The sequence below is a fragment of the Spinacia oleracea genome, chromosome 3 (assembly GCF_020520425.1).
Source record: "Spinacia oleracea cultivar Varoflay chromosome 3, BTI_SOV_V1, whole genome shotgun sequence".
Taxonomy (NCBI): Eukaryota; Viridiplantae; Streptophyta; class Magnoliopsida; order Caryophyllales; family Amaranthaceae; genus Spinacia; species Spinacia oleracea.
This window is the reverse complement of record NC_079489.1, coordinates 55,611,396-55,683,484: the sequence shown is the minus strand read 5'-3', so window position 1 is coordinate 55,683,484 and position 72,089 is coordinate 55,611,396. Positions and strand designations below refer to the sequence as shown.

The following is a 72,089-nucleotide window of genomic DNA, read 5'->3' as shown; positions in this document are numbered from 1 at the left end:
TCCCCGTTCCAGTTTCAGGCCTAAAAAGATGCCTAACATGAAGGGGCCTGCTGTTGTTAAAAGAAATGCAAGCTCTCGCGGAGATCGTCGCCGGAACAATGTATGGGTTAGGAAGGCTCAGCCGCCTGTAGAAACAGTGACTAGTTTAGTTGATGATAATAATCCTTCTCCCACCATTGTCTGTGCCCTTGAGGCTGAGCGGGCTATAACTGAGAATGTTTCTGAAGCCTTGGCATCTTTGGAAGTTAGTGTCCAGGAGCCGGTTCTTATGGAGATTGATATTGGGGCAGCGCAGAAGACTGTGGGGGTGGATCCTGCGAACATTGCCCTCTACAAGACTTTATTTGATGATCCGGAAGAACTAGAGTAGTGTAGTTCTTGCTAGGGTGTAGGTGCCCTTTATTTATTTCAGTTGTGTTTGTTTTTTCATTCCTTAGCACTTTGTTTTCCTTCTTATTATTTTTCAATAAAGGCGTATTTTATTTTTTCATTTTCACTTTTTGTTTCTCCTTCTTTTTATATTTTGACATGTCTAACACTTTTGCACAATTTATGGATGTTTGTTTTTTGATTGGACCGAATCCTTGGTAAGGATTGCCTACGTATCTTGTCTGAATCAGGTCGCGCGTAGTTCTGGCTAGAATAAGTTCTAGGATGCCAGATTTTAATAGATATGCCCTGAGGTGGTAGCATATTACTTAATCGGTCAAATGAGTGAAGTATTATCATTATTTTCGTCTGCCGTTTTTTGTTTGCCATAAGTCGCGTAAAAAAATGAAATTCGACTACTTTTTGTATGGCTATATTTTTTGGTGAGCCTATTTGGATACATGCTGTACCCCCCAAGTGTTCGTTATTTTTCCGTTATGTGCGGATAAAATGACGAGCACTTCTAAAAAAAATTTAGGCAGACAGAGAGTTTCAACGCCCAGGCTGGGGTGTCAAAGATTTCGGCGCCCAGCCCTGGGCGCTGAAAATGACTTGGGCGGTCGTTTTTGACGCTTTGATTCACGTGTTCTTGCATTTATTTCTTTTTTCTCTTTTTTTTAGTGCTTTGATTTTGTTCGTATTTAAAATTAAATTTGAGGCTAATTCAGAGGCTTTTTTGACTGTTAGCGTGAGATGCATTTTTGTCCGGATTAATTTTTTCTATCCGTGACTTGAAACGGTTTTGAAAATGGAGTTAGGGTGTGGAAGATATGAAGATCTTTGTGTAGGCTTTTGAGGTGGGTTGAGGTGCGTGTTGATGCGGGGGGCGGTGTCTATTTTTTATGAGTTTTTTTCTTGAGCAACCTTTGTATTGTTTGAATTTGATTTCCTTTTGATTTCTTTGGGTTGCGCGGGTTAGACCCTTATGTTTTGGAGATATGATGGGGATGGTGTGGTTTATTTTGTGGGTTTTCGGGAACTGGTTCCCATGACACTATTTCAAGACCGAATGGGCCTCGTTTGTTGGGCCGAGAGTGGGCCGCCTCTTTATTTTTGTATTTTGCAAGTACATTTGATGTTTACTTAGTGTTAGAATAAATTTTTAGGAGAAATATTACGCCTTTATTAATTTGGAAAGTAAGGAAAACACACTGAAACAAACTTGACCTATATTCTAAGGGGTCTTAGGACCATCTAAAGTCTTTATTATTTTTCTACCAATCTAAAGAACTACTAGGCGCTTTTTACTACGGTGCTCTATGTGGCTCAAGCCTTGGGTTTAGTCTCGTAAAACTTTAGTCCTTCACCGGTACTCATCTTGAATTCTATTCCTTTTGCATTGACCCACTGATATGTCTTCACCCATCCGTTCTCGATCTCTTCTAGTGTTGATGCAGGAGCGATTAACCGGGTTGGATCGAAACCTTCATCTTGTAAAGCTAGGGTAGTCGTCACAGTCTCGTCCTCCATAGGCCTCGATTCGTTAAACAATGTCCATAGAGCCTGGTCGTCCAATATTTCAGTTGTTTTAGTCTTGGTGAGGTGGGGTGCCTCATCCAAGGTGTGGCAGTCATGGAAGATTTCAAATCCTGGTTTTAGCAAGCCATCCTGAACGAAGGGTTCAGGGAAATCACAGCACGGGTGTCCTTCTCCTTCCCGAACGAACATCCCGTTAAGGGTTCTTTTATATGGGGGAAGGAGGGTGGTTTGTTTGGCCTTGTTAAGGCGTAGCCTAGACAGGCGGTCAGCAATATCTTCCTCCGTTGGTTCATAACCTAAGCCAAAGGGAGTAGATTTGTTGGGTAAAGGATGGAATGTGCATTCCTTCTTCCTTATGCCCAATGGGGTTCCAGGGAAATAACCTTGAGCTAACAGCATTCTAGGGATGACTCGGGATGCATGCGGGTCTAGGAATGCTGGATCATAATCTTCGATGAACTGGATTGTTTCTTCCATTTGAAACCCGTAAAGGTCGTCTGCAGTTTCGGCCGTTCCAACCATAGTACAACTGACGTCGATGGGAGGGGCGCGGATTTCTAGTATTACCACCATTTGGTGCAAGGTAGAAGCCACACCTCCTAAGTCATGGAGCCAAGGTCGCCCCAAGAGGAGGTTGAAAGTGGGCTTGATGTCAATTATTTGAAACTCCGTGGTGCGTGCCACAGGCCCGGTTTGTATGATGAGGTTGATTTTTCCCAACACAGGCCTTCGGGAGTTATCATAAGCTCGTACCCCTTGCGTGGAGGTTTGGAAGTCATCATTTCCTAGCCCCAAGCAATGGGCGGTTCGCAATGGGCAAACATTGACCGCCGAACCGTTATCTACGAGCGCTAGGGGGATGTTTTGTCCTTTGCATCCAACCACTAGATAAAGGGCTTTGTTGTGAGCACCCCCCTCTTTGGGCAAGTCTTTGTCAGTGAAAACTATGGCCTTTTCTCTGGCATCTCTCGTGACATGGCTAACCAGTGAGTCAGGTGTGATATTTGTAGGTACTGAGATGAGGTCGAGTGAGCGAATAAGCTTTTCGCGATGTTCCTTAAGTACACATGAGATCCCAGATGGTAATTTCGGCTTTGGTTCTTTTTAGTTGTTTCAAGAGAGGATTTTCAATGACTTCCGCGACGGTGGTGTGCCGTCCATTCTCAGGAGTTTGCCTAACTGGGATATCGTCCATAGGAGGTGGGCGAATACCCAGTTGGTATATCCTTCCGGATCGGGTGAGGTTGTCGACCTCGGACTCCTGAGGGGTGGTGTTAATGAGAGCATACCCGGGCCAAGTTTCAGTAAAGAGGTCCTGGCCCGACACTTGAGATAGGTAAATATCTTCAGCATCATCATTCCACACACCGCACACTTCTCTCTCGATTCAATCCATAGGGACCACAGCGGGTGGTGCACCTTGGGGCGTAATGTACACCGTAGGGTCGAAGTTCTCATTTTCTGGTTGGTCGAGAGAGATGTGACAAGAGCCGAGTGGGCTCTTGTTGTTGTTGGGTTTGCCAACGTTAGGGAGAGGTATCACTTCATCCTCTATCATGTCCTGGATCGTATGTTTTAGATTCCAGCAGTTTTCGGTGTCATGCCCATTTCCTTGATGGAATTTGCAGTAAGTACCTTCGACCCAATATTTGTTCTTGACAGGAGGGTCACGGGTGGGGCCTATAGGTCTCAACTTTCCTTGATTGGTTAGTCTTTCAAAGGCTTGTACCAAAGTCGACCCGAGTGGGGCAAACTTTCGGTCTCGGACCCATCTTCCAGGGCTTCTTCGGGCGGGAGTCTCCTCTACGGCATGGACTTCTTGGGCTTGGGATGTGTTGCCCCTGTTGTAGGTATTGCTTTTGTATGCGGGTTTACTTTGTATTGTTTTTGCGAGGTCATCCTCGATCTTTATTCCCACATCATAAACTCTTTTGAAAGTGTCAAGTCCCAGGTACCTAAGGTGCTGTCTGTAGGCCGGGTCCAGGTTGTCAATGAATTTTTGGACCAATTCTGTTTCGGGAGGCCTATTGATTAGCTGGGCCGCCTGATCCCTCCATCTAGCAAAGTAGGTTGTGAAACCCTCATTTTTCTTTTGAAAGAGAACTTCCAGCTCGCGCATGGTGACTTGAAAATCCATGTTCGATGAGTATTGCTTGATGAAGACATTGACAAAGTCTTCCCAAGTGGGGAAGAGCTTAGGGTCCTGGTGATAGTACCATTTGAGCGGCACAGGTTCCAAGGAAAAATGAAAGGCAGGTAAATACATGGACTTGTCCACGCCTTTCAAGTTCATGACATTCACAAAGCTCAATAGATGATCATGGGGATTATCCGTGGCTTTAAACTTTGGTAAGTCCGATGAACTAAACTTTTCTGGTAGTTTGCCAGGAAAAGGTTCAGGATCGAGGGAGAAGTACTTGCTCCCCATGGTTTGCTGTAGGACCATTTTTTCAATCCTCTTCTCGTTATCGAGGTCGTTTTTGGCTTGCGCAGCCGCTAAGGCTTCGTTTTCCATTTTTAGTTGGCCCATGAGTTGGGTCATTTGAGCCATCTGCTTTTGCAATTCTTCGATGGACATGTTTGAGGGTGCGAATCGAGGTTGGGGAAGTGGAGATCCTTGAAATGAGGGATGACGGTCAGAGCTTGGAGTCACTAAACCTGGTGTTGGCGATGTATCTTCGAGGCGCACTAACCGTTGATTTCCTGATCGGCACCAAGTGGCAGGACCAGTCCTATGCATAAGATAAGCTAAAGTTTAGGTCCCAAAGTTTCAAGTATTACTTAGTCTAGACTTCGACTCTCTCTATTGGTTTTTCACTCTTTCTTTTGTTGGTACACTTTTTAGTTCTTTCTTTTGGTCATTCTTTGGATTTTCGAAACACTTGCCCGAGTGACATTCATAATTATTAGCATGTTCGGTTTTTAGTGCTGAGCATTGTCGTCGTAGGAGGCCTAACAACGACGCAAAGAGTTATTAATTTTTTACGAGTCGCTTTTGAAATCGAGTGCTTTTCTTACGCCCTCGTAGCAATTCTTTTTACGAACGTTTTCTTTTTGTGCTACGTATTTTGGGATGAACACACTATGGAGGCACAGAGAGAATTAGGGTTCTCTGTTTTCTCCTAGGGTTGTGTGTGATCTGAATTGTGATTGCCTTAGTTTGAAATTAGGTCATAAGGTTATTTACATAACCTTACTAACCGACCAAGCCATAAGGCAAGGCCGGCTAGCAAGCCCGCGCAGCAACACACGGACACGCACAGCGAGCTGGGCCGTGGGCCGCGCGTGTGATGGGGTCGAAAAAGCGCGAGGCTAATGCGTGACCTGTCCCTCGTGGGTGTGACGATTCTTTTTATTCAATCAAGTGTAGTTGGATTTCCTGTGAGTATACACCCAATTGACTAGTAATATAGGAGTCGCCATTCAGTATTTAACAACAATGAGAAAAAATGACAAAACCCGGTTATCGTGACATAAAGGGAGTGCAATTATGTTTGACCACGACGGCCGTAGGTTCCCTTGTGATCCCTGGTGTGGGGATCTCTCAATATACACCCGCAAGGTAGAGATTGAGGGTTCGGGGGACTGTAACTACCGAGAGGAGTAATTCGCTCGTCGATAACTCCAGAGGCAGGATATCCTTACTAGCTCAGCATAAATAATTGAAGGGACATGCGTTAACTATTAAACTAATCTGAATTAATTTTAGCAATATGCAACATATAATACTAATTCGATCGTGATTATCTGATTTAAATAGCATTAAGGGACCTAGCATGATAATCCGATTTCCCAAAAATATTATATTTATTAGGCGTGATAGAACAATCATATTAGGTTAGTTTAACAGTTCATAAAAAGGGTGAGGAAAGCAATTAAATCATCGAAAAGGGACACATTACGACGCACCCTTGAGAGGTGCGTCACGGTTCTCAGAAAACTAACCACTTTGACTTTGCTATTTCTCCTTTTTATTTAACGAATCTCGATTATGGGACAGGATACGTTCTGTTCGATTTATGGATCGATTGCGACAGAACGCGTGAACAGTTTCGCAGCGAGAGGCTTAGGCTAAGGGGTTTAGAGTCAATACTCAGACTATATTATGTGTTGTTGTGTGTTGTTTCACGTCGAAACTAGGGGCCTATTTATAGGGAAGAGTTCGTGGAAAGATAGAATTGCAGAGTTCTAATCCGCAAAGAATTAGGAAAAGAGACGTACCCAGGTATTTTCAGCGCCCAGGCCTGGGCGCCGAAGATTTCGGCGCCCAGAGCCAGGCGTTGAAAATAGGGTCTGGGCAGTTTTTGTTTAGTCAGATTCGGATTCTAAAATCCGTAGAGTTTGAGATTAATTTTGAGTCTTTTAGCGCGTATCAATTTGTGACGGAATGCGTCTGGGCCCGTTACGAACTCTAGGCTCGTTAGGATTTTAATTAATACGTAACTCTTATTTCCGAATCCTATTAGGAATAGGATTCTCGCAGTTTTCTATCTCATTTAGGATTTATGTTGGAATGCAACACCTAATTCTGACAGGTTTCTATCTTTTATGATTTGCCACTTTTAGAAGCTACCTTTTACGACAGTTACTATTTTCAGCAGGTTTCCATAAATAGCAGGTTTCGGGTGAAATGAAACGGGGAATCGAGATTCGTTTATTTTATAGGAGATGCGTTTTCAAGTGGAGTTTTTATGCTTTCATCATCTAACCTTTCCCTTGCGGGAATGGGGACAAAAGTAGGTGTCTACAGTTAGCCCCCACTTTGACTGAGTCTTGGAGTAAGACGATGGTCAAAGTATTAGACGGAGTGCGTCACACAAGCCACGGTGTATTGTGACCTGTTTTGCGAGGGTCTCACGAGCCCCCGAGTGATAACATTTGACTTAAGGGTCATCACTTGAAGTGTCGACATATCCCTCACGTGTCATTGGGATTTGTCAACTGATAGTATAGAAACTTCCTCACTTTGTCATTGGAAGGATCTAAAGATGCGTAGAAACTCCCTCACTTTGTCATTGGGAGTAACTACAGATGTTTTCGAAATTAAAGCTGTAAAGTGTAATTGGGCCTGGCCAAGCCCAATCACGAGGTAAAACGTTTTTTTAAAGATTCTCATTTTGAGGGCGAGCTAAACGAGAAAACCCCCTTGTTTTTATAGGATGTAAAACGAAGGAAAATCCAACAAACCAATCCTTTAATTTTTGGAAAAAGGGAAAACCAATAAAAGTTATCGCTGCAGCGACTAAGGACCTGCGCTGTTAGTGACGCAGACCCCGCCCGCTGAAGGTGGGCGAGCCTGTCCTCTGAGGGTGGACCCCCCGTCCGATAGAAGTGGACGAATCTGTTTGATGTTTTTTGAAAACAAGGACCTACGCCGTTTGTGACGTAGACCCCGCCCGCTGAAGGTGGCGAACCTTGTCCGCTGAGGGTGGACACCCCGTCCGATAGAAGTGGACGAATCTGTTTTGAATTTTTTTTGAAAATAAGGACCTACGCGGTTTGTGACGTAGACCCCGCCCGCTGAAGGTGGCGAACCTTGTCCGCTGAGGGTGGACACCCCGTCCGATAGAAGTGGACGAATCTGTTTTGAAATATTATTTTGTTTCGTTTTTTTTTTGAAAATAAGGACCTACGTGGTTAGCGCCGTAGACCCCGCCGGCTGAAGATGGCGAGCCTGTTTTACATTTGAAGACTTTATTTTTCGAAAACTGAGGACCTGCGCGGCTAGCGACGCAGACCCCGCCCGCTGAGGGTGGGCGAGCCCATTTTGAATTTCTTATTTTGCCTATGTAGAAGGGCTTTTGTGATTACAACCTGTTGGTGGGTCGTAATATTTCCTGATTAGATGTGTCCTATAAGTGGGTCCACAATAAACATGTTATGGTGCGTGGCGCAGTCTGGGAATGTGATTTTGATTGGCGCTCCCTGTTGGAGTCCACTTTTCGCGAGCCCCCAAGTGTTGGGGCTCGTCGGTTGTTTTTCGCGTCTTGTAATCATGTTTGGGGTCACGCTCGTATGTTCGAGCGACCTCCTATAGTAGTGTGCTATTTTTAGTGAAGCCGTGGAGTGCGACTTTAGCTTTCAGGCGACATCCGGTTTTGGCTTGGTCCGGATTATCCCTTTGACAGACAGACATTTTCTATTTGGAAAACCAATGACTTGACGACACATATTTTTGGTGTTTCGAAGAATGACCATGATATTTAACTTGCTTTTTTTTGAAAAGTGTACATGAGCGTTTTCTGAGATGAGTCTAAGTTTTGACCAAGTTTCACTGTTATTATTATTTTTTGCTTATTTGGGAGCTAAAGGTGCTTTGGGCTTGATCTTACTTGTAATAGGGCCTCGTGTTTTAGCAACACGATCTTAAGTCCTTTCCTATTCCGTGTTTTTGTGAAATCTGGGCCTTGGGCTGCATTTTCAGCGCCCAAGCTCAGGCGTTAAAAATTTCGGCGCCCAGAGGTGGGCGCTGAAAGTTCTTTCCTGGTAATATTTGATTTTTGGATTTCTGAACACATTTCCGAATGGGATCAGGATGTTTATTGGGTGCGTTCAGCTATATATAGGGGCTAGATACGTCCTTATTTTCCATCACTCTCAAATTCTTTCTTTCTTTTTGCTGTGCTCTAATTTATTTACTGCTTTTGCCATGTCGACCCCCTACTTTCTCACTCCAACGGACTGTTAGGCGTTGGCTACGAGCCCTTACTCCCACAGAAAAAGCTTTGTTAAAAGAATACCACTTAGAGGCACTTTTAGGCTTACAACAAATTAATATTGATTATAATTTTCTGCATGCTGCCCTAAACTTTTGGGACTCCGATCATCATGTTTTTTTCTTTCGGGGCAATGAAATATGTCCTTTGCCTGATGAATTTGCTGCGATCCTTGGTTAACCTACTAATGCTACTCCTGTTACCCCTGGCACTATTGAAGAGGGTAAAACAACCATAAGGGCTTTCCTAGGGCTAGATGATAACATGTTTGCTGAACTTGTTATAGACGATAAGGTTAACTTGGCAAAACTTGTAAAACATCATTTTAGGCCTAGTAAGAATATGACCGAAAAAAAATTGAACATTCGAGCCCTTGTATTTTGCTTGTTGAATCATTATTTGCTGTCGAATAATAATGGTGAGTTCGGTGACATAAGGCTGATCTCCTTGATTAGCCAGATGGAAAGTTGCTATTCTATTATGCCGTTGGTTGTTGCTGAGACTTTCCTGAGTGCGGATGAGTTGAAGAAGGATGCCAAATCCAAATTTTTTAAGGGAAGCCCCCTATTGCTGCAGGTAATCTATTTTTTCTTTGCGCACACATACGCCACTTTTATATATTTCTTTTTGCCTGGGGTTGAGTTTCAGCGCCCAGGCCGGGCGCTGGGATATTCGGCGCCTGGTCCTGGGCGTTGAAACTGCGCCCCAGGAACCTTTTTTCTTTCTTTTCATTCTTTTGATTCGATCGTACCTGTTTTTGCAGATTTGGCTTGCGGAACGGCTTAGACTTTTGGAAGCTCCTGCCGATCCTAAACATTATCGCCCTATAGCTTTGGGTAACCGAAAATACTTGCACCAAGGCCAGGACGAGGTCGAATGGACCTCCTTTTTTACTTATGGCATTTGTTCTATTAAGTGGGTGGTACCATGGTGGGGTCTGACTACTATGACAGGGGGGTCTGATGTATCGGTTTATATTTCTTTGTTGGGGCTATCTTGTCCCATTTATATTTTCCCTTACCGAGTCATGCGTCAATATGGTTTAAGGCAGACTATCCCCTTTTCTGATACGGTACCACCTAAGGTAGCGACCTTTGCACAAACACGGGTCTTAGCGTGGGCTAGGTATTATGATGGTCTCCCGCGTTGGGCTGTAGCTACAAATGGGTTTGTGGGTCTTTCTGAAAACTATAAGTTGTGGATGAGTTCCGATGACAAGGATGTGAGGACCGAGGCTCGTAATGGGGAGCCGGCTGAGCTTTTGATACCTCGTATTCGTGTTAAGTATGAGGGTCCTGATTCTGCCAGACCTCGTACCTATAGTTTTAAGACTGTGAAAGCTCGTCCTGATCGAAAGCGAAGGGAAGTTCTTCCCCGTTCCAGTGTCAGGCCTAAAAAGGTGCCTAACATGAAGGGGCCTGCTGTTGTTAAAAGAAATGCAAGTTCTCGCGGAGATCGTCGCCGGAACAATGTATGGGTTAGGAAGGCTCAGCCGCCTGTAGAAACAGTGGCTAGTCCAGTTGATGATAGTAATCCTTCTCCCACCACTGTTTGTGCCCTTGAGGCTGAGCGGGCTATAACTGAGAATGTTTCTAAAGCTTTGGCATCTTTGGAAGTTAGTGTCCAGGAGCCAGTTCTTATGGAGATTGATATTGGGGCAGCGCAGAAGACTATGGGGGTGGATCCTGCGAACATTGCTCTCTTCAAGACTTTATTTGATGATCCGGAAGAACTAGAGTAGTGTAGTTCTTTGCTAGGGTGTAGGTGCCCTCTATTTATTTCAGTTGTGTTTGTTTTTATTCCTAGCACTTTGTTTTCCTTCTTATTATATTTTAATAAAGGCGTATTTTTAGTTCCCATTCAATTTTGTTTATATGTCTAACACTTTTTTACACAAAGAATATAATTTTTTTATTATTATTTGGATCGAATCCTTGGTAAGGATTGCCTACGTATCTTGTCAGAATCAGGTCGCGCGTAGTTCTTAGCTTTAGAATAAGTTCTAGTATGCCGGATTTCGGTAGATATGTCCTGAAGTGGAAACATATTACTTAATCGGTCAAATGAGTGAAGTATTCGCCATTATTTTCATCTGCCGTTTTCCATAGGTTGCGTAAAATTCGACCAATTTGTTGGTAAACCTATTTGGATACGTACTGTACCCCCCAAGTATTCGTTATTTTTCCGTTGTGTGCGGATAAAATGACGGGCACTTTTTGAAAACAAGGAAAACTTTTGGCAGGCAGAGAGTTTCAACGCCCAGGCTGGGGCGTCAGAAATTTCGGCGCCCAGCCCTGGGCGCTGAAAATAACTTGGGCGGTCAATTTTGACGTTTTTGCTTCACATGTTCTTGCGTTTATTTCTATTTCGTTTTTTGTGCCTTGATATTTTGCTTCGTAGTTAAAGTTAATTTTGAGGCTATTTTGGAGGCTTTTTTTGACTGTTAGCGTGAAACGCATTTTTGTCTAGATTAATTTTTTCTATTGGTGACTCAAAACAGTTTTGAAAATGGAGTTAGGGTGCGGAACTTATGAAGATCTTTGTGGAGGGTATGATGGAATCTATGTGAAACCGCTGTCGGTGGATTCTATGTTTTATGAATTTATTTTTTGGTAACATTTGCATTTGTTTTAAATTTTTGATTTCTTTTTGATTTTGGGTTGCATGGATTGGCTCTCATGATGACATTGGTTGGCTTTTTTAGGTTTTGAGGATGGGATAGTGTGGTTTATTTTGTGGGTTTCGGGAACTGGTTCACATGGCATTATTTCAAAACCGAGTGGGCTTTGTTTGGTTGGCCTATAGTGGGCCGCTTCTTTATTTTTTATTTTGCAAGTACATTTGGTGTTTATTTAGTGTTAGAGTAAAATTTTTAGGAGAAATATTACGCCTTTATTGATTTGGAAAGTAAGGAAAACACACTGAAATAAAACTGACCCATATTCTAAAGGGCCTTAGGACCATCTAAAGTCTCTATTATTTTTTTCTATCAATCTAAAGAACTACTAGGCGCTTTTTACTAATGGTGCTCTATGTGGCTCAAGCCTGGGGTTTAGTCTCATAAAACTTCGGTCCTTCACCGGTACTCATCTTGAATTCCATTCCTTTTGCATAGACCCACTGATATGTCTTCACCCATCCGTTCTCGACCTCTTCTAGTGTTGATGCAGGAGAGATTAATCGGGTTGGATCGAAACCTTCATCTTGTAAAGCTAGGGTAGTCATCACAGTCTCGTTCTCCATAGGCCTCGATTCGTTAAACAATGTCCATAGAGCCTGGTTGTCCAATATTTCAGCTGTTTTAGTCTTGGTGAGGTGGGGTGCCTCATCCAAGATGTGGCAGTCATGGAAAATTTCAAATCCGGGTTTTAGCAAGCCATCCTGAACGAAGGGTTCAGGGAAATCACAGCATGGGTGCTCTTCTCCTTCCCGAACAAACATCCCGTTAAGGGTCCTTTGATATGGGGGAAGGAGGGTGGTTTGTTTGGCTTTGTTAAGGCGTAGCCTAGATAGGCGGTCAGCAATATCTTCCTCCGTTGGTTCATAACCTAAGCCAAAGGGAGTAGATTTGTCGGGAAAAGGATGGAATGTGCATTCCTTCTTCCTTATGCCCAACGGGGTTCCTGGGAAATAACCTTGAGCCAACAGCATTCTAGGGATGAATCGGGATGCATGCGGGTCTAGGAATGCTGGATCATAATCTTCGATGAACTGGATTGCTTCTTCCATTTGAAACCCATAAAGGTCGTCTGCAGTTTCGGCCGTTCCAACCATGGTACAACTGACGTCGAGAGGAGGGGCGCGGATTTCTAGTATTACCCCGTTATGGTTAAGTTTAACCATTTGGTGCAAGGTTGAAGCCACACCTCCTAAGTCATGGAGCCAAGGTCGCCCCAAGAGGAGGTTGAAAGTGGGCTTGATGTCGATTATTTGAAACTCCGTGGTGCGTGCCACAGGCCCAGCTTGTATGGTAAGGTTGTTTTTCCCAACACAGGCCTTCGGGAGTTATCATAAGCTCGTACCCCTTGTGAGGAGGTTTGGAAGTCATCGCTTCCTAGCCCCAAGCAATGGGCGGTTCGCAATGGGCAGACATTAACCGCCGAACCATTAGCTACGAGCGCTAGGGGGATGTTTTGTCCTTTGCATCCAACCACTAAGTAAAGGGCTTTATTGTGAGCACCCCCCTCTTTGGGTAAGTCTTTATCAGTGAAAACTATGGCCTTTTCCCCGGCATCTCTCGTGACATGGCTAACCAATGAGTCAGGTGTGATATCTGTGGGTACTGAGATGAGGTCAAGTGAGCGAATAAGCTTTTCGCGATGTTCCTTTGAAGTACACATAAGATCCTAGATGGTAATCTCAGCCTTGGTTCTTTTTCAGTTGTTTCAGGAGAGGATTTTCAATGACTTCCGCGACGGTGGCGTGCCGCTCGTTCTCAGGAGTTTGCCTAACCGGGATGTCGTCCATAGGAGGTGGGTGAATATCCGGTTGGTATATCCTTCCGGATCGGGTGAGGTTGTCGACCTCGGGCTCCTGAGGGGTGGTGTCAATGAGAGCATACCCGGGCCAAGTTTCAGTGAAGAGGTCCTGGCCCGAGACTTGAGATAGGTAAATATCTTCAGCATCATCGTTCCACACACCGCACACTTCCCCCTCGATTCGATCCATAGGTACCACAGCGAGTGGTGCACCTTGAGGTGTAATACACACCGTGGGGTCGAAATTCTCTGGTTGGTCGAGAGAGATGTGACAAGAGCCGAGTGGGCTCTTGTTGTTGTTGGGTTTGCCAACGTTAGGGAGAGGTATTACTTCATCTTCTATTATGTCCTGGATCGTATGTTTTAGATGCCATCAGTTTTCAGTGTCATGCCCATTTCCTTGATGGAATTTGCAGTAAGTACCTTCGACCCAATATTTGTTTTTGACAAGAGGGTCACGGGTGGGGCCTATAGGTCTCAACTTTCCTTGATTGGTTAGTCTTTCAAAGGCTTGTACCAAAGTTGACCCAAGTGGGGCAAACTTTCGGTCTCGGACCCATCTTACAGGGTATCTTCGGGCGGGAGCCTCTTCTACAGCATGGACTTCTTGGGCTTGGGGTGTGTTACCCCGATTATAGGTGTTGGTCTTATATGCAGGTTTGCTCTATATGGTTTTGGCGAGGTCGTCCTCGATTTTTATTCCCACATCATAAACCCTTTTGAAAGTGTCGAGTCCCAGGTACCTAAGGTGTTGTCTGTAAGCCGGGTCTAAGTTGTCAATGAATTTTTGGACTAATTCTGTTTCGGGAGGCCTATTGATTAGCTGGGCCGCCTGGTCCCTCCATCTAGCAAAGGAGGTTGTGAAACCCTCATTTTTCTTTTGGAAGAGAACTTCCAGCTCGCGCATGGTGACTTGGAAATCCATGTTCGACGAGTACTGCTTGATGAGACATTGACAAAGTCTTCCCAAGTGGGGAAGAGCTTAGGGTCCTGGTGATAGTACCATTTGAGCGGCACATGTTCCAAGGACAAAGGAAAGGCAGGTAGGTACATGGACTTGTCCACGCCTTTCAAGTTCATGGTGTTCACAAAGCTCAGTAGATGATCACGTGGGTTATCCGTGGCCTTGAACTTTGGTAAGTCAGATGAACTGAACTTTTCTGGTAATTTGCCAGAAAAAGGTTCAGGCTCGAGGGAGAAGTATTTGCTCCCCATGGTTTGCTGTAGGACCATTTTTCCAATCCTCTTCTCGTTTTCGAGGTCATTTTTGGCTTGGCAGCCGCTAAGGCTTCATTTTCCATTTTCAGTTGGCCCATGAGTTGGGTCATTTGGACCATCTGGTCTCGCAAATCTTCGATGGACATGTTTGGAGGTGCGAATCGAGGTTGGGGAAGCGGAGATCCTTGAAATGAGGGACGACGGACGGAGCTTGGAGCTACTAAACCTGATGTTGGTGATGTATCTTCGAGACGCACTAGCCGTTGATTCCCTGATCGGCACCAAGTGGCAGGACCGGTCCTAGGCATAAGATAAGCTAAAGTTTAGGTTCCCAAAGTTTCAAGCATTACTTAGTCTAGACTTCGACTCTCTAAATTGGTTTTTCACTTTTTCGCTCTTTCTTCTGTCGGTACACTTTTTGGGGGTTTTTTTTATTTTTTATTTTGGTCATTCTTTGGATTTTCGAAACACTTGCCTGTGTGACATTCATAGTTGTTAGCATGTTCGGTTTTGGTGCCGAGCATTGCCGTCGTAGGAGGCCTAACGACGACACAAAGAGTTATTAATTTTTCGCGAGTCGCCTTTTGAAATCGAGTGATTTTCTTACGCCCTCGTAGCAATTCTTTTGATGAACATTTTTTGTGCTACGTACTTTCTTTTTGCTTGGGCACCGAGGCTGCTGCGCCTGACCAGAAAGTCAAGCAGCAACTTCAGCGCCCAGCAGTGGGCGTGAGAAATTTTGGCGCCCAGCCAGGGGCGTTGAAAATGCGTCCCTGGCTGGTTCTCGTTTTCTGTTTTCTGTTTATGCGACTTCGATTTGCGTGCTTGCCTAATAACGTCCTTTACGCGTGACAGCGTTTGTGGGATTCGTTACAGGCCATCCCGAGCGTCGCTTATTTTGTGGCGATCATTCGGGTTTGCGGAACACGTGTTTCGGTATAACTCTTTGGCAAATTGGTCTATGAATGTTTGGGCAATTTTTAAGGTCATTGGTTTTCTAGGATAGTTTGTCACACACAATCACATATTTCGCTACACATAACTACATTACAAACATGGATTTGAAAATTAAATATGCCACGTAGTTTATGATAGGCTTCTATGGGTAGTTTATTTGCGCCTGGCTTGGTACCGCTTCTATCGTAGATCCAACACATGCCCCGGTCGAGGTAGTGTCTTCAACAGACGAATTTCGCTCAAGAGGCCAACCCGCAAGTGCAAGCCAAGGGGGCATGCAGGCGAGAGGGACCTAATGAGCGAGCGATTGGGTTCGGGATAGGTGTACTACCTGCACAAGTACCGAGTGGGAAACATGCGCGGCGTATGCACCCCCCTATTGGCGAAAAAAGGTATCCTTAGTCCCAACTCCCGAGGGAGCCGAGATTCGTTATGACGTTCTGCCCGTTCACATTAATATGCTGATTTTCAGGTCGTCCCAACTTGATGGGGAAATAAACGCGGGGTAGGATCGTTTCACCCTTCGGCTATTTTGATTACCTACAAGCACGAGTATTTCCTTCACTATCCCCAATGGAGTCGCCACTGTGAGGGGGTCGAAAAAGCGCGAGGCTAATGCGTGACCTGTCCCTCGTGGGTGTGACGATTCTTTTTATTCAATCAAGTGTAGTTGGATTTCCTGTGAGTATACACCCAATTAACTAGTAATATAGGAGTCGCCATTCAGTTTTTAACAACAATGAGAAAAACTGACAAAACCCGGTTATTGTGACATAAAGGGAGTGCAATTATGTTTGACCACGACGGCCGTAGGTTCCCTTGTGATCCCTGGTGTGGGGATCTCTCAATATACACCCGCAAGGTAGAGATTGAGGGTTCGGGGGACTGTAACTACCGAGAGGAGTAATTCGCTCGTCGATAGCTCCAGAGGCAGGATATCCTTACTAGCTCAGCATAAATAATTGAAGGTACATGCGTTAACTATTAAACTAATCTGAATTGATTTTAGCAATATGCAACATATAATTCTAATTCGATCGTGATTATCTGATTTAAATAGCATTAAGGGACCTAGCATGATAATCCGATTTCCCAAAAATATTATATTTATTAGGCGTGATAGAACAATCATATTAGGTTAGTTTAACAGTTCATAAAAAGGGCGAGGAAAGCAGTTAAATCATCGAAAAGGGACACATTACGACGCACCCTTGAGAGGTGCGTCACGGTTCTCAGAAAACTAACCACTTTGACTTTGCTATTTCTCCTTTTTATTTAACGAATCTCGATTATGGGACAGGATACGTTATGTTCGATTTATGGATCGATTGCGACAGAACGCGTGAACAGTTTCGCAGCGAGAGGCTTAGGCTAAGGGGTTTAGAGTCAATACTCAGAGTATATTATGTGTTGTTGTGTGTTGTTTCACGTCGAAACTAGGGGCCTATTTATAGGGAAGAGTTCGTGGAAAGATAGAATTGCAGAGTTCTAATCCGCAAAGAATTAGGAAAAGAGACGTTCCCAGGTATTTTCAGCGCCCAGGCCTGGGCGCCGAAGATTTCGGCGCCCAGAGCCAGGCGTTGAAAATAGGGTCTGGGCAGTTTTTGTTTAGTCAGATTCGGATTCTAAAATCCGTAGAGTTTGAGATTAATTTTGAGTCTTTTAGCGCGTATCAATTTGTAACGGAATGCGTCTGGGCCCGTTACGAACTCTAGGCTCGTTAGGATTTTAATTAATACGTAACTCTTATTTCCGAATCCTATTAGGAATAGGATTCTCGCAGCTTTCTATCTCATTTAGGATTTATGTTGGAATGCAACACCTAATTCTGACAGGTTTCTATCTTTTATGATTTGCCACTTGTAGAAGCTACCTTTTACGGCAGTTACTATTTTTAGCAGGTTTCCATAAATAGCAGGTTTCGGGTGAAATGAAACGGGGAATCGAGATTCGTTTATTTTATAGGAGATGCGTTGTCAAGTGGAGTTTTTATGCTTTCAATATCGAACCTTTCCCTTGCGGGAATGGGGACAAAAGTAGGTGTCTACAGCGCGCTGCTGCTGTGTCGTGGTCTTAGCCCGCGCGCGCACACAGCTGCTCGGCCATGGGCCAGCGCTGTTGTGTCGCCTTGCTTGCTTGCCTAGCGCGCGCGCCCATGGGCCTTGAGTGCTTCGTGCACTCGGCTCGTGCGCCGCTCCTCGTATCCGCGTTTAATATATTTCCGATATATTATTTATCGTTTCGTAAACGACGAATCACCGTCGTATGATACGATTTATTCGTTTCGCCTAGCTTAGGAATATTCGCGATACGATATACGATTCCGATGCAAGGTCGTATCGTATAATACGTTTCCAACTTAAATCCCGATCTGAGCTGTGCAGATCAGTGCACAGAACTGATCAGTTCTGACCAGTTCTGTGCACTGATCTGCACAGTTCTGATCTGAGCTGTGCAGATCAGTGCACAGAACTGATCAGAACTTTATTTTTATTTTAAAATCCTGCTTTTGAAGGTATGTAATTTTAATGATTTTCTAATGCAGTAGCGTCAGGCATGGATGAAGATCAACACGCAAATTCAGGTCCTTCTAACAAATCACCAAATCAAGTGCCCCAAAAGCAAAAAAAGAAGCCAAGAGGCCCTACAAAAGGAATAAAATCCATGCCCGGGGTTCCAAGAAAAATTGAATGGGATCACTTGGACCGACCCACAGGGAAATGGGCAACGGATTACAAGAATCACATTGGCGAGATAAGTCGCGCAAAGGTTTCAATATTGATCAGAACCTGGGAAGATGTTTCACAAGGAATAAAAGACACTTTGTGGGAAGACGTCAAGGTAACCGGTTTTATTTTGGAAATTCAGTTGTACATATCTACGTGTCTTTTTCATGTGCTAAAAGACTTTCTTGTTCCTTTTCTTTTTCTTTCATTTAGAGAGAATTTCATATCACAGATGAAACTAAGAAAGAAGTTGTCTTAAAGAGTTGTGATAAGCGTTGGAGGGAATTCAAATCAAGATTGACGACTGGTTGGATTCGGGGTACAAGGAAAAGGCCAAAAGATGAAAAGATGCCATATGATTTGTATAGTTATATAACTAAGGATATATGGAAGGAATTTGTGAAGATACGTACCTCCGAAGAAGCTGAGGTATAAAAATTATTCTTATTTAAAGTCTTGTTATAATCTAAGTTTTATTTTGTTGTAATAATTTCTTTTACCCCCCTAAAATTAGGAAATAAGTGAGAAAGCAAGACAAAGTCAATCTTTCAACATATATCCTCATCATATGGGACAGAAATCATATGCTGAAATGACAAGTGAATGGCAGAGAAAAGGGTACATTCCCTCAGTTTCTTCGTCATCCGAAGGTTCCTCTGCGTCTACAATTTCTTCAAGTTTGCCGAGTAGGACATGTTTATGGCTTCTTGCAAGATCGAAACCAGATGAGAAAGGAAATCCTTACTTGCCGGATGAGGGCACACAAAAGGTCAAAGAAAATATTGTAAGTTCATTTAACAATTTTGCGTAATGTTGTGATTCCTCTAATTTCATATATGTTCTTAAATATGAAACCAAGTGTTGAACTTTTCTCAAAACCATTTGATTTCATGTAGGATGAATGGAAAAGGAAACAAGATGAAGGGGAATTTGTTCCCAAAAGTGCACGAGATGATGTCTTATCTCGTGCACTTGGTAAGACTAAAGAAGGGAGACCACTAACATTTGGTGGTGGAGTAGGCATCAAAGCTGTGTGGGGGACCGGAGAGCGGCGTAGCTTTCGACGGTATGGAGATGCGGAGATGGAGGAAATGGAATCAAGAGTGACCAAAAGGGTCAAAGATGAGACAATACAAGAGATGAACTCCAAGATGGATGCCATGGTCATGGAGAAATTTATCACATTTGCTAAAGAACTTGGTGTCCAAATACCAAGCCATATGAGGATAGACGCAAATGTTCATAGTAGTTGTCGTTCCGGGGGTTTAGATCCATTTGCCGACATTACGGTATGATAATTTGTGTTTTTCAAGTACTTTGTTTCTAGTTAATTCTATTGAACTTTTCTAACATGTTACATTGTATTTGCGTTATTGTTCAAAATAAATAATAAGGAACCTGTCCCGTGCCATCTATACCTGAACATAGGCTCGGAGAAAGTCTTTGTTGCCTATGGTACCATATGTCCAGAGTTGCTCCTTGATCACCACAACGACGTCACGTCCGATAACGTGAAAGTGAGCGTTGATGATTTTGAGCCCGCGTACAAAGAAGCTCCCGTCCCCGTGCCTTCTCAATATATTAAGAAACTTGCTCAAGCTCATGGTACCTTCACTCAGTGGCCAAAACATTTGGTGTCGCTTACGAATGAGGAGGTAACTAACATATGCATGATAATTTGAAGTAGAACTATTATACCATGTATGCTCACTAATATGTATATCGTTATTTGAAAATCATACCTCAGGTAAACAAGCCTACAAGTAAAGAGCCTAAAGGGAAAGGGAACAAAGGGAAAGAGATAGTGGTTGGGGGAAGTGGAACAAAAGCGTCCAACACTAAATCAAAAACCTATTTCCTTGAAAATTATAAAGTGCAAAATTTGAGTGGTAAGTGCAATGTGATGAAAACTATGATGTTGGGATTAAAAGAAGGGGAGCACGTTAAGGTACATTGCACTAAAAGGACATTCAATATGGAAAAGGACTTTGAAATTAGTGTCACCGTTGAAGACACCGATCAACTTCTCTCGGGAGCATGGCTCAATATATCAATAATACAAGTTTTTGCTACGTGAGTTACCTAAATTCATATTTTGCCCCTAAATTTGATTTTTATGATTGTCTTAACGTTCTTACACTCTATATTATAGGGCTTTGAGTGAGTTGTGTTTTCACGATGATTGTCACCCCAATAGTATTGGATTCATGTGCCCGGAGATGATCTCGGCCACCATGTTAAAGTCCGATGCAGATCGAATTCTATTGTACATCACGAGGTCCATGAGTGCACTTAGTTCTAAGACATTCATCTTATGTCCATACTACGAAAAGTATGAAAATTACTTTGAACTTCGTTTTTAATTGATTGTTATAAATTTAACTTTTTTTTTTCTAACTACATACGTTTATTGTTTGTATGTAGGAGTCACTGGATGCTTTTAGTTCTTTGCTTGTCTAAACGTGAGGTCTACATATTTGATTCTCAACAGAAGAAGAGAAATTTGATGATTAAGGAGCCACTAAACAAGTAAGTAAAGTATGCATATGAAAATGCCATTTTTGCCAAAATTTTTGCCTTAGGTTCTTTAGTTCAAAGTTGGGTTCGAAAACATCATTTTTGCCTAAAAATGACCTAGGACGACCCAATTAGCCTTAAATGTGAAATAATAGATTGTAAAGGGACTTAGAAAGTTATAACTATGCATATGAGACGTGTAATAAGTTTGAAAACATTCCTTAGGTTCTTTGGTTCAAAGTTGGGTTCGAAAACATCATTTTTGCCTAAAAATGACCTAGGACGACCCAAATAGCCTTAAATGTGAAATAATAGATTGTAAAGGGCCTTAGAAAGTTATAACTATGCATATGAGACGTGTAATAAGTTTGAAAACATTCCTTAGGTTCTTTGGTTCAAAGTTGGGTTCGAAAACATCATTTTTGCCTAAAAATGACCTAGGACGACCCAAATAGCCTTAAATGTGAAATAATAGATTGTAAAGGGCCTTAGAAAGTTATAACTATGCATATGAGACGTGTAATAAGTTTGAAAACATTCCTTAGGTTCTTTGGTTCAAAGTTGGGTTCGAAAACATCATTTTTGCCTAAAAATGACCTAGGACGACCCAAATAGCCTTAAATGTGAAATAATAGATTGTAAAGGGCCTTAGAAAGTTATAACTATGCATATGAGACGTGTAATAAGTTTGAAAACATTCCTTAGGTTCTTTGGTTCAAAGTTGGGTTCGAAAACATCATTTTTGCCTAAAAATGACCTAGGACGACCCAAATAGCCTTAAATGTGAAATAATAGATTGTAAAGGGCCTTAGAAAGTTATAACTATGCATATGAGACGTGTAATAAGTTTGAAAACATTCCTTAGGTTCTTTGGTTCAAAGTTGGGTTCGAAAACATCATTTTTGCCTAAAAATGACCTAGGACGAACCAAATAGCCTTAAATGTGAAATAATAGATTGTAAAGGGCCTTAGAAAGTTATAACTATGCATATGAGACGTGTAATAAGTTTGAAAACATTCCTTAGGTTCTTTGGTTCAAAGTTGGGTTCGAAAACATCATTTTTGCCTAAAAATGACCTAGGACGACCCAAATAGCCTTAAATGTGAAATAATAGATTGTAAAGGGCCTTACAAAGTTATAACTATGCATATGAGACGTGTAATAAGTTTGAAAACATTCCTTAGGTTCTTTGGTTCAAAGTTGGGTTCGAAAACATCATTTTTGCCTAAAAATGACCTAGGACGACCCAAATAGCCTTAAATGTGAAATAATAGATTGTAAAGGGCCTTAGAAAGTTATAACTATGCATATGAGACGTGTAATAAGTTTGAAAACATTCCTTAGGCTCTTTGGTTCAAAGTTGGGTTCGAAAACATCATTTTTGCCTAAAAATGACCTAGAACGTACGACCCAATTAGCCTTAAATGTGACTACTACGTATATAATTGCATTTACATGTGTAAACAAAGTATATAATTGCACTTACATGTAAAATATTCTTTGCATTTACATGTGTAAACAAAGTATATATAATTGCATATTTTATCGAATGTGTAGTGCTTTTCGGAGTTACAAGAGACTAGGTGGACAATCTAAGGGAACTAAATTAACATGGATTCCAGCACAGGTATATATATATATATATAATTAGTTTATTATTTACCTAAGAAATAAGTTTTTCAAAATTATAACATACAATGTGATAGAAATTTTACTTGTGTTATTTATTTTAATGCATTTAGTGTGCTCAACAACCGGGATCACTAGATTGTGGCTACTACGTCATGCGTTTTATGTACGACATAATAATGAATCATGCTAATAGTCAAGATCTTACTAAGGTATGTTCTCATAAACTACGTACTTTATATAATAAATTGAAGTACACAAAACTATTATATTGATCAATCGTTGATAAATTGAATTATTTACACTTTTTTAGGATTTTTCAAGAACATTGCCTTATTCAGCGGAGGAGATTAATGAGGTGAAAGATTTTTGGGAAGATTACTTCATGAACAATGTCGAATTTTTAGCTTAATTTGTAATATGAACTTGATCTCTAGCTAGCTACGTACCTTTGTTGTAATAATTTTATGTTTGTTGTAACATGTTGGTTGATCGATCTATGACGAATTTAATTGCCTTTTATTGGGAACGTTAATTACGTTGTAAACTTTTGTGACAGGTATTAATTATAAATGTATTCCCGGTATTGGGAATGAACCGTCTAATTTCAAAGACGATCATGTCGGAATTTCCAACTAATATTAAAAAACGAATATTTTTTTTAATAAAAATAAGTCATTTGCAACGCACGTTAGCTCAATGTGCGAGGCAAATGACTTAATTTTTTGGCGCTAAAATTGTCATTTGCGTCGCACATTAAGCTATTGTGCGTGGCAAATGACTTTTTTTTTTGCGCCTAAAAGTCATTTGCGTCGCACAATTAGCAAAAGTGCGTTGCAAATAACTTTTCAACATGGTGCCTGAAAAGTCATTTGCAACGCACATTAGCTAAATGTGCGACGCAAATGAACCTTATTTGCGTCGCACATTTAGCTAATGTGCGTTGCAAATGACTTTTCAGGCACCATGTTGAAAAGTTATTTGCAACGCACTTTTGCTAATTGTGCGACGCAAATAAGGTTATTTGCGTCGCACAAATGTGCGACGCAAATGACTTTTAGTCATTTGCGTCGAGAGCTTTTGCCACGCACGATGTGCGACGCAAATATGCTTAAAAGTGCGATGCAAATGACCCTTTTTCCACTAGTGCGAAAAGCTACTAATGAATTTCCGATTCATTTAATCCGGTGATCTGTTACGTGTCATTGGTGTGACCTTGTAGGTTCAGTCAAGAGTAAGTTGTGAGTTCAATATCCATTAGAACTCACTGATCGGAAGCATTGCTCTAGCTAGCTGTTCCGATCACTTGATCTCACTGAATTAATTGTTCGCAATTAATCTGAACCTTGGTATTAGACTTAATGCACCTTGGGTGAAGGACATATTTCCTTCAATCTCCTACTTGTCATTCAGACAAGTGTGCATCCACATTCCTTTGTCGCTTAGTGTTACTTACTGAACATAAGGTAAGATCCAAGCCATCCTTATTAGGTCCAGAAGTGTTTCTCGGATTACAGAGTTCAACTGTCAAACTTTTGCAGAAGGTTAAGCCTAACCATTCTGAGCACGGCCATGCATTTTACAGTATCTAACTCTCCGAGAGGCCTTGTTACACAACAACACCATATCCTATCAAAGATAGGAGGACAATCCATTCTTGCAATCTATGAACACTCACTTTGATTCATAGTATGCCCAATAACTGCTTTTATAGCCTCCTTTTACGGTGCGACGTTTAGCTAGTATCAAAGCGAACTAATTCTCAAACGAGCAGACATAATCGCTCATGTTTTGAGGAACGGTTTCTAATCACCATTAATGGGAACTACCTATGACATGACTTTAATCTCTTAAAGCGTTCTCATGGTCAATCCGATACAAGATCCAATAAGTATCTATGCAAAAGATTCTGACATCCAGTCACTCTAGTTCAAGAAACAGAACTAAGTAATCTACTTGCAATCTAATCTTCATTAGTCATTGGTCGTCCACCTTTCAATGACCTGGATTAGGGATCCTTTGTGACTTCAATATTCAAGTTCACTTATGGGTGTTTCTTTGCCAAAGAATCCATCTTGACATCCCATTTCAATGGTTTGAATCATATGGACTTATCATTTAATTCTAAACCACAATTAAATGAATATGAAATAATAAATTTCATAAATATGAAATGGTTAAACCAATTGTTTTAAACATAGATCTAACAGATGTTCTAAAACAATACTTAGAAAATCAAAGCCATTCTCCAACATGCTTGATTTCCATGGTTGCTACATGTGCGTTGTATTTCACTTGTGGCAACGGTTTAGTCAATGGATCCGCGACGTTGTCGTCAGTTCCAACCTTGCAAATCTCGATTTCCTTTCTTTCAACGATCTCTCGAAGTATATGAAATCGCCGCAGAACGTGCTTGGACTTCTGGTGGCTCCTAGGCTCCTTTGCCTGGGCAATGGCTCCGCTATTGTCACAATACAAAGCCACTGGTCCTTTAATGGAGGGGACAACACCAAGTTCTTCGATGAACTTCCGAATCCAAACAGCTTCCTTTGCTGCTTCTGAGGCAGCAATGTACTCGGCTTCAGTTGTAGAATCCGCAATAGTGCTTTGCTTAGCACTTTTCCAGCTTACTGCTCCGCCGTTGAGGCAGAACACAAACCCAGACTGTGATCTGAAATCATCTCTGTCGGTTTGAAAGCTTGCGTCCGTATAGCCCTTAACAATCAACTCATTTGTACCACCATAAACTAGAAACTGATCCTTAGTCCTTTTCAGGTACTTTAGGATGTTCTTGGCAGCAGTCCAATGCGCCTCACCTGGTTCTGACTGGTACCTGCTCGTTGCACTGAGTGCGAACGAAACATCCGGCCTTTTACAAATCATAGCATACATGATGGATCCAATAGCCGAAGCGTATGGAATTCCACTCATCTTTCTACGCTCATCAGATGTTTTGGGACACTGATTCTTGCTTAGATATACGCCATGTGACATGGGTAGATAGCCTCTCTTGGCTTCCATCATATTGAACCTAGCTAGCACTTTGTCAATGTAAGTGCTTTGGCTTAGTCCAATCATCCTTTTAGATCTATCCCTATAGATCTTGATGCCCAATATGTACCGTGCCTCTCCTAAGTCCTTCATTAAGAAACACTTCCCGAGCCAAGCCTTTACAGACTCCAACATAGGAATGTCGTTTCCAATAAGCAGTATGTCGTCAACATACAAGACTAGGAATGCAATTTTACTCCCACTGACCTTCTTGTATACACAAGATTCGTCATGATTCTTGATGAAGCCAAACTTATTGACTGCTTCATCAAATCGTTTATTCCAACTCCTTGATGCCTGCTTTAGTCCGTAGATGGACTTCTTAAGATTGCATACCTTTCCTTGGTTCTTTTGATTGACAAAACCCTCCGGCTGTGTCATGAACAAAGTCTCTTCAAGAATACTGTTCAAGAAGGCAGTTTTGACATCCATTTGCCATATTTCATAGTCATGAAAAGCGGCAATCGCAAGGATTATCCGAATAGACTTAAGTATCGCGACTGGAGAAAAGGTTTCATCGTAGTCAACGCCGTGAACTTTCCTGTAACCTTTTGCTACCAATCTAGCCTTGTATATGTATACAATTACATCTTTGTCTTTCTTCAACTTGAAGACCCATTTGCATCCGATAGGTGTGAACCCATCCGGCAAATCAACCAAATCCCAGACTTGATTTTCAGACATGGAGTCTATTTCAGATTGCATGGCCTCTAACCATTTAATGGAGCTTGGGCTCGTCATAGCTTGCTTGTAAGTCAAAGGTTCATCACTATCCAATATGAGAACGTCTAAGTTTTCAGTCAAGAGGACGCCTGTCCATCTGTCCGGCTGAAAAATAGTACTATTTGACCTACGAGGGGCAACAACGTTTTGAGGAACTACTCCCACTGGCTCTTCTAAAGACCTTGGAGGTTCATCAACTTGAACTGCTTCTAAAGAGTTCTGAGTCCGTTGTTCGTCTCGAATCTCTTCGAGGTCTATTATTCTCCCACTTGTCAATTTGGAAATATGATTTCTTTCCAAAAAGACACCGTCACGAGCAACGAATACCTTGTTGTCTGACTTGTTGTAGAAGTAATACCCCATAGTTTCCTTTGGATACCCAACGAAGAAACATTTGTCAGATTTAGGTTGTAGCTTGTCCGAAATTAATCGCTTAACATATGCTTCGCAACCCCAAATCTTCAGAAAAGACAACTTTGGAAGTTTCCCAGTCCATAATTCGTATGGAGTCTTTTCAACAGCTTTTGACGGAGCACGATTCAGTGTGAGTGCTACAGTTTGCAACGCATGTCCCCAGAACTGTAAAGGAAGTTCGGCCTGACCCATCATTGACCTGACCATATCGAGTAAGGTCCTGTTTCTCCGTTCCGACACTCCATTCCATTGAGGTGTCCCCGCGTTCTTTTAGATGGTCATCAAACTCGTGGCTAAGATATTCACCTCCTCGATCCGATCTTAGAGCTTTGATTTTCTTTCCATGTTGATTCTCTACTTCATTTTGAAATTCTCTGAATTTGTCAAACGATTCAGACTTGTGCTTCATTAAGTAAATATAGCCATATCTACTGAAGTCGTCCGTAAACGTTATGAAATAGCTGAACTCACCTCTAGCTTTCGTACTCATAGGCCCACATACGTCCGTATGTATTAGCCGTAGTAGTTCGCTTGCTCTTTCTCCCACCTTTGAGAAAGGTTGCTTTGTCATTTTGCCAAGTAAACAAGATTCGCATTGATCAATCTTCTCTAAGTCGAATGATTCTAGAATTCCTTTCCGTTGAAGTAATTCCATGCGCTTTATGTTTATATGGCCTAATCGACAATGCTACAGAAATGTGAGATTCGAATCACCAGTTTTAACCTTTTTGGTATTTATGTTATAAATGTGTTTGCTCGTATCTAGCACGTAAAGACCGTTTTCTTGTTGTGCTGAACCATAAAACATTCCATTCAAAGCAAAAGAACAACTAAAATTGAAAACTAAAACCTTTAGAATCCAAACTTGAAACGGAAATGATATTTCTGGTGATACTAGGAACATAGTAACAGTTTTCTAGTTCAAAACAAACCCACTAGGCAAAGAAATAAAATAAGATCCTACGGCTAATGCAGCAATCCGTGCTCCATTTCCCACGCGTAGATCCATCTCGCCTTTATCAAGGTTTCTACTTCTCCTTAGTCCCTGTGGATTGGAACATAAGTGTGAGCCACAACCAGTATCTAATACCCAAGAAGTAGAATTAGCTAGATTACAATGTATAACATACATACCTGAAGGAGAAGCAACGTTTCCGTCCTTCTTCTCTTCCTTTAGTTTGGGGCAATCTCGCTTGTAATGACCAATTTCATTACAATTGAAGCATTGCGATGTGGAAGGAGAAACATTCCTCTTCATGTTGCTCTTAGAAGGCGCCAGATGCCCTCCGGGAGTGGACGAAGATGCAGCCTTGCTTTTCTTCCCCTTGCCTATTTTCTTGAATTTAGTGCACCTCACATTCAAAGGGTCTTGATTGAACTTAAGGATTTTCTCGCATTTCATGAGTAATTCCACAAGTTCAGAGAATGTGCTCTCTTTCTGATGAAAGAGATAGTGCATCTTAAAACCCTCATAATCCTTATGAAGAGAATTCAGCACTAGTGCAATAGCTACCGACTCTTTGATGGAACCACCAAGTCTCTCAATTGTGAAAAATAATCCACACATCATATCCACATGAGACAGAATTGATGTGTTTTTGTCCATCTTGACATAGTAGATGCGCCTTTGTGCCTCTAGAAGTTTGACTTTTAGGCACGACTTGCGTGGGGTTATGAGCTTGAGATTGCTCATCGAATTAGCCAATTCGTCAACCCCATTGCCACCAGTTTTGCACAAGGGTCGAAAACCCGCACACTTATTCTCGAGGCTACTTAGGAGAGCTTGAGGTTCAAAAGTAATGAACCTCCCTCTCCAACTCTCAGGGATAGACTTAAGGATGAATTCTGTGACAAGGTACTTGTGAAGTGCCCAACTTCTGTACCTTTCAGGAGTCATGCCTCGCGCATCATAGCTAGGGAAAGGTTGTTCAATGACATAATGTATGCCATTAACTTTCAAAACTTCAACAAGTTTCCCTTTCCATTCAAGAAAATTAGTCAAGTCTAACTCGACATCCAGAATTTCAGATGATATGATTGTTGTTATGTTTGCGACCATTTTGATTACTACAATCGAAAAGAATTTGCAATAAATAACCATTCATACAATTCAATAAATTTGAAATAAAAGCAAAACATGCAATCATTAAAGCTATTAAAACATTTCATTCATGCAAAAAGCAAAAACATGGTCCGAAATGAATGAAACGATTCCAAGACCCCAAAAGTCCTAAATCCTTAAGCAACTTTAGCATGTCTTAAGTATTTTAAGATTTTAGGTAAGCAAAACCTATTGCTAGTAATCTCCAAATTACTCTTGGTTAATAAATTAATGCCATAATTTATCCCATTGCCACAAGTTAATGCCATTGTTGTTTGAGTTATAACCACAATCAACGTGCTCCTTTAGGACGCCTTACCATCTAAGTCAACTAAAATAGCACCTCGCTTTAGCGTAAACCTACTATCTTAGATCCCTAGATTTTTGTAAGTGTTGATTTGGAAGGCAATTTTTAAAACTCAATATTACTTGGACCTAGTTGTTTCTATGTTGGTTCGATTTTTTAGTGAACTTAAAACTAATCGATTCATAGGAAACAACCTGTTCATGCAAAGCATACATACATTCATACATTCACGCATAATATATATATTAAATTGCATAAATAATTGGTGATCTAGTATGGCCCAAAACTTCTTGTCTTGAAGCATCCAATCTTCATCACCTCCTTGTTAGCTTGGCATCGTCTTGAATCTTCGTTCAAATGCTAACTTAAAGTTCTAAACTTAGAAATACTTGAAAATAATAAATTACATCAAAATTTCCATGGTACGCAGACCATATTTAAAACTTTACATTCAAAGATAGAACGGTGCGCAGACCGTATTTAACTATCCTAAATTTGGCCATACTAGTCACTTGGAGTACCTGCATTGCATAAAATATATATTCTACGCATTCACCCATTCGTATGTTAAAACGAATGGCCCATGTTAATATGCAAGTATTTACGTGAATTAATTAAAATTCACGTTCACATAAACGCGTCCTAAAAGATTAATCAATTTCCAAATTATTAATCCTTAGACTTTATTCTAATTAAAATTGAATTTAATTAAAATAATGCGACCTACGAAATAATTAAAATAATTATTTCATTTTATTTTCATTTAGTGGCTCCCACTCAAACCAATAATTATTCTGGATAATTAATTATGAAATATTAAATTAAAACTCGCGGCCCGGCCCAAGCAAATAAAATATTAAATTAAAAATCCCGTTAGCCCAAATTAATGCAAATACACGAAGCACAACTAATTAAACGATTAAAAAAAAAATTAATCAAACGGCCTAGGCTTGCGCCCAGCCCGTCGTGCGAGAGGCCCAAGAGCACACGAGCATTGCCCGCGCGCGCCCAGCCCATCGCACCGCGTAGCATGCCATCGCTCGCCCATCGCTCGCGCGCCATGCCTCGCCCACACGCGTCGCGCGCCATGCCTTGCGCATGCAAATCGCGTACCCGCAGCATGGCTGCCCTGCGTTGCGTGTGTGTTGTGCATCGTGGGCGCTCGACGTCGCAAGCATCGCGCTTTGCTTCGTCGCAGCCCCGCAGGCATCGCCCACCCCTGCCTTGCCTAGCGCGCACGAGGCACGCAGCTCGTGCTGCTGCCCGTGTCGCATGGCAAGGCTCGCATAACGGCCTCGTATGGCTCGACGAGCCATACTTCCATCATGCTCATGTTCGTGTTTTTGGTTCGTAAAACGGACCAACCTAATTAAAATTAAATTTTAATTCACGAACTTGCATTAATTTTATTTTTCAAAAAAGCTATGGTTTCTAAATTAAAAGAAGGGGAGGATGTTAAGTTGCAAGCTAGTAAAAGGGCATTCAATTTTGACAACGACCGTGAACTTATTATCGCCGTTGAAGACATCAATCAACTTCTCTCGGGAGCATGGCTCAATATATCGATATTGCAAGTTCTTATAGTGTGAGTTTCCTAAATTAAATTTTCTCTCCTAATTATTATATTTTCAATTGTCTTAACGTTATTGAGCTATGTAGGGCTTTATATGAGTCGTGGGATGAATTTGATCATTCTACCAATGCTTTGGGATTCATGTGCCCGGAGATGATCTCGGAAACCATGTTGTATAGTGATATAAATCGTGTTCTATTATACATGTCGCAATCCATGGCAACACTCAGTTCTAAGTCATTCATCTTATGTCCATACTTCGAAAAGTGAGAACATTTTAAATTTATTTTTCATATTATATTGTTGATTGTTGTTAATATTTTTTTTCTAACGACATAATTTTATTGTTTGTACGTAGGAGGCATTGGATTCTTTTAGTTATTTTCTTGGCTAAATCTCAGGTCTACATATTTGATTCTATGCAGAAGAAGAGAAATTTGATGATTAAGAACCAATTGAACCTGTAAGTAAAGTATTTTATGAATTCTTTGCATTTACATGATACAAAAATATAATAAAGTATATAGCTATAAGTCCCCTTTTCTCAAACGTGTAGGGCTTTTCGGACTTACAAGGCACAAAATGGAAAATCTAAAGGAACTAAATTGAATTGGATTGCGGCACAGGTATAATTAGTTTAATACTTACCTAAAGATCAAGTTTTTCAAAATTACTACGTATAATTTCATATAAAATTTACTTGTGTTGTTTTTTTAATCATGTAGTGTCCTCAACAACCGGGATCACTAGAGTGTGGCTACTACGTCATGCGTTTTATGTACGATATATTTACAAAGCATCGTGATAGTCAAGATCTTACTACGGTATGTGATATACTTTAATAAATTGAAGTAGCTCTAGGCATAACTATTGATTGTTGACCTAATTATTTATATACTTGCATGTGTATTTTTAGGATTATTCAAGAACAGAGCCTTTTTCATTCGAGGAGATTAATGAGGTTAAAGAATTTTGGGCTGATTACTTTTTGACCAATTCCGATGTAAATCTAGCTAGCTAGTTTGTTGTAATATTGGTTTGTTAGGTTCGTTATCAACATGTTGGTTGAACGATATGATATGATGGATTGCCTTTTAATGGGGTTGTAAAACTATATTTGACAGGTGCATGTATTATAATTCCCGATTATTGGGAAGTGTTATATTACAAAGGAGATTCTGTCGAAATTTTCAACTATATTCCACTATTTTTTTTATGCATGTATATATAATACTGTGATCCAGATACATGAAATATGAAGTTGCTCAATAAAAAAAATGAAAAAAAAAGAAGAAATAAGGTCATTTGCGTCGCAGTTTAGTAAAACTGCGACACCAATGACCTTATTATTTGAGTCATTTGCGTCGCAGTTTTACTAAACAGCGACACAAATGACTTTTTTTTTGACATCCTGGATAGTCATTTGCGTCGCAGTTTAGTAAAACAGCGACACAAATGACTTTTCAGGATGTCAAAAAAAAAGTCATTTGCGTCGCTGTTTAGTAAAACTGCGATGCAAATGACTCAAATTTGCGTCGCACAAAAGTGCGACGCAAATGACTTTTTTCATTTGCGTCGCGGCCAGTTGCGTCGCACCAATGTGCGACGCAAATGGGCTTAAATGACCGACGCAAATGACTGTTTTTCCACTAGTGAAGTTACGATTTAATTTTTCGAAAAACAACGATTTTTAACGATTTAATAAACTTTAACGACAATCCAATTTCGTAAAATTAATAAATCAAGGGCTAAAAATATTCAAGCTTTTAAGAACGATCGAATCAACTTTAAAATTTGAACCTTTAATTAACAAAATCCGAAATTTTACATCGTTCATAAACAATTAAATTTCAGATTATTAATAAATTGGTTTAAGTGTGATTAAAATTAACAAAACCATTCAAAATTTTAATTCAATAATTTTTAAAATTAGCCACTGACCCATGAAATTATACCCCCTTCCCTAATTAACCGAATTATTAATCCATAATTAATTAAAACTCAATTAGGGTTGTAAATTTTATGAATTGGGGAAAGGCAAAATTAGGGTTTATACTTATCGGAAAAATCTGAAATTTTTACCATAGATCAAGCATGTACCCAGAAATATTGTGTCAAAATTTAAAGCAATTCCGAGTAGTTTAGGTCGACCTTTTAATTGAATTACTGTCCGACACATTTAATTTTTAATGAAAAATTAACAAAAACGCCCAAAAACTGATGCTTCGAGGCCTGTTTTCGCAATTCTATTCTCATGAGTTGATCTTAGAAAATCGTTTTCCATCAGATTAGGGTTTTAAAAATCGAAAAAGCGAATATTTTTTATTTCGGAACTGCCAATTTTGCAATTAATCCCATAATTCGAAAAAATTCCGAAAAATCAACAAAAATTCCAAAAATTTCGACAATGCAAAAACAATAATAATCATGCTAATTCATGCTTTGAATACATAAGGCTCATGATACCACTGTAGGGGAATACAGTTAAACATAATAACATGTGCGGAACAATCCCCAAAGCCAGGAAACATGTATAAAGCACAGATTAAGCAAACTTACATTCGAAGCGTGTTTTCCACAATAATCTGTCAACGAACACGAACAAAGAACTCCACTTGTCGTTCCTCTACTTGGTTCACCGACACGATCAGATCCGTCTTGATTATCGTAGCTTAGACAATCGATCAAGAGATTTGCTTTTGGGATGAACACACTATGGAGGCACAGAGAGAATTAGGGTTCTCTGTTTTCTCCTAGGGTTGTGTGTGATCTGAATTGTGATTGCCTTAGTTGGAAATTAGGTCATAAGGTTATTTACATAACCTTACTAACCGACCAAGCCATAAGGCAAGGCAAATTGGTTTATGAATGTTTGGGCAATTTTTAAGGTCGTTGGTTTTTTTAGGATAGTTTGTCGCACACAATCATATATTTCGCTACACATAACTAACATTCCATCATGAGGCAATAATAACATGTCATGTAGTTTATGATAGGCTTCTATGGGTAGTTATTTGAGCCTGGCTTGGTACCGCTTCTATCGTAGATCCAACACATGCCCCGGTCGAGGTAGTGTCTTCAGCAGACGAATTTCGCTCAAGAGGCCAACCCGCAAGTGCAAGCCAAGGGGGCATGCAGGAGAGAGGGACCTAATGAGCGAGCGATTGGGTTTGGGACGGGTGTACTACTAGCGAAAGTGCCAAGTGGACAACATTCGAAGCGTATGCACCCCCCGGTTGGCGATGGGTATCCTTAGTCCCAACTCCCAAGATGAAACACCAAGGGAGCCAAGATTCGTTATGCGGTTCTGTCCGTTCACATTAATATGCTGATTTTCAGGTCGTCTCAACTTGATTGGGAAATAAACGCGGGGTAGGATCGTTTCACCCTTCGGCTATTTTGATTACCTACAAGCAAGAGTATTTCCTTCACTATCCCCAGTGGAGTCGCCACTGTGAGGGGGTCGAAAAAGCACGAGGCTATTGCGTGACCTCGTCCCTCGTGGGTGTGACGCTTCTTTTTGTCAAATCAAGTGTAATTGGATTTCCTGTGAGTTTACACCCAATTGACTAGTAATATAGGAGTCGCCATTCAGTTTTTAACGACAATGAGAAAAACTGACAAAACCCGGTTATCGTGACATAAAGGGAGTGCAATTATGTTTGACCACGATGGCCATAGGTTCCCTTGTGATCCCTGGTGGTGGGGATCGCTCAACGTACACCCGCAGGGTAGAGATTGAGGGTTCGGGGGACTGTAACTACCGAGAGGAGTACTCGCTCTTCGATAACTCCAGAGGCAGGATATCCTTACTAGCTCAGCATAAATAATTGAAGGGATATGCATTAACTATTAAACTAATCTGAGTTGATTTTATCAATATGCAACATATAGTACTAGATCGAACGCGATTATCTGATTTAAATTGTTTTAAGGGACCTAGCATGATAATCCAATTTCCCAAAAATATCATATTTATTAAGCGTGATCGAACAATCAGATTTTAGTTAGTTTAACAGTTCATAAAAGGGCGAGGAAAGCAATTAAACCATGGAAAAGGGACACATTACGACGCACCCTTGAGAGGCGCGTCACGGTTCTCAGAAAACTAACCACTTTGACTTTGCTATTTCTCCTTTTATTTAACGAATCTCAAATTATGGGACGGGATACGTTCTGTTCGATTTATGGATCGATTGCGACAGAACGCGTGATCAGTTTTGCAGCGTGAGGCTTAGGCTTAGGGGTTTGGAGTCAATACTCAGAATATAATTGTGTGTTGTGTGTGTTTTTCACGTCGAATTTGGGGCTGTATTTATAGGGAAGAGTTCATGGAAAGATAGAATTGCAGAGTTCTAATCCATAAAGAATTAGGAAAAAACACGTACCCAGATATTTTCAGCGCCCAGGCCTGGGCACCGAAGATTTCGGCGCCCAGAGCTAGGTGTTGAAAATAGGGTCTGGGCTGTTTTTCTTAGTCAGATTCGGATTCTTAGAATCCGGAGTATTTTAGATTTAATTGAGCCTTTTAGTGCGTATTAACCTTGTGACGGGATGCGTCTGGGCCCGTTACGAACTCTAGGCTCGTGAGGATTTTAATTAATACGTTGCTCTTACTTTCGAATCATATTAGGAATAGGATTCTCTCGCAATTTCTATCTCATTTAGGATTTATGTTGGAGTGCAACACCTAATTCTGACAGGTTTCTATCTTTTATGACTTGCCACTTTTAACAACTACCCATTACGACAATTACTATTTTTAGCAGGTTTCCATAAATAGCAGGTTTCTATAAATAGCAGGTTTCGGGTGAAATGAAAAGGGGTAATGAGATTCGTTATTTTATAGGAGATGCGTTGTCAAGTGGAGATTTACGTTTTCATCATCGAACCTTCCCTTTCGGGAATGGGGACAAAAGTTGGTGTCTACATATTAATCATGGTAGGTTGAGTATGGATTATTGAATTTGTTGTTTTGAGATACTAGGAACGTAGATTGACCTTGGTGAAGCTTTTAAATGAATTTATATTGCTGAAAATTTAAAGTACGATGTTTGCAAAAAGTTTTCAACGAATTTCAATCACTAATTCAATAAATATGATGCTAGGAAATCAAATGTTTAAGTTTTGATATTGGGGAAAGTTCTAAATATGTTTAGGATGCATTTAGAATGCTTTGTTATGGTTGCCAATGATTAGAAATTGATTGGGATTACTTGTTGGTTGTTTTAGGCGGATAATTCTCTTTAGGCGACTTTTGCAAGTGTTAAAGTGGCCTATCAGTTTGTTTACACAAGGTACGTACATACCTGCGCGCTTGGAATGTGTGCTAATTGTTGAAACCATGTTGAATTTGTTGTTGAACTTGGTTATGTTGATATTATTGTTGAACTTGGTTATGTTGATATTATTGTTGAACTTGGTGATGTTGATATTATTGACGAACTTGGTTATGTTGAAATTGCATGTTTAATACTGTTGGACGGACATATTGAACTTATATTGCATTATGAGAATTGTAACATGTTAGTATGGATGATTGATACAAACATGTTGGTTGGGAACACTAGATTATTCTATATGTTGGTTTGGATCGATTAATTATTGTTCCCTTTCTAGCTTTTCACTACTTTATGAGGGCGGTGGACCTTGTTTAGTAAGTTGAAACTCTATACCCATATACAGGGTTGATCATGGTTAAAGGAAAGGTTGGGTAAATTGGAATGAGTCTTGATTGATGCCTTTATGATCACTTACTTAATTCCAAGATAAAAACAGTTGTGAACGAATGTGGATTGTATGCCTTATGTGATTGTTGAGTCATAACAGAGTCTCAATTTGTAAATCATGTAAAGTGAAACTGAGTAGCAATAGCTTTAGACTGTGCACGTCTAAAGTGACGGACAAACAGGAGTTGGGGTTCATGGTGGTAGCCCATGGCCTTTTCTGGGACCGGATTGATCACCGTGTTCTATTTTTATTAAACGTTCCTCCATATCGGTGAGGGGGTCGAAAAAGCACGAGGCCAATGCGTGACCTCGTCCCTCGTGGGTGTGACGATTCTTTTTATTCAATCAAGTGTAATTGGATTTCCTGTGAGTTTACACCCAATTGACTAGTAATATAGGAGTCGCCATTCAGTTTTTAACGACAATGAGAAAAACTGACAAAACCCGGTTATCGTGACATAAAGGGAGTGCAATTATGTTTGACCACGACGGCCGTAGGTTCCCTTGTGATCCCTGGTGTGGGGATCTCTCAACATACACCCGCAAGGTAGAGATTGAGGGTTCCGGGGACTGTAACTACCGAGAGGAGTACTTCGCTCGTCGATAACTCTAGAGGCAGGATATCCTTACTAGCTCAGCATAAATAATTGAAGGGACATGCGTTAACTATTAAACTAATCTGAGTTGGTTTTAGCAATATGCAACACATAATAATAGATCGATCGCGATTATCTGATTTAAATAGCATTTAGGGACCTAGCATGATAATCCAATTTCCCAAAAATATTATATTTGTCAGGCGTGATAGAACAATCAGATTTAGTTAGTTTAACAGTTCATAAAAAGGGCGAGCAAAGAAATTAAATCATCGAGAAGGGGCACATTACGACGCACCCTTGAGAGGTGCGTCACGGTTCTCAGAAAACTAACCACTTTGACTTTGCTATTTCTCCTTTTTATTTAACGAATCTCAATTATGGGACAGGATACGTTCTGTTCCATTTATGGATCGATTGCGACAGAACGCGTGAACAATTTCGCATCGTGAGGCTTAGGCTAAGGGTTGGAGTCAATACTCAGAATATAATTGTGTGTTGTGTGTGTTTTTCACGTCGAATTTGGGGCTGTATTTATAGGGAAGAGTTCGTGGAAAGATAGAATTGCAGAGTTCTAATCCATAAAGAATTAGGAAAAAACACGTACCCAGATATTTTCAGCGCCCAGGCCTGGGCGCCGAAGATTTCGGCGCCCAGAGCCAGGCGTTGAAAATAGGGTCTGGGCTGTTTTCTTAGTCAGATTCGGATAACTGAAATCCGTAGAGTTTGAGACTTAATCGAGTCTTTTAGTGCGTATTAACCTTGCGACGGGATGCGTCTGGGCCCGTTACGAACTCTAGGCTGGTTAGGATTTTAATTAATACGTAACTCTTATTTCCGAATCATATTAGGAATAGGATTCTCTCGCAATTTCTATCTCATTTAGGATTTATGTTGGAGTGAAACACCTAATTCTGACAGGTTTCTATCTTTTATGACTTGCCACTTTTAACAACTACCCATTACGGCAGTTACTATTTTTAGCAGGTTTCCATAAATAGCAGTTTTCTATAAATATCAGGTTTCGGGTGAAATGAAAAGGGGAATTGAGATTCGTTTATTTTATAGGAGATGCGTTGTCAAGTGGAGATTTATGCTTTCATCATCGAACCTTTCCCTTTCGGGAATTGGGACAAAAGTAGGTGTCTACAGTTAGCCCCCACTTTGACTAAGTCTTGGAGTAAGACGATGGCAAAGTATTAGACGGAGTGCGTCACACAAGCCATGGTGTATGTGACCTGTTTTGCGAGGGTCTCACGAGCCCCCGAGTGATAACATTTGACTTAAGGGTCATCACTTGAAATGTCGACATATCCCTCACGTGTCATTGGGATTTGTCAACTGATAGTATATAAACTTCCTCACTTTGTCATTGGAAGGATCTAAAGGTGCGTAGAAACTCTCTCACTTTGTCATTGGGAGTAGCTACAGATGTTTTCGAAATCAAAGCTATAAAGTGTAATTGGGCCTGGCCAAGCCCAATCACGAGGTAAAAATGTTTTTAAAGATTCTCATTTTCAGGGCTAGCTAAACGAGAAAACCCCCTTGTTTTTATGGGACGTAATTAAAACGAAGGAAAATCCAGCACATCGCTCTTTTTTTTTTTTTGGAAAAAACGGAAAACCAATCCTTTTAATTTTTGGAAAAGGGAAAACCAGAAAAAGTTATCGCTGCAGCGACCAAGGACCTGCACGGTTAGTGATGCAGACCCCGCCGGCTTAAGATGGCGAGCCTGTCCGCTAAGGGTGGACACCCCGTCCGATAGAAGTGGACGAATCTGTTTTTGAAATTTGAAAATAAGGACCTACGCGGTTTGTGACGTAGACCCCGCCGGCTAAAGATGGCGAACCTGTCCGCTAAGGGTGGACACCCCGTCCGATAGAAGTGGACGAATCTATTTTGAAATTTGTTTTGTGTTTTTGAAAATAAGGACCTACGTGGTTTGCGCCGTAGACCCCGTCGGCTGAAGATGGCGAACCTATTTCATTTTGTTTTTGAAGACTTCATTTTTGGAAAACTGAGGACCTGCGCGGCTAGTGACGCAGACCCCGCCCACTAAAGGTGGGCGAGCCCTGTCCGCTAAGGGTGGACGCCCCGCTCGCTGGAGGTGAGCGAACCTGAATTCATCTTTTGATTTGGGATTCGCGTGCTGCGGTCTTGCCAACTGAAGATGGGCAAGTTCCTATTTCTTTGGTTTTTTTATGATTTCTTTTGAGAATTTCTTTTTATTCATTCTTGCAAGAGCGAATTCTTTCGAGGGATGCTCGAATTTAGTTGTAACCTGAACGTGGGCTGACAAGGTGTTCAGACGGACCTTTGTCTTGCGACCGTCTGCTTTCGTGATTCTGAGCTCGACTTGGTCTTCGATCAGAGAACCGTGCACAAGTGTCAATGACGACCTTTCGATGAGGTCGAACCTGTTGTTGTTTTTTTTTGAGATATCCAAACATGATATGGTGTATGGCGCAGTCCGGGAATGTGATTTTGATCGTGCGGTCCTTGTTGGAGTCTATTTTTCGCGACCCCCAAGCACTGGGGCTCGTTGGCTGTTTTTCGCATCTTGTAATCATGTTTGGGGTCATACTCGTACGTGCGAGCGACCTTTTATAGTAGTGTGCTACTTTAGCGAAGCCGTGGAGTGCGACTTTAGTTTTCAGGCGACATCCGGCTTTAGCTTGGCCCGGGTTAATCCTTTAACACACAAACATTTTTTATTTGGAAAACCAACTATTTGACGACACATATTTTTGGTGTTTCGAAGAATGACCATGATATTTAACTTGTTTTTTTTTTGAAAAGTGTACATAAGTTTCTACCAAGTTTTAATGTTTGTATTTTCTTATTTGGGAGCTAAAGGTGCTTTGGGCTTGATCCTACTTGCAATAGGGCCTCGTGTTTAGCAACACGGTCTTAAGTCCTTTCCTGTTCCGTGTTTTGTGAAATCTGGGCCTTGTGCTGCATTTTCAGCGCCCAAGGCCAGGCGTTAAACATTTCGGCGCCCAGCCGTGGGCGCTGAAAGTCTTTTCCTGGTGATATTTGACTTTCGGATTTCCTAACACGTTTCCGAATGGGATCAGGATGTCATTGGGTGTGTTCAGCTATATATAGGGGCTAGATACGTCCCTATTTTCCACCACTCTTTAATTTTTTTTCCCTCTTTTTTACTGTGTTTTAATTACTCATTGCTTTTTCCATGTCGATCCCTACTTTCTCACTCCAACGGACTGTTAGGCGTTGGCTACGGGCCCTTACTCCCACAGAAAAGGCTTTGTTAAAAGAATACCACTTAGAGGCACTTTTAGGCTTACAACAAATTAATATTGATTATAACTTTCTGCATGCTGCCCTAAGCTTTTGGGACTCCGATCATCATGTTTTTGCCTTTCGGGGCAACGAAATATGTCCTTTGCCCGATGAATTTGCTGCGATCCTTGGTTATCCTACTAATGCTACTCCTGTTACTCCTGGCACTATTGAAGAGGGTAAAACAACCATAAGGGCTTTCCTAGGACTAGATGATAACATGTTTGCTGAAATTGTTGTAGATGACAAGGTTAACTTGGCAAAACTTGTAAAACATCATTTTAGGCCTAGTAAGAATATGACCCAACAGAAATTGAATATCCGAGCCCTTGTATTTTGCTTGTTGAATCATTATTTGATGTCGAATAACAATGGTGAGTTCGGTGACATAAGGTTGATCCCCTTGATTAGCCAGATGGAAAGTTGCTATTCTATTATGCCGTTGGTTGTTGCCGAGACTTTGCTGAGTGCGGATGAGCTGAAGAAGGATGCCAAATCTGAACATTTTAAGGGAAGCCCCCTATTACTGCAGGTAATCGACTTTCTTCTTTGCGCACGCATACGCCACTTTTGCATATATTTGTTTTGCCTGGGGCTGAGTTTCAGCGCCCAGGGCTGGGCGCTGGAGTTTTCGGCGCCTGGTCCTGGGCGTTGAAACTGCGCCCCAGGGACCATTTTTTTTTCTTTTCATTCTTTTGATCCGATCGTACCTGTTTTTGCAGATTTGGCTTGCGGAACGGCTTAGACTTTTGGAAGCTCCTGCCGATCCTAAACATTATCGCCCTATAGCCTTGGGTAACCGAAAATACTTGCACCAAGGCCAGGACGAGGCCGAATGGACCTCCTTTTTTACTTATGGCATTTGTTCTATTAAGTGGGTGGTACCATGGTGGGGTTTGACTACTATGATAGGGGGTTCTGATGTATCGGTTTATGTTTCTTTGTTGGGGCTATCTCGTCCCATTTATATTTTCCCTTACCGAGTCATGCGTCAATATGGTTTAAGGCAGACTATCCCCTTTTCTGATACGGTACCACCTAAGGTAGCGGCCTTTTCACAAACACGGGTCCTATCGTGGGCTAAGTATTATGATGGTCTCCCGCGTTGGGCCGTAGCTACAAATGGCTTTGTGGGTCTTTTTGAAAACTACAAGTTGTGGATGAGCTCCGATGATAAAGATGTGAGGACCGAGGCTCGAAATGGGGAGCCGGCTGAGCTTTTGATACCTCGTATTCGTGTTAAGTATGAGGGTCCTGATTCTGCCAAACCTCGTACCTATAGTATTAAGACTGTGAAAGCTCGTCCTGATTGAAAGCGAAAGGAAGTTCCTCCCCGTTCCAGTTTTAGGCCTAAAAAGATGCCTAACATGAAGGGGCCTGCTGTTGTTAAAAGAAATGCAAGCTCTCGCGGAGATCGTCGCCGGAACAATGTATGGGTCAGGAAGGCTCAGCCGCCTGTAGAAACAGTTGCTAGTCTAGTTGATGATAATAATCCTTCTCCCACCATTGTCTGTGCCCTTGAGGCTGAGCGGGCTATAACTGAGAATGTTCCTGAAGCCTCGGCATCTTTGGAAATTAGTGTCCAGGAGCCGGTTCTTATGGAGATTGATATTGGGGCAGCGCAGAAGACTGTGGGGATGGATCCTGCGAACATTGCCCTCTACAATACTTTATTTGATGATCCGGAAGAACTAGAGTAGTGTAGTTCTTGCTAGGGTGTAGGTGCCCTTTATTTATTTCAGTTGTGTTTGTTTTTATTCTTAGCACTTTGTTTTCCTTCTTATTATTTTTTAATAAAGGCGTATTTTTATTTTTCGTTTTCATTTATTTTGTTTCTCCTCTTTTTTTATATGTCTAACACTTTTTGCACAAAGAATATTCGTTTTTTTTTATATTGGACCGAATCCTTGGTAAGGATTGCCTACGTATCTTGTCAGAATCAGGTCGCGCGTAGTTCTAGCTTTAGAATAAGTTCTAGTATGCCGGATTTCGGTAGATATGCCCTGAGGTGGAAACATATTACTTAATCGGTCAAATGAGTGAAGTATTATCATTATTTTCATCTGCCGTTTTTTTTTTTGCCATAAGTCGCGTAAAATATGAAATTCGAAATTCGACTAATTTGGATGGCTATATTCTTGGTTGGTAAGCCTATTTGGATACGTGGATACGTACTGTACCCCCCAAGTGTTCGTTATTTTTCCGTTGTGTGCGGATAAAATGACGAGCACTTCTGAAAAGAAAATTTTTGTCAGGCAGAGAGTTTCAACGCCCAGGCTGGGGCGTCAGAAATTTCGGCGCCCAGCCCTGGGCGCTGAAAATGACTTGGGCGGTCAGTTTTTGACGCTTTGCTTCACATGTTCTTGCATTTATTTCTTTTTTTGTGCCTTGATATTTTGCTCGTATTTAAAGCCAATTTTGAGGCTACTTTGGATGCTTTTTTGACTGTTAGCGTGAAATGCGTTTTTGTCCGGATCAATTTTTCTATTCGTGACTCGAAACAGTTTTGAAAATGGGGTTAGGGTGCGGAAGTTATGAAGACCTTTGTGTAGGTTTTTGAGGTGGGTTGAAGTACGTGTTGTTAGTGAAGGGTATGATGGAATCTATGTTTTATGAATCTGTTTTTTTGGTAACATTTGCATTGTTTTGGATTTTGATTTCCTTTGATTCTGGGTTGCATGGATTGACTTTTATGATGACACTGGTTTGGCCTTTTAGGTTTTGGGGATATGAATGGGATAGTGTGGTTTATTTTGTGGGTTTCGAAAATTGGTTCCCATTGCACTATTTCAAAACCGAGTGGGCTTTGTTTGTTGGGCCTGGAGTGGGCCGCCTCTTTATTTTTGTATTTTGCAAGTACATTTGGTGTTTATTTAGTGTTAGAATAAAATTTTTAGGAAAAATATTACGCCTTTATTGATTCGGAAAGCAAGGAAAACACACTGAAATAAAACTGACCTATATTCTAAGGGGCCTTAGGACCATCTAAAGTCTCTATTATTTTTTCTATCAATCTAAAGAACTAGTAGGCGCTTTTTACTAATGGTGCTCTATGTGGCCCAAGCTTGGGGTTTAGTCTCATAAAACTTTGGTCCTTCACCGGTACTCATCTTGAATTCCATTCCTTTTGCATTGACCCACTGATATGTCTTCACCCATCCGTTCTCGACCTCTTCTAGTGTTGATGCAGGAGAGAATAACCGGGTTGGATCGAAACCTTCATCTTGTAAAGCTAGGGTAGTCATCACAGTCTCGTTCTCCATAGGCCTCGATTCGTTAAACAATGTCCATAGAGCCTGGTTGTCCAATATTTCAGCTGTTTTAGTCTTGGTGAGGTGGGGTGCCTCATCCAAGGTGTGGCATGAAGGAAATAATGCCCTTGGTCCAAGTATGCATTCTATGATAAGTCTAATAAATGCGGTTCAGTATTAATTAACAAGTTAATAATTCAGTGAGATCAAGTGAGCTGAATGCCTAGCTAGAGGCCACTTCAGTTCAAGTGGAATTAATGATATTAATCCACAGCTTACTCTTGACTGAACCCGTAGGGTCACACAAATAGTACGTAAACGGATCAAGTATTTAATGGCATTAAATACTCCATCTATGGATATTCGGAATCGACGGATCTTGGTTTCAGTGGGAGCTGAGATCGTCACAGGCAAGAAATGAATACTCCGGAAACAATGATATTGCCGGAAACGGAAATATGGATCGTATCGGAAATGTAAATATTATCCAAGTCGTAGATGTTGCCGGAAACGGAAACATGGTACGTATCGGAAAATATTATCGGAAATGGAAATATTGCCAGAATCGGAAATATTGCCGGAAACGGAAATATTGTCAGAATCGGAAATATTATCGGAATCGGAAAATAATTCCGGAAACGGAAATATTAAATATTTGTTCGAAACGGAAATTAATTCCGGAATCGGAAATGTTAAATATTGTTCGTATCGGAAATGAATTCCGGAATCGGAAATTTAATCGGAAGCGTATCGTACGAATAAGCATCGGACGAGGCCTGCCGGACGAGGGCCCAGCACGAAACCAGGCCATCGCCCAGCAAGCCAAGCGCGCCACACGAACAGCCAAGGCCACGCCAGGCCCAGCGCAAGGCCAGGCCCAGGTGCTTGCGTGGGCTTGTAGCTCGCGTAGGCCTCGCTGCGTGGGCTGCTGCTCGCACGCACGCGCATGGGCGGCCCATCGTGGCTGCCGTGTGTGTGTGCGTAAGTGTTTGTGTTCATGCACGATTCCTAAAACGTGCAGAGTTCGGTTAATGATTAAATTCCTAATTCTATTTGATAAATTAATTAATTAGAGTTCTTGTAGGATTCTAAGTTTAATTAATTCGTATCCTAATAGGATTCCAATTCTCTTTCCATACCCCTATAAATATGTGGCCTGGGTTCACAATTTATAACGAGTTTTAAAGTATTCAAAGTGAGTTTTTGAGAGAAAAATTCAGACACACATCTTGCTCAAAAGTGCCGAAAATTCTAGTACCTTAAGGGCGATTCTAGTTGGTCAATCTTAAGGCGGATCCGGACGTGCTGTGGACTATCTACGGAGGGACGACACTTGGAGTCCTAAAGACTTGTTCTTGCTCGGTTCGGGCGCAGCTAGGGAGGGCACGCAACAAAGAGTATGCATCTAAATTATGCTATATGATTATGTGTAAATAATATGTAATCCTGGGTTAATGGTTGTTTCCGCATGATTTATGTAATATCATATGTATCATAACCTAACAGTGGTATCAGAGCCCCTTATTATTTTCATAATCTAATTTGCATTAACATGGTTAAATATTACAAATTTGCAAGAATTAAAAGGGGTGATTAATTTTCGTAATTGTTAATTAATTGCAAATTGCGTTTATTTAATTATACGTACGCAGTTTTTTCGGCAGTTTCTTCGTTACTCATCCAAATCGAGTGATTTTTGTGTCAATTTCGCATGTAAAAGGCATTCTAAAATTTTGACAAAAATATTATTTTTCTGCCGAACCCAGAATTCTCAAATTCGAAGCCTAACTATGACTTTTCGAAGGTTTTAGTTTTTCGAATGCAAAATTTCGTAAATTTAAGATGTTAAATTAAATATTTGCGATTCTTGTTGATAAATCTTGAATTTTTGATTGACCTACTGTATATGTTTAACAAGTTTGAATGCCTAGCCTTGTTAATTATGCAATCTAATTTGTAATTATGATTAATTTGTTGAAAATTAGAATAATTTAGAATTAATTTGATTTTCATAATTAATTATAATTTAATTAGAAACCTATGATTAAAAACCACCATAAAAATTGTAAATTTATGATAAATTTTAAATTTTTATGACCTAGACTTGAATCCATAACCATCGGAAATCAATTGAATAATAAATTTTCGATTTTTTCGCCCTAAAATTATGAAATTAATATTATTTATTAATTTGTCATTAATTTTAAATATAAATTTTAAATTTTTATGCGATTCGTTCATATAACTTGCACGCACAAAGCAATGGACGCTTCGTGTTACCCTTAAGGGGTGTTGTATAGTGCGGGCATGCGACGACGAGCAAGGGAGCTCGTCGCCCGTGCGGCACGAATGCAATGAGCAAGGGCGTGGTGCACGAGCACAAGGCAGCAGCCTTGCCTTGTGTCGTGGGCCACGAGCTATGAACAAATGGGCATGGGCGAAAGGCAGGCCAAGGCAGTCGCATGTGGGCAGCAAGCGAGCTGCGCCACAACGCGCACTGCCTCGCGCAAGAGCGCGCAGTCTCGCGCGCAGCGAGCGCAAGCTCGCGTGCCACAAGCGCTACGCCCAGCGTTGCTCGCGCGCACAGCGTGCGATGTCGCGCGCACAGCGAGCGATGGCTCGAGCGCACAGCGAGCGATGGCTCGCGCGCACAGCGAGCAATGGCTCGCGCGCACAGCAAGCTATGGAGCGCGCGCACTGCGAGCGATGGCTCGCGTGCGATGAGCGCTGGCGCGCGCAGCGAGCACCACAGCGTGCGATGGCTTGCGATGGGAGATGCAGCAGCTATGCGACGAGCGCATGGGCTGCGCGCACATGGCCAGCAATGGCTGTGTGCGTGCGGCCCATGGGCGTGCAATGCGTAGGGTGTTTGCGTTACGATTAGATCGTTTTGAATGTTTAATTTGAAAATTTCAGTTCACGTAATTTTAATTAATTTTAAAATTAATAATTTAAATTATTTTCTTGGATTTTAATTTTGAATATTGTAATTATAATAAATGTTATTTATTCTAATTATTTTACTAAAATTAAAATCATGAATTAATTTAAATAACGACTGAAATTAAATTAAACTTTTTGGATTCGATTATAAATTTATATGAGCTTTAAATTTTAATTAAATTTGTATGTTTCCGGTTAGACTAGAAATACATTTTTATGTTTAAAATTAGTAAAGCATATGAATTTATTGGTTTAAGTGGGAGCGCTTTTTAGTCATAAACTCTTGATTAGGTCTACAAATCCTTAAGGTTAAAACAACTTGATTAGAATTAATAAGGACTGAATAATTGGTAGATTATTGGTGCCCTTGATTAATTGCTGCAAATGTTTACGTGATGCATAATGTGTTTTACTAACCAGCTATGTGGGCCATTCATGATAATGAATGGGTGAATGGTATATATGTTGTATATGTACTGTTTTGTAGGTTATGAAGTGACTAGTATGACCCAAATAGGATAGAAAATATGGTATGCGTACCATTAATTTGAATGTAATTGGTCTAAAGTACCAAAGTTATTTTTTAATTCAAATATGGTCTGCGAACCATCAAATAGTTGTAATTAGTTATAGCTTATCCTATTTGAAGAAAATGGTGCCTCCCACGGAGATTTTCAAGACGGACTTTGAAGTCAAAGCTTCAAGATGAAGTCGGGCCATACTAGATCACATTTAATCTTATGCATGTTTTAAGTTATTTATTGCTTTTAAATATGTCTTAAAATGCATGAGATCAAAAGCTTGATTATGTTGCATGATTAAGGATTTTAGTTCACTTAAAATCTAACCAACATAGTAAGAGCCTTAAGTTCCAAACTTAAAAATTGAGTTAAAAGGTGCCATGCCAAAATATACACTTGCTTGGATATCCTTTACATCAATCTAGTAATAGTTTTCGCTCAGCGAGGTGTTACTTATTGGTCCTAAAGGGGCAAGGTACACAAACAATTGTGAGTACATGTTAGTTTTGGTGAAACTCAACGATATAAGTAAGGAGTCCTTTTATGTCGTGGCAAAATCGATAGGTTTACCTAATAAGTTCTTAGACGTACCTATCAACCAAGAATAGTTTCTAGACTATTAGCAAAAGGCTTTTGCTTACCTAAGATGTTCTAGGATTAAGTCGACAAACTGTGCTTAGTTCTTCAATGATTTTAGGATCTTGGAATCATTTTATTCACACCTACCGGAACACATAACTTGAATAAAATGCTTAATAAACATTGAATTATGCATGTATGCTAGAATTTAAGTTTATTAAGAGAAACTGTGAATGGTTATTTATTTGTTTATTCTTTTCAATTGTAGTTTTTAATATGGCAAACAACAATTCATTCAACATTCGATCAATTCTCGAAAAGGAGAAGTTGAACGGGAAAAACTTCCTTGACTGGCAAAGGAACTTGCAAATAGTTCTTATGCAGGAAGAAAAGGAGTATGTCCTAGATGAGGCGATGCCCGAAGCTGCAGGCGACGGGGTCACTCAGGCAGCCCTCAATCGTTGGATTGATGCCAACAAGGATGTGAAATGTCTAATGCTCGCCACCATGAGTGCGGATCTGCAGAAAACGTTCATCAACTCAGATGCTTTCACAATCATCAGTGAGTTGAAGAACATGTTCCAAGATCTGGCTCGAGTCGAAAGATTCGAGACTCATAGGCAAATTCTTGAGACCAAGCTTAAGAAAGGCGAGCCCGTAAGTCCACATGTTCTCAAAATGATTGGACTCATTGAGAATATGAGTCGGCTGGATCAACAATTTTCTCAGGAAATGGCTATAGACACCATCCTCCATTCTCTTCATAGCGGGTATGATCAGTTCAAACTGAACTACAGTATGAATAGTCTGGACAAAACGCTCACTGAGCTTCACGGTATGCTGAAGACCGCTGAAAAGACGCTCAAAAGTGATAAGCAGGATGTGCTTATGGTGCGTGGGGGCAAGTTCAAGGAATCTGGAAAGAAGAGGAATGCTAAGAAAGGTGGCAACAAGGCCAGCCCAACTAAGCAAACTGGCGCCAAATCTGTAAAGAGGAAGGTCAGTCAACCCGCTTATGAATCCGAATGCTTCTACTGCAAGAAGAAGGGGCATTGGAAGAGAGATTACTTAAAGCTAAAGGAAGATCAGAAGAACGGAACAGTCGTTCCATCTTCAGGTATTTTCGTTATAGACTGTATACTTGCTAATTCAACTTCTTGGGTATTAGATACAGGTTGTGGCTCACACTTATGTTCCAATCCACAGGGACTAAGAAGAAGTAGAAAGTTAAGCAAGGGTGAAGTCGACCTACGAGTGGGAAATGAAGCACGGATTGCTGCATTAGCTGTAGGAACTTACTATTTGTCGTTGCCCTCCGGGCTAGTTTTGGAACTGGAAGAATGTTTCCATGTTCCAAGTCTTACTAAAAACATCATTTCAGTTTCTTGCATAGATGCTAAGGGATTTTCCTTTTTAATAAAAGACAATAGTTGTTCGTTTTATTTTAAAGAGATGTTTTATGGATCTGCTAGATTAGTCAATGGACTTTATTTATTAGATCACGACAAACAAGTTTATAACATAAATACCAAAAAGGCCAAAAAGGATGATTCAGATCTCACCTATCTGTGGCATTGTCGATTAGGCCATATAAACTTGAAACGCTTAGAAAGACTTCAAAAGGAAGGAATTCTAGAACCATTTGACTTAGAGGATTATGGTAAATGCGAATCATGTTTACTTGGCAAAATGACAAAGCAACCTTTCTCTAAAGTTGGAGAAAGAGCAAATGAACTATTGGGTTTAATCCATACAGATGTATGTGGACCAATGAGTACAAATGCTAGAGGTGGTTTCAGCTACTTTATCACTTTCACTGATGACTTCAGTAGGTATGGTTATGTCTACCTAATGAAGCATAAGTCTGAATCCTTTGACAAATTCAAGGAATTTCAGAGTGAAGTAGAGAATCAATTAGGCAAGAAGATTAAGGCACTGCGGTCTGATAGAGGCGGTGAATATCTGAGCTATGAATTTGATGACCATCTGAAAGAATGTGGAATTCTATCAGAATTGACTCCTCCTGGAACACCACAATGGAATGGTGTGTCGGAACGGAGGAACAGAACCTTGCTAGACATGGTCAGGTCAATGATGGGTCAGGCCGAACTTCCATTAGAATTTTGGGGACATGCACTAAATACAGCTGCACTCACTATAAATAGAGCTCCGTCTAAAGCTGTCGAAAAGACTCCATACGAATTATGGTTTGGAAAGCCTCCAAATGTGTCTTTTCTTAAGATTTGGGGATGTGAAGTATACGTCAAACGATTAATTTCAGACAAACTTCATCCAAAATCTGACAAATGTATCCTTGTGGGCTATCCAAAGGAAACAAAGGGGTATTACTTCTACAATACATCTGAGAACAAGGTGTTTGTTGCTCGAGATGGTGTCTTTTTGGAGAAAGATCACATTTCCAAAATGACAAGTGGGAGAAAAGTAGACCTCGAAGAAATTCGAGTCGAACAACAAACTCTAGAGAATGCTCAAGATGACATTCAGGATGAAACTCAGAGATCTTTAGAAGAATCTGGTGAGAATCATGGTCAATCTAGAAATGTTACCCCGCGTAGATCGCAAAGATATAGATCTCAACCGGAAAGGTACTTAGGTATTTTGACGAACGAGAGCTATGACGTTCTATTACTTGAAAGTGATGAACCTGCGACTTACAAACAAGCTATGACGAGCCCTAGCTCCAAGCAATGGCAAGAAGCCATGCAATCTGAATTGGACTCCATGTCTGAAAACCAAGTATGGGATTTGGTCGATTTGCCAGATGGCTATCAAGCCATTGGAAGCAAATGGGTTTTCAAACTGAAAAAGGACAAGGATGGGAAACTTGAAGTTTTCAAAGCTAGATTGGTTGCAAAAGGTTACAGGCAAGTCCACGGTGTGGATTACGATGAAACTTTTTCACCAGTCGCAATGCTAAAGTCTATTCGGATAATGTTAGCAATCGCTGCATATTACGATTACGAAATATGGCAGATGGATGTCAAAACTGCTTTCTTAAACGGCATTTTAACAGAAACTGTGTTTATGACACAGCCTGAAGGTTTTGAGGATCCAAAGAATGCTAAAAAGGTATGCAAGCTAAAGAAGTCAATCTACGGATTGAAGCAGGCATCCAGGAGCTGGAATATACGTTTTGATGAAGCAGTCAGTGACTTTGGTTTCATCAAGAACGCAGACGAATCTTGTGTATACAAGAAGGTCAGTGGGAGCAAAATTGCTTTCCTAGTATTGTATATCGATGACATATTACTTATCGGAAATGACATTCCTATGTTGAACTCTGTCAAGATTTGGCTTGGGAAATGTTTTTCGATGAAGGATCTAGGAGAAGCACAATACATATTGGGCATCAAGATTTACAGAGATAGATCTAAAAAGATGATTGGACTTAGTCAAAGCACTTATATCAATAAGGTGCTTGATAGGTTCAAGAGGGCGGACTCCAAGCGAGGCTACCTACCCATGTCTCATGGAATGACTCTAAGCAAGACTCAGTGCCCAAAAACACTTGATGAGCGTAGACGAATGAATGGGATTCCATATGCATCATTGATTGGTTCAATAATGTATGCTATGATATGTACACGCCCGGATGTTGCGTACGCACTCAGTGCTACGAGCAGATACCAGTCAGACCCAGGAGAGGCGCATTGGACTGCTGCCAAGAATATTCTGAAGTACCTGAAAATGCACAAAGATGACTTCCTGGTCTATGGTGGAGATGATGAATTAATTCTTAAAGGCTATACGGACGCAAGTTTCCAAACCGACAAAGATGATTTCAGATCACAGTCTGGGTTTGTCTTCTGCCTCAACGGAGGAGCAGTAAGCTGGAAAAGTGCTAAGCAAAGCACCATTGCGGATTCTACAACTGAAGCGGAGTACATTGCTGCACATGAAGCAGCAAAGGAAGCTATATGGCTAAGGAAGTTCATAGGTGAACTTGGTGTAGTCCCCTCCATTAAAGGACCAATAGCCCTGTATTGTGACAATAACGGAGCTATTGCACAGGCAAAAGAGCCTAGACACCACCAGAGAGTCAAGCATGTACTTCGTAGATTTCACCTTCTACGAGAGTTCGTTGAAAGAAAAGAAGTCGAGATAAGCAAGATTGGAACTGATGACAACATATCAGATCCATTAACTAAACCTCTGCCGCAAGCGAAGCACAACTCGCACACTGCAGCTATGGGAATCAAGCATATTGGAGAATGGCTTTGATGTCTCTATCTAATGTTTTAAAGTTTTAGAGTTTAAATCTTTGTAAAACATTATTGGTTAATCATTCACAATAAATGAAAAGAATTCATTTTTCCATTTAATTTGTGGTTTATTAAATGATGAGTCCCTTCAATTTGACGATATATTCAAGATAGACTGTCAGGACCAGTCCTGTGCCTAAGAAATGTCTATCAAGTGAACTTGAATGTCAAAGGTTGAAAATGGTCCCTAGTCGGAGTTTTCTATAAAATTGGACGCATAGAAAACGTTAGACGACTAGAATGCAAGATGACTAGTAGTTCTGTTTCTTGAACTATGTGGACATGGCAATGTCATAATCATTTGCATAGATACTTACTTTGGGAAGACTAGTATCGGACAAGACCTATGAAACTTTACTGTAAGAGATGAAAGTCTGTCATAAGTAAATTTCATTAAATTATTAGACACTAAATCCTCAATACCTGAGTGATTTGAGATTACTTGTTTGAGAACTGGTTGCTTTGACGTTGACCAACCGTCGCACCGTAAAAGGAGGCTATAAAGGCAACGCTCAGGTAATCACCTATCAAACGAAGTCTAATCTCAAGATCGCAAGATTGGGATTGTCCTCCCATAAATCGGGATGAGATGCTTAAAAGTTGTACAAGGCCACTCGGAGAGCTAGAAACTGTGAAATGCATGGCCGTGCTCGGATGAATCATAGGCTACGATCATCTGTTTATTTGATCAGTTGAACTCTGAAACCGAGGAACACCTCTGGACATAATAAGGATGACGACTCTTACCTTATGTTCAAGAGCAAGCATCGAGCGACAAAGGAATTAGGAAATGCACACTTGTCCCTAAGGACAAGTGGGAGACTGAAGGAAATAATGCCCTTGGTCCAAGTATGCATTCTATGATAAGTCTAATAAATGCGGTTCAGTATTAATTAACAAGTTAATAATTCAGTGAGATCAAGTGAGCTGAATGCCTAGCTAGAGGCCGCTTCAGTTCAAGTGGAATTAATGATATTAATCCACAGCTTACTGTTGACTGAACCCGTAGGGTCACACAAATAGTACGTAAACGGATCAAGTATTTAATGGCATTAAATACTCCATCTATGGATATTCGGAATCGACGGATCTTGGTTTCAGTGGGAGCTGAGATCGTCGCAGGCAAGAAATGAATACTCCGGAAACAATGATATTGCCGGAAACGGAAATATGGATCGTATCGGAAATATAAATATTATCCAAGTCGTAGATGTTGCCGGAAACGGAAACATGGTACGTATCGGAAAATATTATCGGAAATGGAAATATTGCCAGAATCGGAAATATTGCCGGAAACGGAAATATTGTCAGAATCGGAAATATTATCGGAATCGGAAAATAATTCCGGAAACGGAAATATTAAATATTTGTTCGAAACGGAAATTAATTCCGGAATCGGAAATGTTAAATATTGTTCGTATCGGAAATGAATTCCGGAATCGGAAATTTAATCGGAAGCGTATCGTACGAATAAGCATCGGACGAGGCCTGCCGGACGAGGGCCCAGCACGAAGCCAGGCCATCGCCCAGCAAGCCAAGCGCGCCACACGAACAGCCAAGGCCACGCCAGGCCCAGCGCAAGGCCAGGCCCAGCAGGCCGTGGCAGCGCGCACAGCGCGCGCAGCGCGCGCAGGTGCTTGCGTGGGCTTGTAGCTCGCGTAGGCCTCGCTGCGTGGGCTGCTGCTCGCACGCACGCGCATGGGCGGCCCATCGTGGCTGCCGTGTGTGTGTGCGTAAGTGTTTGTGTTCATGCACGATTCCTAAAACGTGCAGAGTTCGGTTAATGATTAAATTCCTAATTCTATTTGATAAATTAATTAATTAGAGTTCTTGTAGGATTCTAAGTTTAATTAATTCGTATCCTAATAGGATTCCAATTCTCTTTCCATACCCCTATAAATATGTGGCCTGGGTTCACAATTTATAACGAGTTTTAAAGTATTCAAAGTGAGTTTTTGAGAGAAAAATTCAGACACACATCTTGCTCAAAAGTGCCGAAAATTCTAGTACCTTAAGGGCGATTCTAGTTGGTCAATCTTAAGGCGGATCCGGACGTGCTGTGGACTATCTACGGAGGGACGACACTTGGAGTCCTAAAGACTTGTTCTTGCTCGGTTCGGGCGCAGCTAGGGAGGGCACGCAACAAAGAGTATGCATCTAAATTATGCTATATGATTATGTGTAAATAATATGTAATCCTGGGTTAATGGTTGTTTCCGCATGATTTATGTAATATCATATGTATCATAACCTAACATGGCAGTCATGGAAAATTTCAAATCCGGGTTTTAGCAAGCCATCCTGAACGAAGGGTTCAGGGAAATCACAGCATGGGTGTTCTTCTCCTTCCCGAACGAACATCCCGTTAAGGGTCCTTTGATACAGGGGAAGGAGGGTGGTTTGTTTGGCTTTGTTAAGGCGTAGCCTAGATAGGCGGTCAGCTATATCTTCCTCCGTTGGTTGATAGCCTAAGCCAAAGGGAGTAGATTTGTTGGGAAAAGGATGGAATGCGTATTCCTTCTTCCTTATGCCCAATGGGGTTCCTGGGAAATAACCTTGAGCTAACAGCATTCTAGGGATGACTCGGGATGCATGCGGGTCTAGGAATGTTGGATCATAATCTTCGATGAACTGGATTGCTTCTTCCATTTGAAACCCATAAAGGTCGTCTGCAGTTTCGGCCGTTCCAACCATAGTACAACTGACGTCGAGGGGAGGGGCGCGGATTTCTAGTATTACCCCATTATGGTTAAGTTTAACCATTTGGTGCAAGGTAGAAGCCACACCTCCTAAGTCATGGAGCCAAAGTCGCCCCAAGAGGAGGTTGAAAGTGGGCTTGATGTCGATTATTTGAAACTACGTGGTGCGTGCCACAGGCCCGGTTTGTATGGTAAGGTTGATTTTTCCCAATACAGGCCTTCGGGAGTTATCATAAGCTCGTACCCTTTGCTTGGAGGTTTGGAAGTCATCGTTTCCTAGCCCCAAGCAATGGGCGGTTCGCAATGGGCGGACATTAACCGCCGAACCGTTATCTACGAGCGCTAGAGGGATGTTTTGTCCTTTGCATCCAACCACTAGATAAAGGGCTTTATTGTGAGCACCCCCCTCTTTAGGCAAGTCTTTGTCAGTGAAAACTATGGCCTTTTCTCCAGCATCTCTCGTGACATGGCTAACCAATGAGTCAGGTGTGATATCTGTAGGTACTGAGATGAGGTCAAGTGAGCGAATAAGCTTTTCGCGATGTTCCTTTGAAGTACACATGAGATCCCAGATGGTAATCTCGGCCTTGGTTCTTTTTAGTTATTTCAGGAGAGGATTTTCAATGACTTCTGCGACGGTGGCGTGCCGTCCATTCTCAGGAGTTTGCCTAATCGGGATGTCGTCCATAGGAGGTGGGTGAATATCCGGTTGGTATATTCTTCCGGATCGGGTGAGGTTGTCGACCTCGGGCTCCTGAGGGGTGGTGTCAATGAGAGCATACCCGGGTCAAGTTTCGGTGAAGAGGTCCTGGCCCGATACTTGAGATAGGTAGATATCTTCATCATCATCATTCCACACACCGCACAATTCTCTCTCGATTCGATCCATAGGGACCACAGCGAGTGGTGCACCTTGAGGCGTGATGTACACCGTGGGGTCGAAATTCTCTGGTTGGTCGAGAGAGATGTGACAAGAGCCGAGTGGGCTCTTGTTGTTGTTGGGTTTGCCAATGTTAGGGAGAGGTATCACTTCATCCTCTATCATGTCCTGGATCGTATGTTTTAGATTCCAGCAGTTTTCAGTGTCATGCCCATTTCCTTGATGGAATTTGCAGTAAGTACCTTCGACCCAATATTTGCTTTTGACAGGAGGGTCACGGGTGGGGCCTATAGGTCTCAACTTTCCTTGATTGGTTAGTCTTTCAAAGGCTTGTACCAAAGTCGACCCGAGTGGGGCAAACTTTCGGTCTCGGGCCCATCTTCCAGGGCTTCTTCGGGCGGGAGTCTCTTCTACAGCATGGACTTCTTGGGCTTGGGATGTGTTACCCCGATTATAGGTGTTGTTTTTATATGTGGGTTTGCTTTGTATGGTTTTGGAGAGGTCGTCCTCGATCTTTATTCCCACATCATAAACTCTTTTGAAAGTGTCAAGTCCCAGGTACCTAAGGTGTTGTCTGTAAGCCGGGTCCAGGTTGTCAATGAATTTTTGGACCAATTCTGTTTCGGGAGGCCTATTGATTAGCTGGGCCGCCTGGTCCCTCCATCTAGCAAAGTAGGTCGTGAAACTCTCATTTTTCTTTTGGAAGAGAACTTCCAGCTCGCGCATGGTGACTTGGAAATCCATGTTCGACGAGTATTGCTTGATGAAGACATTGACAAAGTCTTCCCAAGTGGGGAAGAGCTTAGGGTCCTGGTGATAGTACCATTTGAGCGGCACAGGTTCCAAGGACAAAGGAAAGGCAGGTAAGTACATGGACTTATCCACGCCTTTCAAGTTCATGGCATTCACAAAGCTCAGTAGATGATCACGGGGGTTGTCCGTGGCCTTGAACTTTGGTAAGTCAGATGAACTTAACTTTTCTGGTAGTTTGCCAGGAAAAGGTTCAGGATCGAGGGAGAAGTATTTGCTCCCCATGGTTTGCTGTAGGACCATTTTTTCAATCCTCTTCTCGTTATCGAGGTCATTTTTGGCTTGCGCAGCCGCTAAAGCTTCATTTTCCATTTTCAGTTGGCCCATAAGTTGGGTCATTTGGACCATCTGTGAAGGAAATAATGCCCTTGGTCCAAGTATGCATTCTATGTTAAGTCTAATAAATGCGGTTCAGTATTAATTAACAAGTTAATAATTCAGTGAGATCAAGTAAGCTGAATGCCTAGCTAGAGGCCGCTTCAGTTCAAGTGGAATTAATGATATTAATCCACGGCTTACTCTTGACTGAACCCGTAGGGTCACACAAATAGTACGTAAACGGATCAAGTATTTAATGGCATTAAATACTCTATCTATGGATATTCGGAATCGACGGATCTTGGTTTCAGTGGGAGCTGAGATCGTCACAGGCAAGAAATGAATACTCCGGAAACGATGATATTACCGGAAACGGAAATATGGATCGTATCGGAAATATAAATATTATCCAAGTCGTAGATGTTGCCGGAAACGGAAACATGGTACGTATCGGAAAATATTATCGGAAATGGAAATATTACCAGAATCGGAAATATTGCCGGAAACGAAAATATTGTCAGAATCGGAAATATTCCCGGAATCGGAAAATAATTCCGGAAACGGAAATATTAAATATTTGTTCGAAACGGAAATTAATTCCGGAATCGGAAATGTTAAATATTGTTCGTATCGGAAATGAATTCCGGAATCGGAAATTTAATCGGAAGCGTATCGTACGAATAAGCATCGGACGAGGCCTGCCGGACGAGGGCCCAGCACGACGCCAGGCCATCGCCCAGCAAGCCAAGGGCGCCACACAAACAGCCACCTCAGGCCCAGTGCAAGGCCAGGCCCAGCAGGCCGTGGCAGCGCGCACAGCGCGCGCAGCGCGCGCGGGTGCTTGCGTGGGCTTGTGGCTCGCGCAGGCCTCGCACGCACGCATGGGCGGCCCATCGTGGCTGCCGTGTGTGTGTGCGTAAGTGTTTGTGTTCGTGCACGTTTCCTAAAACGTGCAGAGTTCGGTTAATGATTAAATTCCTAATTCTATTTGATAAATTAATTAAATTAGAGTTCTTGTAGGATTCTAGGTTTAATTAATTTGTATCTGAATAGGATTCCAATTCCCTTTCCATAACCCTATAAATATGTGGCCTGGGTTCACAATTTATAACGAGTTTCAAAGTATTCAAAGTGAGTTTTGAGAGAAAAATTCAGCCACACATCTTGCTCAAAAGTGCCGAAAATTCTAGTACCTTAAGGGCGATTCTAGTTGGTCAATCTTAAGGCGGATCCGGACGTGCTGTGGACTATCTACGGAGGGACGACACTTGGAGTCCTAAAGACTTGTTCTTGTTCGGTTCGGGCGCAGCTAGGGAAGGCACGCAACAAAGAGTATGCATCTAAATTATGCTATATGATTATGTGTAAATAATATGTAATCCTGGGTTAATGGTTGTTTCCGCATGATTTATGTAATATCATATGTATCATAACCTAACAGTGGTATCACGAGCCCCTTATTATTTTCATAATCTAAATTGCATGAACATGGTTAAATATTACAAATTTGCAAGAATTAAAAGGGGTGATTAATTTTCGTAATTGTTAATTAATTGCAAATTGCGTTTATTTAATTATACGTACGCAGTTTTTCGGCAGTTTCTTCGTTACTCATCCAAATCGAGTGATTTTTGTGTCAATTCCGCATGTAAAAGGCATTCTAAAATTTTGACAAAAATAAAAATTTTCTGCCGAACCCAGAATTCTCAAATTCGAAGCCTAACTATGACTTTTCGAAGGTTTTAGTTTTTCGAATGCAAAATTTCGTAAATTTAAGATGTTAAATTAAATATTTGCGATTCTTGTTGATAAATCTTGAATTTTTGATTGACCTACTGCATATGTTTAACAAGTTTGAATGCCTAGTCTTGTTAATTATGCAATCTAATTTGTAATTATGATTAATTTGTTGAAAATTAGAATAATTTAGAATTAATTTGATTTTCATAATTAATTGTAATTTAATTAGAAACCTATGATTAAAAACCACCATAAAAATTGTAAATTTATGATAAATTTTAAATTTTTATGACCTAGACTTGAATCCATAACAATCGGAAATCAATTGGATAATAAATTTTCGATTTTTTCGCCCTAAAATTATGAAATTAATAATATTTATTAATTTGTCATTAATTTTATAAATTTTAAATTTTTTATGCGATTCGTTCATATAACTTGCACGCACAAAGCAATGGACGCTTCGTGTTACCCTTAAGGGGTGTTGTATAATGCGGGCATGCGACGACGAGCAAGGGAGCTCGTCGCCCGTGCGGCACGAATGCAATGAGCAAGGGCGTAGTGCACGAGCACAAGGCAGCAGCCCTGCCTTGTGTCGTGGGCCACGAGCAATGGACGAATGGGCATGGGCGAAGGGCGAGCCAAGGCAGTCGCGTGTGGGCAGCAAGCGAGCTGCGCCACAACGCGCACTGCCTCGCGCAAGAGCGCGCAGCCTCGCGCGCAGCGAGCGCAAGCTCGCGTGCCACGAGCGCTGCGGCCAGCGTTGCTCGCGCGCACAGCGAGCGATGTCGCGCGCCCAGCGAGCGATGGCTCGCGCGCCCAGCGAGCGATGTCGCGCGCCCAGCGAGCGATGTCGCGCGCACAGCGAGCGATGTCGCGCGCCCAGCGAGCGATGGCTCGCGCGCACTGCGAGCGATGGCTCGCGTGCGACGAGCGCTGGCGCGCGCGCAGCAAGCACCACAGCGTGCGATGGCTTGCGATGGAGATGCAGCAGCTATGCGACGAGCGCATGGGCTGCGCGCACATGGCCAGCGATGGCTGTGTGCGAGCGGTCCATGGGCATGCAATGCGTAGGGTGTTTGCGTTACGATTAGATCGTTTTGAATGTTTAATTTGAAAGTTTCAGTTCACGTAATTTTAATTAATTTTAAAATTAATAATTTAAATTATTTTCTTGGATTTTAATTTTGAATATTGTAATTATAATAAATTTTATTTATTCTAATTATTTTACTAAAATTAAAATCATGAATTAATTTAAATACGACTGAAATTAAATTAAACTTTTGGATTCAATTATAAATTCATATGAGCTTTAAATTTTAATTAAATTTGTATGTTTCCGGTTGGACTAGAAATACATTTTTATGTTTAAAATTAGTAAAGCATATAAATTTATTGGTTTAAGTGGGAGCGTTTTTTAGTCATAAACTCTTGATTAGGTCTACAAATCCTTAAGGTTAAAACAACTTGATTAGAATTAATAAGGACTGAATAATTGGTAGATTATTGGTGCCCTTGATTAATTGCTGCAAATGTTTACGTGATGCATAATGTGTTTTACTAACCAGCTATGTGGGCCATTCATGATAATGAATGGGTGAATGGTATATATTGTATATGTACTGTTTTGCAGGTTATGAAGTGACTAGTATGGCCCAAATAGGATAGAAAATATGGTCTGCGTACCATTAATTTGAATGTAATTGGTCTGAAGTACCAAAGTTATTTTTCAATTCAAATATGGTCTGCGTACCATCAAATAGTTGTAATTAGTTATAGCTTATCCTATTTGAAGAAAATGGTGCCTCCCACGGAGATTTTCAAGACAGACTTTGAAGTTAAAGCTTCAAGATGAAGTCGGGCCATACTAGATCACAAATATCTTATGCATGTTTTAAGTTATTTATTGCTTTTAAATATGTCTTAAAATGCATGAGATCAAAAGCTTGATTATGTTTCATGATTAAGGATTTTAGTTCACTTAAAATCTAACCAACATAGTAAGAGCCTTAAGTTCCAAACTTAAAAAAAATTGAGTTAAAAGGTGCCATGCCAAAATATACACTTGCTTGGATATCCTTTACATCAATCTAGTAATAGTTTTCGCTCAGCGAGGTGTTACTTATTGGTCCTAAAGGGGCAAGGTACACAAATAATTGTGAGTACATGTTAGTTTTGGTGAAACTCAACGATATAAGTAAGGAGTCCTTTTATGTCGTGGAAAAATCGATAGGTTTACCTAATAAGTTCTTAGACGTACCTATCAACCAAGAATAGTTTCTAGACTATTAGCAAAAAGCTTTTGCTTACCTAAGATGTTCTAGGATTAAGTCGACAAACTGTGCTTAGTTCTTCAATGATTTTAGGATCTTGGAATCATTTTATTCACACCTGCCGGAACACATAATTTGAATAAAATGCTTAATAAACATTGAATTATGCATGTATGCTAGAATTTAAGTTTATTAAGAGAAACTGTGAATGGTTATTTATTTGTTTATTCTTTTCAATTGTAGTTTTAATATGGCAAACAACAATCAAAACATCATCATGGGTTCTAAGCTTATGGTCAAGCTGAACCTGACAAATTTTCTTGAATGGGAAGCTAAGCTAGTTGAAATAGTCAAACTCAATTGACTTGAGTATGTACTGTCACATCCCATGCCAAGCTACTATGCCAGAGACATGACCCCTGAGAGATTTTACGCCTGGGATGCGGATCTCAAAAAGGTTATGAGTCTCATGCTGAACAATATCCCTGATGATTGGGCTAAAAGGTTTGTAGCCTATGAACCTTTTACGCTCATCAAGAATCTGAGGGATATCTGTCGTGGAAGTACGGAGGACAGGGACCTGAACGTCCATGAGTTGATTGAATCAATGTCTGGTCTAAAGGTTAGTTCTCCCAACAGGTGTTATAGGATGGAGGTCCAAGAAACACATGTTCAGCTCCTTCGCACTAAACAGAGGGTAGGCGTCCCACTGAGGTTCCATGTGGATCTTATGTGTTCATATTTTGATCGCCTAAGTCTACTAGGAACACCAATAAGCGAAAGGATGGAAGTCTCTGTCTTGCTCAATTCACTACACAGTGGGTTTGGTCGCTTCAAGCAACTATACCTAAGTGAACCAAGAGAAGAAACAGTTGCAGAATTTGTTCCCCCTTGTCAGAAAGGCTGAAATAATACTGGACTGTGAAGCCAAAGATTTACTCAAGGCTAGAAAGAGACCATTCAAGAAAGGTGGAAAGTCCAAGGGCAATGCTAAATCAAAGCAGGACAAGTCCACATCAAGCTGTCTTTATTGTGATGGAATAGGCCATTACAAAAGAGAATGTCCAAAGCTAAAGGAAGATCAGAAGAACGGAACAGTCATTCCATCTTCAGGTATTTTCGTTATAGACTGTATACTTGCTAATTCAACTTCTTGGGTATTAGATACAGGTTGTGGCTCACACTTATGTTCCAATCCACAGGGACTAAGAAGAAGTAGAAAGTTAAGCAAGGGTGAAGTCGACCTACGAGTGGGAAATGGAGCACGGATTGCTGCATTAGCTGTAGGAACTTACTATTTGTCGTTGCCCTCCGGGCTCGTTTTGGAACTGGAAGAATGTTTCCATGTTCCAAGTCTTACTAAAAACATCATTTCAGTTTCTTGCTTGGATGCTAAGGGATTTTCCTTTTTAATAAAAGACAATAGTTGTTCGTTTTATTTTAAAGAGATGTTTTATGGATCTGCTAGATTAGTCAATGGACTTTATTTATTAGATCACGACAAACAAGTATATAACATAAATACCAAAAAGGCCAAAAAGGATGATTCAGATCTCACCTATCTGTGGCATTGTCGATTAGGCCATATAAACTTGAAACGCTTAGAAAGACTTCAAAAGGAAGGAATTCTAGAGCCATTTGACTTAGAGGATTATGGTAAATGCGAATCATGTTTACTTGGCAAAATGACAAAGCAACCTTTCTCTAAAGTTGGAGAAAGAGCAAATGAACTATTGGATTTAATCCATACAGATGTATGTGGACCAATGAGTACAAATGCTAGAGGTGGTTTCAGCTACTTTATCACTTTCACTGATGACTTCAGTAGGTATGGTTATGTCTACCTAATGAAGCATAAGTCTGAATCCTTTGACAAATTCAAGGAATTTCAGAGTGAAGTAGAGAATCAATTAGGCAAGAAGATTAAGGCACTGCGGTCTGATAGAGGCGGTGAATATCTGAGCTATGAATTTGATGACCATCTGAAAGAATGTGGAATTCTATCAGAGTTGACTCCTCCTGGAACACCACAATGGAACGGTGTGTCGGAACGGAGGAACAGAACCTTGCTAGACATGGTCAGGTCAATGATGGGTCAGGCCGAACTTCCATTAGAATTTTGGGGACATGCACTAAATACAGCTGCACTCACTATAAATAGAGCTCCGTCTAAAGCTGTCGAAAAGACTCCATACGAATTATGGTTTGGAAAGCCTCCAAATGTGTCTTTTCTTAAGATTTGGGGATGTGAAGTATACGTCAAACGATTAATTTCAGACAAACTTCATCAAAAATCTGACAAATGTATCCTTGTGGGCTATCCAAAGGAAACAAAGGGGTATTACTTCTACAATACATCTGAGAACAAATTGTTTGTTGCTCGAGATGGTGTCTTTTTGGAGAAAGATCACATTTCCAAAATGACAAGTGGGAGAAAAATAGACCTCGAAGAAATTCGAGTCGAACAACAAACTCTAGAGAATGCTCAAGATGACATTCAGGATGAAACTCAGAGATCTTTAGAAGAATCTGGTGAGAATCATGGTCAATCTAGAAATGTTACCCCGCGTAGATCGCAAAGATATAGATCTCAACCGGAAAGGTACTTAGGTATTTTGACGAACGAGAGCTATGACGTTCTATTACTTGAAAGTGATGAACCTGCGACTTACAAACAAGCTATGACGAGCCCTAGCTCCAAGCAATGGCAAGAAGCCATGCAATCTGAATTAGACTCCATGTCTGAAAACCAAGTATGGGATTTGGTCGATTTGCCAGATGGCTATCAAGCCATTGGAAGCAAATGGGTTTTCAAACTGAAAAAGGACAAGGATGGGAAACTTGAAGTTTTCAAAGCTAGATTGGTTGCAAAAGGTTACAGGCAAGTCCACGGTGTGGATTACGATGAAACCTTTTCACCAGTTGCAATGCTAAAGTCTATTCGAATAATGTTAGCAATCGCTGCATATTACGATTACGAAATATGGCAGATGGATGTCAAAACTGCTTTCTTAAACGGCGTTTTAACAGAAACTGTGTTTATGACACAGCCTGAAGGTTTTGAGGATCCAAAGAATGCTAAGAAGGTATGCAAGCTAAAGAAATCAATCTACGGATTGAAGCAGGCATCCAGGAGCTGGAATATACGTTTTGATGAAGCAGTCAGTGACTTTGGTTTTATCAAGAACGCAGACGAATCTTGTGTATACAAGAAGGTCAGTGGGAGCAAAATTGCTTTCCTAGTATTATATGTCGACAACATATTGCTTATCGGAAATGACATTCCTATGTTGAACTCTGTCAAGATTTGGCTTGGGAAATGTTTTTCGATGAAGGATCTAGGAGAAGCACAGTACATATTGGGCATCAAGATTTACAGAGATAGATCTAAAAAGATGATTGGACTTAGTCAAAGCACTTATATCAATAAGGTGCTTGATAGGTTCAAGAGGGCGGACTCCAAGCGAGGCTACCTACCCATGTCTCATGGAATGACTCTAAGCAAGACTCAGTGCCCAAAAACACTTGATGAGCGTAGACGAATGAATGGGATTCCATATGCATCATTAATTGGTTCAATAATGTATGCTATGATATGTACACGCCCGGATGTTGCGTACGCACTCAGTGCTACGAGCAGATACCAGTCAGACCCAGGAGAGGCGCATTGGACTGCTGCCAAGAACATTCTGAAGTACCTGAAAAGGCACAAAGATGACTTCCTGGTCTATGGTGGAGATGATGAATTAATTGTTAAAGGCTATACGGACGCAAGTTTCCAAACCGACAAAGATGATTTCAGATCACAGTCTGGGTTTGTCTTCTGCCTCAACGGAGGAGCAGTAAGCTGGAAAAGTGCTAAGCAAAGCACCATTGCGGATTCTACAACTGAAGCGGAGTACATTGCTGCACATGAAGCAGCAAAGGAAGCTATATGGCTAAGGAAGTTCATAGGTGAACTTGGTGTAGTCCCCTCCATTAAAGGACCAATAGCCCTGTATTGTGACAATAACGGAGCTATTGCACAGGCAAAAGAGCCTAGACACCACCAGAGAGTCAAGCATGTACTTCGTAGATTTCACCTTCTACGAGAGTTCGTTGAAAGAAAAGAAGTCGAGATAAGCAAAATTGGAACTGATGACAACATATCAGATCCATTAACTAAACCTCTGCCGCAGGCGAAGCACAACTCGCACACTGCAGCTATGGGAATCAAGCATATTGGAGAATGGCTTTGATGTCTCTGTTTAATGTTTTAAAGTTTTAGAGTTTAAATCTTTGTAAAACATTATTGGTTAATCATTCACAATAAATGAAAAGAATTCATTTTTCCATTTAATTTGTGGTTTATTAAATGATGAGTCCCTTCAATTTGACAATATATTCAAGATAGACTGTCAGGACCAGTCCTGTGACTAAGAAATGTCTATCAAGTGAACTTGAATGTCAAAAGTTGAAAATGGTCCCTAGTCGGAGTTTTCTATAAAATTGGACGCATAGAAAACGTTAGACGATTAGAATGCAAGATGACTAGTAGTTCTGTTTCTTGAACTATGTGGACATGGCAATGTCATAATCATTTGCATAGATACTTACTTTGGGAAGACTAGTATCGGACAAGACCTATGAAACTTTACTGTAAGAGATGAAAATCTGTCATAAGTAAATTTCATTAAATTATTAGACACTAAATCCTCAATACCTGAGTGATTTGAGATTACTTGTTTGAGAACTGGTTGCTTTGACGTTGACCAACCGTCGCACCGTAAAAGGAGGCTATAAAGGCAACGCTCAGGTAATCACCTATCAAACGAAGTCTAATCTCAAGATCGCAAGATTGGGATTGTCCTCCCATAAATCGGGATGAGATGCTTAAAAGTTGTACAAGGCCACTCGGAGAGCTAGAAACTGTGAAATGCATGGCCGTGCTCGGATGAATCATAGGCTATGATTATCTGTTTATTTGATCAGTTGAACTCTGAAACCGAGGAACACCTCTGGACATAATAAGGATGACAACTCTTACCTTATGTTCAAGAGCAAGCATCGAGCGACAAAGGAATTAGGAAATGCACACTTGTCCCTAAGGACAAGTGGGAGACTGAAGGAAATAAGGCCCTTGGTCCAAGTATGCATTCTATGTTAAGTCTAATAAATGCGGTTCAGTATTAATTAACAAGTTAATAATTCAGTGAGATCAAGTGAGCTGAATGCCTAGCTAGAGGCCGCTTCAGTTCAAGTGGAATTAATGATATTAATCCACAGCTTACTCTTGACTGAACCCGTAGGGTCACACAAATAGTACGTAAACGGATCGAGTATTTAATGGCATTAAATACTCTATCTATGGATATTCGGAATCGACGGATCTTGGTTTCAGTGGGAGCTGAGATCGTCACAGGCAAGAAATGAATACTCCGGAAACGATGATATTACCGGAAACGGAAATATGGATCGTATCGGAAATATAAATATTATCCAAGTCGTAGATGTTGCCGGAAACGGAAACATGGTACGTATCGGAAAATATTATCGGAAATGGAAATATTACCAGAATCGGAAATATTGCCGGAAACGGAAATATTGTCAGAATCGGAAATATTACCGGAATCGGAAAATAATTCCGGAAACGGAAATATTAAATATTTGTTCGAAACGGAAATTAATTCCGGAATCGGAAATGTTAAATATTGTTCGTATCGGAAATGAATTCCGGAATCGGAAATTTAATCGGAAGCGTATCGTACGAATAAGCATCGGACGAGGCCTGCCGGACGAGGGCCCAGCACGAAGCCAGGCCATCGCCCAGCAAGCCAAGCGCGCCACACAAACAGCCACGCCAGGCCCAGCGCAAGGCCAGGCCCAGCAGGCCGTGGCAGCGCGCGCAGCGCGCGCGGGTGCTTGCGTGGGCTTGTGGCTCCCGCAGGCCTCGCTGCGTGGGCTGCTGCTCGCACGCACGCATGGGCGGCCCATCGTGGCTGCCGTGTGTGTGTGCGTAAGTGTTTGTGTTCGTGCACGTTTCCTAAAACGTGCAGAGTTCGGTTAATGATTAAATTCCTAATTCTATTTGATAAATTAATTAAATTAGAGTTCTTGTAGGATTCTAGGTTTAATTAATTTGTATCTGAATAGGATTCCAATTCCCTTTCCATAACCCTATAAATATGTGGCCTGGGTTCACAATTTATACCGAGTTTCAAAGTATTCAAAGTGAGTTTTGAGAGAAAAATTCAGCCACACATCTTGCTCAAAAGTGCCGAAAATTCTAGTACCTTAAGGGCGATTCTAGTTGGTCAATCTTAAGGCGGATTCGGACGTGCTGTGGACTATCTACGGAGGGACGACACTTGGAGTCCTAAAGACTTGTTCTTGTTCGGTTCGGGCGCAGCTAGGGAGGGCACGCAACAAAGAGTATGCATCTAAATTATGCTATATGATTATGTGTAAATAATATGTAATCCTGGGTTAATGGTTGTTTCCTCATGATTTATGTAATATCATATGTATCATAACCTAACAATCTGGTCTGGCAAATCTTTGATGGACATGTTTGAAGGTGCGAATCGAGGTTGGGGAAGCGGAGATCCTTGAAATGAGGGACGACGGACGGAGTTTGGAGTCACTAAACCTGATGTTGGTGATGTATCTTCGAGACGCACTAACCGTTGATTCCCTGATCGGCACCAAGTGGCAGGACCAGTCCTAGGCATAAGATAAGCTAAAGTTTAGGTTCCCAAAGTTTCAAGCATTACTTAGTCTAGACTTCGACTCTCTAAATTGGTTTTTCACTCTTTCTTTTGTCGGTACACTTTTTGGTTTTTTTTTATTTTGGTCATTCTTTGGATTTTCGAAACACTTGCCCGTGTGACATTCATAGTTGTTAGCATGTTAGTTTTTTAGTGCCGAGCATTGTCGTCGTAGGAGGCCTAACAACGACGCAAAGAGTTATTAATTTTTTTTACGAGTCGCTTTTGAAATCGAGTGCTTTTCTTACGCCCTCGTAGCAATTCTTTTTATGAACATTTTCTTTGTGCTACGTATTTTCCTTTTGCGCGGGCACCGAGGCTGCTGCGCCTGACCAGAAGGCCAAGCAGCAACTTCAGCGCCCAGCGAGGGGCGCGAGAAATTCTGGCGCCCAGCCAGGGGCGTTGAAAATGCGTCCCTGGCTGGTTCTCGTTTTCTGTCTTCTGTTTATGCAACTTCGATTTGCGTGCTTGCCTAACAACGTCCTTTACGCGTAGCAGCGTTTATGGGATTCGTTACAGGCCATCCCGAGCGTCGCTTATTTTTGTGGCGATCATTCGGGTTTGCGGAACACGTGTTTCGGTATAACTCTTTGGCAAATTAGTATGAATGTTTGGGCAATTTTTAAGGTCGTTGGTTTTCTAGGATAGTTTGTCACACACAATCACATATTTCGCTACACATAACTACATTACAAACATGGATTTGAAAATTAAATATGTCACGTAGTTTATGATAGGCTTCTATGGGTAGTTATTTGCGCCTGGCTTGGTACCGCTTCTATCGTAGATCCAACACATGCCCTGGTCGAGGTAGTGTCTTCAACAGACGAATTTAGCCCAAGAGGCCAACCCGCAAGTGCAAGCCAAGAGGGGATGCAGGCGAGAGGGACCTAATGAGCGAGCGATTGGGTTCGGGATAGGTGTACTACCTGCACAAGTACCGAGTGGGCAACATGTGCGGCGTATGCACCCCCCTATTGGCGGAAAAAGGTATCCTTAGTCCCAACTCCCGAGGGAGCCGAGATTCGTTATGCGGTTCTGCCCGTTCACATTAATATGCTGATTTTCAGGTCGTCCCAACTTGATGGGGAAATAAACGCGGGGTAGGATCGTTTCACCCTTCGGCTATTTTGATTACCTACAAGCACGAGTATTTCCTTCACTATCCCCAGTGGAGTCGCCACTGTGAGGGGGTCGAAAAAGCACGAGGCTAATGCGTGACCTCGTCCCTCGTGGGTGTGACTATTCTCTTTATTCAATCAAGTGTAATTGGATTTCCTGTGAGTTTACAACCAATTGACTAGTAATATAGGAGTTGCCATTCAGTTTTTAACGACAATGAGAAAAACTGACTAAACCCGGTTATCGTGACATAAAGGGAGTGCAATTATGTTTGACCACGACGGCCGTAGGTTCCCTTGTGATCCCTGGTGTGGGGATCTCTCAACATACACCCGCAAGGTAGAGATTGAGGGTTCGGGGGACTGTAACTACCGAGAGGAGTACTTTGCTCGTCGATAACTCCAGAGGCAGGATATCCTTACTAGCTCAGCATAAATAATTGAAGGGACATGCGTTAACTATTAAACTAATCTGAGTTGGTTTTAGCAATATGCAACACATAATACTAGATCGATCGCGATTATCTGATTTAAATAGCATTAAGGGACCTAGCATGATAATCCAATTTCCCAAAAATATTATATTTGTCAGGCGTGATAGAACAATCAGATTTAGTTAGTTTAACAGTTCATAAAAAGGGCGAGGAAAGCAATTAAATCATCGAGAAGGGGCACATTACGACGCACCCTTGAGAGGTGCGTCACGGTTCTCAGAAAACTAACCACTTTGACTTTGCTATTTCTCCTTTTTATTTAACGAATCTCAATTATGGGACAGGATATGTTCTGTTCGATTTATGGATCGATTGCGACAGAACGCGTGAACAATTTCACAGCATGAGGCTTAGGCTAAGGGTTGAAGTCAATACTCATAATATAATTGTGTGTTGTGTGTGTTTTTCACGTCGAATTTGGGGCTGTATTTATAGGGAAGAGTTCGTGGAAAGATAGAATTGCAGAGTTCTAATCCATAAAGAATTAGGAAAAAACACGTACCCAGTTATTTTCAGCGCCCAGGCCTGGGCGCCGAAGATTTCGGCGCCCAGAGCCAGGCGTCGAAAATAGGGTCTGGGCTGTTTTCTTAGTCAGATTCGGATCCCTGAAATCCGTAGAGTTTGAGACTTAATCGAGTCTTTTAGTGCGTATTAACCTTGCAACGGGATGCGTCTGGGCCCGTTACGAACTCTAGGCTCGTTAGGATTTTAATTAATACGTAACTCTTATTTCCGAATCATATTAGGAATAGGATTCTCGCAGTTTTCTATCTCATTTAGGATTTATGTTGGAATGCAACACCTAATTCTGACAGGTTTCTATCCTTTATGATTTGCCACTTTTAGAAGCCACCTTTTACTGCAGTTACTATTTTTAGCAGGTTTCCATAAATAGCAGTTTTCTATAAATATCAGGTTTCGGGTGAAATGAAAAGGGGAATTGAGATTCGTTTATTTTATAGGAGATGCGTTGTCACGTGGAGATTTATGCTTTCATCATCGAACCTTTCCCTTTCGGGAATGGGGACAAAAGTAGGTGTCTACAATATCGCAGGTCACTGAGGTTACGGAGTCGCGCCCGTACCTCGTCTTCCTTAGTGAAGACTTCTGGATGGACAACTCGGTCCATTGTCTATTTCAACTAAAATAATATTATTGCTATAAGTCTAGCCTAGTCTAGTCAAGTATGGTCGTCAAATTATCATGTTTTGTTTGCCCTTATTTATGTTCATTAGTATCATGTTAGGGTTGTTCGTTTAATAGTATCATGTTAGGATTATTGTTGTTTTAATATGTAGTACTCAGCCTTGCTGATTACGTGCTTTGTTTGTGTGTGTTGATCATGGCTATGCCTTATTGATCCTGTGATGACCCATCTTTGGTGAGCAGTCTCTAAGGATCAATAAGCGTTGCCCATCTACAGGTTGAAGATGATGCATAATTGGGATCGGGATTAGAGAGCTTGTAGTTATATTTGTTTTATTAAGTGATTTGGTTTGTTAACTTGGATTTGAAATTTGTCGTACTATTCGTATTTCCTTATTTCCGTTAATTGGTTTTGGACTTAATGTGTAATCGATTATTTATGAACCTAAAAGTTAGTTTTATGTTTTCCGCTGCAAAATTCTGAATAAGCCGTTAGGTTTTCACACGGGCGATGATACTTTGATAATTCTCTATAGTTATATTTATAAAAGGGTTATCTTAGAAAAAAGGAATTGTTGGGGTGTTACAAAGTGGTATTTTTGAGCTAAAGGTTTTACTGACATTTCGTGTCTACCTTTTTAAATTTTAGGCGCCTAACTAACTAATTAGTTACGTAAAAAGAATTTCGTTGAATTAAACTACAACTAGTGAATAAATTGAAAGTTATTAGTTAGGTATGTTTGAATTTATTTTAAAATTGACTCTTGAGTTACGTGCTTTGAAATACGTTCTTGTTTATGTGAATTAATGTATTTCCTTTCTTTTTGAAATTTAAATTAATATTTTCGGAAATATTAAAAAAAAAAACTTTACTGCTGCTGCTACAGTACCGTAAAAAAAATATATTTTTTAATTAATTGTCGTTTAAATAATTATTCGTTTAATCAAATTAATTCTTATAAATCATTCTTGTTTATTCTTTTATGCTTCAATGTTTGATATATTATGATTATTTTGAGAGATGGGTAGCATATGAAAGGGCATATAGGATAGAAGCATTGTGTCTGCATTATGTCAACATGATTGTACTTTCTGTGCCTGCTAACTGTCGTGTCTTTCCTATGCTTTGCCATTGATATATATTCTTACTTATTGTGTATTGTGGGATCATACGGTAAGTGAGAGTACTAATTACTAACATAGAAACTATGTTTAATTGTTATAGATCACTGATCATGTCTGGCATGGAAGAAAATAGAATAGGGAGCAATTCTAACCCTATTGTTCTAAGCGATGATGAAAATGAAATGGATTACGAGTCTGACATTAATAGTTACACCAGCTATGAACTTGTTCTGCGTCAAGTTTTAAGAGCAGGAGAGCCTGATAGTGATGATGAAGCCCTTCGTAAGTTTGATCGTGCTAGAGGGCAAACTAGGGTTGATATTTATCAAGCTGTTTTGAGACCTGAAAGCGATTCGGAGCCTGAGTTTGAGCCTGAATTTGATTTTGAGTTTGAGCCTGAATTTGAGTTTGAGCCTGAGTTTGAGTTTGAATTCGAGCCTGAGCCTGAACCTGTAGACACCTACTTTTGTCCCCATTCCCGAAAGGGAAGGTTCGATGATGAGAACATAAATCTCCACTTGACAACGCATCTCCTATACAATAACGAATCTCAATCCCCTTTTCATTTCACCCGAAACCTGCTATTTATAGAAACCTACCATTTATGGAAACCTGCTAAAATAGTAACTGTTAAAAGTGGCAAGTCATAAAAGATAGAAACCTGTCAGAATTAGGTGTTGCACTCCAACATAAATCCTAAATGAGATAGAAGTTGCGAGAGAATCCTATTCCTAATACGATTCGAAAATAAGAGTTACGTATTAAATTAAAATCCTAACGAGCCTAGAGTTCGTAACGGGCCCAGACGCATTCCGTCATAAAATTAATACGCACTAAAAGACTCGATTAAGTCTCATACACTCCGGATTCTAAGAGTCCGAATCTGACAAAGAAACGACCCAAACATCAATTTCAACGCCCAGCCCTGGGCGCTGAAATTGTCTGGATCCTATTTTCAACGCCCAGAGCTGGGCGCCGAAATCTTTGACGCCCAGCCCTGGGCGGTGAAAATACCTGGGACGTGTTCTTTCCTAATTCCTCGTGGATTAGAGTTCTACAATTCTATCTTTCCACGAACTCTTTTCTATAAATATAGCCCCAAGTTCGACGTGAAAAGTACAATACACAATTCATATTCTGAGTATTGACTCTAAACCCCTAAGCCTAAGCCTCACGCTGCGAAATTGATCACGCGATCTGTCGCAATCGA

General features: G+C 41.0%; 2 protein-coding genes across 3 annotated transcripts; both read left to right on the top strand.

The window, feature by feature from the left end:
* The first annotated feature begins 19,769 nt into the window (after positions 1-19,769).
* Positions 19,770-22,747, top strand: LOC130469023 (ubiquitin-like-specific protease 1). The gene is made up of 6 exons (XM_056838053.1): positions 19,770-20,076; positions 20,156-20,335; positions 20,428-20,532; positions 22,079-22,148; positions 22,264-22,362; positions 22,464-22,747. Exons 1-6 carry the CDS (start codon positions 19,907-19,909, stop codon positions 22,560-22,562), a joined length of 723 nt encoding a protein of 240 aa, XP_056694031.1. The 5' UTR covers positions 19,770-19,906; the 3' UTR covers positions 22,563-22,747.
* Positions 22,748-30,345: 7,598 nt separating this feature from the next.
* Positions 30,346-31,496, top strand: LOC130469022 (uncharacterized). Of its 2 annotated transcripts, none has more exons than XM_056838052.1 (5): positions 30,346-30,585; positions 30,721-30,782; positions 30,876-30,945; positions 31,045-31,143; positions 31,236-31,496. In XM_056838052.1, the coding sequence occupies exons 1-5, from the start codon at positions 30,568-30,570 to the stop codon at positions 31,338-31,340; spliced, it is 354 nt and encodes a 117-aa protein (XP_056694030.1). In that variant the 5' UTR covers positions 30,346-30,567; the 3' UTR covers positions 31,341-31,496. The 2 variants fall into 2 exon arrangements, with proteins under 2 accessions (XP_056694030.1, XP_056694029.1); XM_056838051.1 differs by having other exon boundaries at positions 30,678-30,782.
* Positions 31,497-72,089: the final 40,593 nt, after the last annotated feature.

Bases quoted from the DNA above. Each gene is read 5' to 3' on its own strand.
- LOC130469022 (XM_056838051.1), top strand. From the start codon at position 30,461: ATGTGCCCGGAGATGATCTCGGAAACCATGTTGTATAGTGATATAAAT. The intron at 30,586-30,677 runs GTGAGAACATTT...GTTTGTACGTAG, and splicing joins TTATGTCCATACTTCGAAAA to GAGGCATTGGATTCTTTTAG. The intron at 30,783-30,875 runs GTAAGTAAAGTA...TCAAACGTGTAG, and splicing joins ATTAAGAACCAATTGAACCT to GGCTTTTCGGACTTACAAGG.
- LOC130469023 (XM_056838053.1), top strand. From the start codon at position 19,907: ATGAAAACTATGATGTTGGGATTAAAAGAAGGGGAGCACGTTAAGGTA. The intron at 22,149-22,263 runs GTATATATATAT...TAATGCATTTAG, and splicing joins TAACATGGATTCCAGCACAG to TGTGCTCAACAACCGGGATC. The intron at 22,363-22,463 runs GTATGTTCTCAT...ACACTTTTTTAG, and splicing joins ATAGTCAAGATCTTACTAAG to GATTTTTCAAGAACATTGCC.